The 72089-nt window shown below is 42.3% G+C and overlaps 1 protein-coding gene and 1 pseudogene across 1 annotated transcript in view; one reads left to right on the forward strand and one right to left on the reverse strand.

Annotated features, from left to right (window-relative positions):
- Positions 1 to 1007: 1007 nt before the first annotated feature.
- Positions 1008 to 24348, reverse strand: LOC112628335 (annotated as a pseudogene).
- Positions 24349 to 69962: 45614 nt separating this feature from the next.
- Positions 69963 to 72089, forward strand: part of LOC112628336 — an 18445-nt gene continuing 16318 nt past the window's right edge. The window contains exon 1 of the mRNA XM_025391105.1: positions 69963 to 70029. Coding sequence (XP_025246890.1) covers positions 69963 to 70029 — 67 coding nt within the window. The remainder of the gene's footprint in view (positions 70030 to 72089) is intronic.

A 72089-nucleotide genomic window follows, 5' to 3' on the forward strand; every position in this document is an offset into this window, starting at 1 on the left:
CTTCACAAAAATGAATTTCTGGGCCAGGCACCGTGGCTCATGCCTGTAATCCCAGCACTTTGGGAGGCCAAGGCAGGTGGATCACTTGAAGTCAGGAGTTCAAGACCAGCCTGACCAACACAATGAAACCCCATCTTTACTAAAAATACAAAAATTAGCCGAGTGCGGTGGTGCATGCTTGTAATCCCAGCTACTTGGGAGTCTGAGGCATGAGGATCTCTTGAACCCAGGAGGCAGAGGTTGCAGTGAGTCGAGACTGCTCCACCGCACTCCAGCCTGGGTGACACAGTGAGACTCTGTATTAAAAAAAAAAAAAAAAAGATAAATTTCTGCCCTCCCTTGAGGCAGATGGGAGCATGGGGAGTAGAGAGCTTTTTCTGCATCTGGCTGTTTCTCAATTGCCTTCAGCTCAAAATAATCCTTATGCCAAGGGGGCATCCTTTGGGGTGGCATATTCTGATGCTTTCACACTCCTGCCTCGGAGCCTGTGATCTCCCCATCATTCTGCCTTTGCTCCAGAAAGCCGTGCATGATGGTGCTGGGAGTCTGGCCACAGAGATGAGATTCCCAGCTTTGCCTGTCATCAGGGATGACATCTCAGCCAAGGCCAGCCCCCTTCCTAGGCCTCGATTTCCTCTTCTGTAAAGCAGAGAGGAGCATGGTGCCTACCTCCTGGGGGGCAGTTAAAAGCACTCCACAACAAGATAAGGTGAAATAACAGCCTGTGTGCACCAGGTTCTCCTTATATACTAGCTAGACGCTTCAGACAGAAAGCTACATTACAGAAAGGGACAGTGATGTTCAAAGTGACTTCTGAGCCATGTAGCACATCACCCCCAAACACTGCCATGGATATTCTCTCACTGAATCCTTATAATTATTTTCTTTTATGGATGAGAACAGGAGAGCTTAGAGACATTTGATGCCTGGCCCAGGTTGCATAGCCCACGCCATGGCTCAGGCTCCCAGTTCTGCGCTGTCTCGAACCTGGGCTACCCTGCAGTGGATCACTGAGAGGGTGAGTCCTGCTGTTCTGTGGATGGTGCCTGCAAGCCCCAGGGAGGTGTGGACAGAGGTGAGTTTTGCAAAGGGGTGGTGTTGCCCAGATCAGGGCTCCATATGGGCACAGGGAGTTCTGGAAGGTTGGAAATTCCCCAGAAGACAAGCTGAGGAAGGGAGACAGCAGCAAGGCCAGGAGGGAGGCCAAGGAGGCAAAAGACGACAGGATCAGAAAAAGGCAGGCAGGAGGCCAGGGCCGGCTGCAGCAGAGGGGCAGATTCTGTGAGGCCAGCTGCTGAGGGTGCAGGGTGCAGAGCTCGATGAGACCCAGGATGGTCAGTGCAGAAAGCCCGTGCCCCGGAGAACTGGAGGAGGCCTGGCGCATCTCCACTGCTGGCAACTCCTTAGAGGCACTGGCTCAGCAGGAAGAGGAGGCCAGCCAGACACCGGGGCAGGTGGGGTGAGCACACAGGGAGCAGCGGGGAGCCAGATGGGGGGAGAAAAAGAAGCTGGCGCTAACCATGGGCAGAGTATCCTCACATTTGGTCAACTACACATGGACGAGGACACGTGGCTCTCAGGTCTGGTGATCCCAAGCTCTGGGGAGGGCTGGAGCACAGGGGGCTCTCTCACTGCTGGTGAGAAGAGAAACTTCCCGGCCATGCAGGGGCAGCGTCTGCAGCACCTACCAAAGTGAAGAAACCCAGTTCCACCCCCAGGTACATTTCTGACAGGCACTGTGCACAGGTGCACCTGGAGACAGGATATTTATGGAGCAACCTTCCTAAGAGCCAAAGATCAGAAGCAACCCCAAGTCCATCAATAACAGAAGAGAGAAAGCAATGATTGTGTTCATGTAATGGGCCATGCACGGAACTGCAATAGGAAATGAGCGAAGACCAGGCAATGAAATAGAAGGATCCCCCAAACACGCTGAGCAAAAGAAATCAGACGCTGACGAGGACATGCCCAGTGATCCCAGGGGCAGAAAGAGGCCCAACTCAACTCTGGTGCTTAAGTGAGTTGCCCCAGGTCCCAGGGCTGCTCATGGGCACTACTGACTTTCAGCTCAGGCCAGTGTCAACCTGAGTGTGTGTGTGTGTGAATGTGTGTGAGTGTGTGTAAGGGTGTGAGTGTGTGTGACTGTGTGTGTGACTGTGTGTGTGAATGTGTGTGAGTGTGAATGTGTGTGTGAGAGTGTATGTGTGTATGTGAGTGGGTGAGTGTGTGAGTGTGTGTCAATGCGTGTGAGGGTGAATGTGTGTGTGGGACAGTGTGAGTGTGTGAGTGTGTGTGTCAATGCATATGAGGGTGAATGTGTGTGTGGGAGAGTGTGTGTGGGTGGGTGGGTGTGTGTCAATGCGTGTGAGGGTGAATGTGTGTGTGGGAGAGTGTGAGTGGGTGGGTGTGTCAACACGTGTAGGGTGAATGTGTGGGAGAATGTGTGAGTGGGTGGGTGGGTGTGTGTCAATGCGTGTGAGGGTGAATGTGTGTGTGGGAGAGTGTGTGAGTGTGTGTGAGTGGGTGAGTGGGTGGGTGAGTGTGTCAATGCGTGTGAGGGTAAATTGTGTGGGAGTGTGAGTGGGTGAGTGGGTGAATGTGTGTCAATGCGTGTGAGGGTGAATGTGTGTGTGGGAGAGTGTGAGTGTGCAAGTGGGTGAGTGGGTGGGTGAATGTGTGTCAATGCGTGTGAGGGTGAATGTGTGTGGGGGAGTGTGAGTGTGTGAGTGGGTGAGTGGGTGTGTGTCAATGCATGTGAGGGTGAATGTGTGTGGGGGGAGAGTGTGTGTGAGTGGGTGGGTGTGTGTCACTGCGTGTGAGGGTGAATATGTGGGAGAGTGTGTGAGTGTGTGGGTGAGTGGGTGGGTGAGTGTGTGTCAATGCTTGTGAGGGTGAATGTGTGTGTGGGAGAGTGTGTGAGTGTGTGTGAGTGGGTGAGTGGGTGAGTGTGTGTCAATGCGTGTGAGGGTAAATGTGTGTGTGGGAGAGTGTGAGTGTGTGTGAGTGGGTGAGTGGGTGGGTGTGTGTCAATGCATGTGAGGGTGAATGTGTGTGGGGGAGAGTGTGTGTGTGAGTGGGTGAGTGGGTGTGTGTCAATGCATGTGAGGGTGAATGTGTGTGGGGGAGTGTGTGTGTGAGTGGGTGAGTGGGTGGGTGAGTGTGTGTCAATGCGTGTGTGAATGTGTGTGGGAGTGTGTGTGTGTCAATATATGTGTGGGTGTGAATGTGTGTGAGAGAGTGTGTGAGTGTGTGAGTGGGTGTGTGTGTGAATGTGTGTGTGAATGTGTATGAGAGATAGTGTGTGTGTGAGAGAGTGTGTGAGTGGGTAAGTGTGTGAGTGTGTGTCAACGTACGTATGAGTGTGAATGTGTGTGTGAGAGTGTGTGTGAATGTGTGATTGTGTGTGTGTGAGTGTGAGCATGCAGGTGTGTGTTCTGTGCTGATGTTAGGTTAGGCAGGGCTGTCTAATCAGGCCTCCAGCACAGCTGTTAGGGGCTGAATTGTGTTTCTCCCAAATTCATGCACTGAGGCCCTGAACCCCCAATTCCTCAGAATCTGACTGTATTTGGAGACAGGGCCTTTAAAGAGGCAGTTAGGTTTAAATGGGGTCGTTAGAGGCCCTAACATGATCTGACTGGTGTCCTTACAAGAAAAAGAAATTAGGACACAGACAGGCACAGAGGAAGGATCACATGTGGACATGGAGAGAGGGTGGCTGTCTGCAAGCCCAGGATGGTCTCAGAGAAACCAACCCTGCTGATGCCTTGATTTTGGGCTTCCAGCTTCCAGAGCTGTGAGAAAAATTAAGCTGTTGCTTAAGCCTCCCATTCTGTGGTATTTTGCTATGGCAACCTGAGCTGGCTGAGACACCAGCCTCCAGTCCTTCAGGGCTGGGAAGTGAGTGGGTCCCACATTCCTTCTCGTCCTCTCCAGCCCACCCTTAACAAAGGTTTTGCCCCAGGGAGGAGCCTCACAGGTCACCTGGCCAGATGGCCTCTCTAGACCCAGGTGAGGATCGGCCTGCTCGAGCTCACATGGCCCCTGGTCGGCCTGCTGCCATCCCTGAGGAAGAAGGCTTCATGTGACGGGGTGGGGAGCAGACCTGGGTGGGCGTCATGAGCCCACAGAGAAAGATTCTCCGTCATAGCTACACAGTAGAGTCCTGAAACTCAAAAACATGCCCCTGCTTGGGTCTCCCCAGAGCAATTAAGGCAGAACCAGGGAATGGCGTCCAAGCCCATGCGCTCGCTTTGTAACTTCCCCTAATGTGCAGCCAGAGCTGCGGCGCCCACTGAAGGGGCATCACGGACACCTGGAGGCGGCTGTGGCTCCTGCCGCCTGGGTGCGCTTCTAGTGCTGGTCGAGCGTGCTCCTGATGCCAGCCTGTAGGCTTCCCTCCGTCTTATTGCTAAATCCTCCTTGAGCAATCGATGCCATCCACCTGACTTTCCAGGAGAAACCCCTCTGTGACTTTGCTCTCCATATGGAAATTGTGTGCCGTTTCTGTTGTCACTGATTTCTCCAGACATGTTGAACACAGGCTCGGGTCCCTCCCAGCACCACACCTGTTGCCTTCCCCACACACCCAGATGGGATGAGGTCAGCTGCTCCGGGAACCATGCAAGAGCCCAACGTGCCCAGGCTCCAGCTTCCCCCACACGACTGCACCCAGCGCCAGGCTGGGGTGGTGTCCATGCAGAGGCGGCAGCTGCTGTGGGGAGCCAGGCAGTCCGGGGTCTAAAGCATGGCCCTGCCACTGACTAGTGGAGTGGTGGGGGTCAAGCAGCCTCGCCCAGTGAGCCTCAGTTGATTCCTGTGTAAAGTGGACCAGAGACACCCAGACCCTGGCTTTGATACAGGAGATGTGGTATGTGCCTGGGGCAGGCAGCAAGAAGCCGGGAGAGGCCTTTGTTACTTTACCTTTTGCCTCTCTTGCCTTGCACCCTTTTGGCATCCTGTGATCAGAGGAGATTCCAATGTTGCTAAGGAGGCTTCAATCACAGGGATCTCCCCTGGCGGTTCCCTGCCAATCTCTGGAAACTCCCTCTCCTGCTTTTCCTTCTGAGAATCTCCAGAGTCAGTTCGTGCAAGGCTCTGCCAACCTCCAAGCGTGCCCCAGGGCTGGGATGAGAGGGAATGGGGAGGGAAGGGGCTCTGCGCAGGTGGTTGGGCCACTCATCTCTCTGCTCCTGCTGCTTCCCCTGCAGCAGTTCGGGATCCCACCAAGGGGCTGCACACTGCACCTTGCCTTCTTGCTCACCGGCATCGGATGCACCAGAAGGAAGCAAGCTCAGCACTGCCCACATGCTGGGCCTTTGTGTGAATTACAGAAGGCGCCCCTCTGGGCAGCACCAGCCCCTGGCATGGCATGGCAAAAGTGGCATGGGCTGGATTTCGGGTCCAATTTGCCTCCTAGCTGGGCACATTTGGCTCAACACAACTACACAACTGAACAGAACAACCCTGAAGACAATTGCCATTCAGTCATCACCCAGAGAAACCATTTATAGCAAGGGAAACAGCAGCTCACTGCAAAGCCTGATTCTGCAGTGTCTCTTCCCAAGCCTTGCATCTGGAGCATGAACTCCTGGAGGGAGGTGATGGCCATGGGATTCATCCCTGCGCTTCCTCTCTGCCACACAGAGAGTGGGGTGCTGCACACGATGGGGACTCAGAAGCAACAGGCTGAGCCAGTGCTTACATTGTGGCTCTGTCCTTACTGTGCGGGCTTTCTGGGTGATCGTGCCTTTCTCCGCTCTGTGAACAGTCAAGTTAGCATCCCTTAGCAGATGCACAGGACCTAGAAGACTGTAGGCAGATGCAGCAATATTGAGGCAGAGGCCACCAGGCAGGCTCCTGGATGCCTCGGGTAGAGTTCCAGAATGAAATGCCTGTGAATGTGTCTCCCAGGACAGCACAGGGGTTTACTCGCAGCTTCCCCTTGAAATCTGAACTCTTCTCTTCCTGCTCACCTCCACTCTCTTGGCTATGATGCCCTACCCATTCATTGATTCTGCCAGCAAGCATTGAGCACCTACTATACATGCTTGGAGGAGCTCACCATAGGGGAAGGGGAGTTAGAGAGGGAGCCATCCTCCCAACTGACAGAGGCAGAAAGGAATTTAGGAAAGGCAGTTTTCTGGAAGAAATACAGCCTCCACTTGGCAAATGGCTGCTATGCACCAGGCCCTATAACAGGAGGGCCGCAGAACTCAGCCAAGGGAATCTTTGCAATTGGCCTGTACTGTGGCCTGTCCATGCCCAGAATAGCAGGGGACCAGCCCTTGTGAATGGAACGGAATCAGACGGGCTGATTCCAGAACTTGTGTCTTTCCCAACACCTCTCCCCACTCTCTGTCCACCACCCACCCCCTACCCTGCCACTCACCATGTTGTGGTTCTGTTACCTCCAGTTCTTACCCAGCCAGCGGGGTTTTGGTTGGGTCAGGAACACCTGCCCTCAGTGTCTGCCCTCCTGTCCTCCTCACAGGAGCTGGTACTGTCAGCCTCCCTCTGTGCCGGGAGGGCATGACCCCTCACCTCCCAGCACCCTCGCTCCTTGCCAAGAGGGGCAAGTCTACACATCTCAGGCTCCAGCAGGAAAGGCCACAAGAATAGTGTAGGATCTACAAAGTGGCCTGAGACTGCTGCCCTCTCATCATCTAACTACTGTGGGTGGATGACTTGCCACACTGTATGGGTTGTGATTTCCTCAACATCTCCATGAGGGAAGAGGTGCCATCCATGTTCTACAGATGAAGAAACTGAGAGGCAAGACAGGGATGGGATACCCTTGCCTCACGTCACCGGGTGGCTTGGAGCCACATCACACTGTATCCTTGAACTTCACACCATGTGCTGCTTTCTCTGCGCCTCCTCCCTGCATCCAGCCACCCTGGATGTGGAGGAAGATCAAGATCCTGAGGGACCAGGGTGCTTCTGACAGAGGAACGCCACGATTTCCTGACCATCCTTCCATGCCTTGGAAGACAACCTTTGGGGCCAGTCAGCTGGTGACAGGAACAGGACTACTAATATCTTAGTGCTTTCATTTCCTCATCTGCAGAGTGCAGGTAACTGCACCCAAGTGCTGGAAGATCTGGATGGGGAGACCTCAGCCAGCTGAGTGAGGTGCACAGCACACACATAAGTCGTCCAGAAGCAGTAGATAGAGGAGCATGAAATCCAGCATCTGCTGTCAGGCAGGTACTTTTCACAGCAAGAGCTCCCTGACATGTTCCTTTTACATGGGCCCCCATCCTAAATCATCCCTCCCTTAATACGGCTCAAGCCACAGGCATTTAGCAACTTCCTTTGCCTCATGACCATAGATGTTACCTCGCATATCATATTCCAATTAAAACTTTACTGGGTCCCCTTATAAAATGAACTTTCTACATTCATATTCATAGCAGCATTATTCACAAAAAGATGGAAACAACCCAAATGTCCAACAATGAATGAATAGATAAGCAAAATGTGATATATATATATACAATAAAATATTATTCAACCTTCAAAAGATGGGTGCCTGGAGCCATCAAATTCATAGAGACAGAATGTAGAATGGTGTTTGCCAGGGGCTGGGGGGAAAAGGGAATGTGGAGTTAGTGTCTATTGGGTACAGAATTTCAGTTTGGGAAGATGGAAAGAGTTCTGGAGGTAGATGGTAGTGATGGTTGCACAGCAGTGTGAACGTGCATAGTGCCACTCAACTGTACACTTCAAAATGGTTGGCCAGGTGTGGTGGTTCACACCTGTAATCCCAACACTTTGGGAGGCCGAGGTGGACAGATCATGAGGTCAGGAGATCGAGACCATCTTGGCCAACATGGTGAAACTCCGTCTCTACTAAAATACAAAAAATTAGCTGGGCATGGTGGTGCATGCCTGTAATCCCAGCTACTTGGGAGGCTGGGGCAAGGGAATTGCTTGAACCTGGGAGGCAGAGGTTGCAGTGAGCCGAGATTGCACCACTGCACTCCAGTCTGGTGACAGAGCAAGACTCGGTCTCAAAAAAATAATAATAACAATTAAAAAATAAAAAGAAAACAAACAAAAGAACAGCTAGTTTTCCTGTACATGGAGAGATGCTGGGGTAAGGCTGCCTTGGTGAAGAAGAACATGCAGTCTAGGTTGCCCAGGATTCAGAAGCAGCTGTTCATGTTGGCTCAAGACACAGTCGTCTTCTTGTTGAGTGGATAAGGTGGAGCAGAAGGTTGATCTGGCACACAATTTTCATAGTATTCTTTATGCCACAGGTTCTGTAGTGATGTCCTTTATTTCATTCCTGACACTTAAAATTTGTGTCTTCTCTCTTTTTGTTAGTCTTATTGGGGGGTTATCAATTCTTTCTTGCTTCTCTATTTTTCCGTTTCTTTGAGTTCTGCTCTTACTTTTATGATTCTCTTCCTTCTGCTTGCTTTGGGGTTTTTTGCTCCTCTTCTTTTTTTCTTTTCAAAATTAAGGTAGAAAATGCATAGAAAATTTGCCATCTTTGCCATTTTTAAGTGTGCAGTTCAGCAGTAATAAATACATTTATATTCTCTCTTTCTTCTCCATATCCCTCTTCTCTCCATATTTTGCTCTTCTATTTTAAAAAATTCTTGAAGTAGGGACTTAGGTGATTGATTTGAGATCTTTCCTCAATAAAGCTTTTGGTGCTATAAATTTCCCCCTTAGTTTTAGCTGCATCCTACAAATTTCGATATGTTGTCTTTTTGTTTCCAATCAGTTCTATGTATTTTTTTCAAATTTCCTTTGAAGCTTCCTCTTTGACCCATGAGTTTTTTAGAAGCATGTTGTTCAGTTTCTATGTCTGGAGATTTTTCTTTTGCCTTTCTCTTACTGATGTCAATATGATCAGAGAACACATGCTGTATGAATTCAATTCTTTCAGATTTGTTGAGGCTCATTTTATGGCCCAGGATATGGTCTGTATTGATGAATGTTTCATGGGTGCTTGAAAATGGTTGGTGCTTGGAATGTTTCTAAAAAGAAGTGTGGGACGGAAAGCTTGCCTCTGTCCGAATCCCCTTTTGACACCCATTCTCCCTCTATTTTTTTCCATACAGAAAGAATTATCATGATTATATTGATGATGGTAGTAATAATCCAATTTTTAAGACAGTTTACGAAACTTATGATGCCTTCCTCATGTCAATCACAGAAATGCAAGGTATGATACATTTTTATTTTCTTCAAAGGGAAGATACACATGCTGATTAACTTCAGTTATTATTAGAGAAATAAGTTAAATTATGTGTAAGTATTGTAGCAGACACTTGTTGCTGTCTTGTTGCAGTCATGCCCCTTTTCCATCTTGTTGGCTTAGCTCTGATTCTGTTCAGATGGGTGCCCATGAGATGGGTGCCTTTGCCTGTAGCTCTAGAGATAAATCCTGATTCACTGAAGTAATCAGGGTGATCCTGTCTCCACTCTGGGGCCATGTAAACAAGGTCTGGGTGCAGTTCTGGCTAACGACTCTCATGAGAAGTCTACTGAGTGGTTTCAAGGAACTTTTTAAAATTACTCTTCATAAGCATAATAATAAGCTTCCAGTATTGTCAGGTGACCTCCTAATGGATCTGTCCCTTCTGCAAATACTAACTCTGAGGCATTGGGAAAAGAAAACAATGGCTGAGGCAATGGAGGGTGGACGAAAGCAAGAAGATTCTGGAGAGGGATGAAACCTGGCAGGACTCACTAACACAGGGTGAGTTTCTCACTTGCTCTGGTAGGAATCTGCAGCTTCCTAGCCGGAAGAGTCATTGCACAGAATTGGAGTAACTGCAGCTGCTGGAGTTTCAGAAAGAAAAGAGTCATAGACGGAGAGACCAAATTTGGAATATTAACTCCACTCAAATCTCCTGCTGATCCCTGACAGATGTATGCTTGGAACAGGTTCAAAGCAGCACAGCTAAAGACTTTTAAAAATCTGAACTCAACCACCTAGCTTTATCTTAAGGACCTAGAAAATAAAAACAAAGTAAATCCAAAGCTAGCAGAGGAAAGGAATTAGTAAAGATTAGAGCAGAGATAAATGAAACAGAGACTGGAAAAACACCAAGGAAAATCAGCAAAACCAATAGTTGGATCTTTGTAAAGATTAACAAAATTGACAAGCCTCTAGCTAGATGAACCAACGAAAAAAGAGATAAGACTCAAATAACTAAAAGCAGAAATGAAAGGTGGGGCATTACAACTGATTTTACGGAAATAAAAATACTTACAAGAAAGTACTATAAGTAACTGTATGCCAACAAATTGGATAGCCTAGATGCAATGGATAAATTCCTAGAAAAACACAACCTACTAAGAAGGAGTCATGAAGAAACAGAAAATTCAAACAGACCTATTACTAGTAAGAACATTGAACCAGTAATTAAAAACATCCCAATAAGGAAAAGACCAGGACAAGATAGCTTCATTGATGAATTCTATCAAACATTTTTTTAAAAAAAGGACACAAATCCTCCTCACACTCTTTCAAAAATTGAAGATGAGGAAATACTTCCAAATTCATTCTATGAGATCATCATGACTTTGATACCAAAACCAGACAAAGACTACAAATACAAATAAACAAACAAACAACTATAGATGAATATTGATGCAAAAATTCTAAACAAAATACTAGCAAACAGAATTCGACAGCACTTTAAGAGAATTATACACAATGACCAAGTGATATTTATTCTTAGAATGGAAGATGGTTTAGGATACAACAAGCAATTAACTACCATTTGATTCAGCAATTCCACTACTGAGTATGTACCCAAAGGAGAATAAATCTTTATATCAAAAAGATACCTGCATGCCTATGTTTATCGCAGCAGTATTCACAATAGCAAAAATATGGAATCAACCTAAGTGTCCATCAGCAAAGGACCGGATAAAGAAAATGTGTTGTATATGCACAGTGCAATACTATTCAGCCATAAAAAGGATATAATCATGTCTTTTGCAGCAACATGGATTGAACTGGAAGCCACCGTCTTAAGTGAAACAAGTCAAACCTTCTCACTTATAAGTGGAAGTTAAATAATATGTACACATGGGTATAGAATGTGGAATGATAGACATCGGAGACTCTGAAGTATAAGGGCATGGAAGGGGGTAGATGATAAGAAATTATTTGATGAGCACAATGTGTATTACTCAGGGGATGAATGCCCTAAATGCCCTGACTTCACCACTATGCAATCTATGCATGTAACAAAATTGCACTTGTGCCCCGTAAATGTATACCAAAAACTCAATCAGTCACATTAACAGATAAAAGGGAAAATTCCCCACATGATCATCTCAATTGATGCAGAAAAAGCATTTGACAAAATTCAACACCATTTCATGATTAAAAAAAAAAACCCTCAAAAACTAGAAATAGAAAGAAACTACCTCAACCACAAAGGTGAAAAGCTAAAAGCTTTTCCTTTAAGATCAGGAAAAAGACAAGAATGACCACTTTCACCACTTCTATTCAACATAGCACTGGAAGTCCTAGCCAGAGCAATTAGGCAAGAAAAGAAAATAAAATATATCTAAATTTAGAAAGGGAGAAGTAAATCATCCCTGCTTACAAACAACATGATCTGTTATATAGAAAACTCTAAAAAGATAACACACAGAAAAATTACAGCCAATAAATGAACTTAGCGAAGTTCAAGGATGCAAAATCAGCACACAAAAATCAGTTGTATTTCTATGCACTAACAAACAATCTCTAAAGAAAATTCAGAAAACAATTCCATTTACAGTAGCATCAGGAAGAATAAAATAGTTGGGAATAATCTTATTCTAGGAGATGAAAGTCTTGTACTCTGAAAACTATAAAATGTTGCAGACAGAAATTAAAGAAGACATAAATAAATGAAAAGATATTTATGTTCATTAATTAATATATTTGGTAGTATTGATATCATGTAGATACCAATACTATCCAAAGATATCTACAAATGTAATGCAATCTCTATCAAAATCCCAGTAGTGTTTGGGGTAGACATAGAAAAGTCCATCCTAAAATTCATATGGAACTTCAAGGGACCCCAAATAGCCCAAGCAATCTTGAAAACAATGAACAAAGTTAGAGTTCTCACACTTCCTGATTTCAAAACTTATTAGAAGACTACAGGGATCAAAACAATGTGGTACTGGCATAAAGACAGACATATAGACAAACGGAATAGAATATAAGGCCCAGAAATAAACCTTCACATATATGGTCAAATGACTCTTAACAAGGGTGCCAAGACCATTCAATGGGGGAAAGGACAAAAGGACAAATGATATTGGGAAAACTGAATAGACATGTGAAGAAATGAAGTTGGACCTTTACCTAACACCACATACAAAAACGAATTCAAAGTGGCTTAAAGACCTCAGTGTAAGATTTAAAACTCTAAAACTCGTAGAAGAAAAAATAAGGGAAGGCCAGGCATAGGGGCTCACACCTGTAATCCCAGTATTTCGGGAGGCCGAGGTGAGTGGATCACGAGGCCAGGAGACGAGACCATCCTGGCTAACACAGTGAAACCCTGTCTCTACTAAAAATACAAAAAATTAGCCAGGCATGGTGGCGGGCGCCTGTAGTCCCAGTTACTCGGGAGGCTGAGGCAGGAGAATGGCGTGAACCCGGGAGGTGGAGCTTGCAGAGAGCCAAGATCATGCCACCGCACTCCAACCTGGGCAACAGAGAGAGACTCGGTCTAAAAAAATAATAGTAGGCTGGCCCCATGGCTCAAGCCTGTAATCCCAGCACTTTGGGAGGCCGAGACAGGCGGATCACGAGGTCAGGAGATCGAGACCATCCTTGCTAACAGGGTGAAACCCCGTGTCTACTAAAAATACAAAAATTAGTTGGGTGCAGTGGCGGGCGCCTGTAGTCCCAGCTACACGGGAGGCTGGGCCAGGAGAATGGCCTGAACCTGGGAGGCGGAGCTTGCAGTGAGTGGAGATGGCGCCACTGCACTCCAACCTGGGCGACAGAGCGAGACTCTGTCTCAAATAAATAAATAAATAAATAAATAAATAAATAATAATAATAATAATATAAGGGGAAAGCTTCAAGACATTGGACTTGGCAATGATTTCTTGGATATGGCACTAAAAGCACAGGTGGCAAAAGTAAAAATAGATACATTTTATTATAAAAAATCTGTACATCAAAGAATACAATCAACAAAATGAAAAAGCGGCCTACAGAATAAGAGAAAATATTTACAAATTATATATATGATAAAAGGTTAATATTCAGAATATATAAAGAATTCCAATAGCTCAACAGCAAAAAAAACAAAAACAAAAAACCTCAATTAAAAAAATGTTACAGGTAAAGAATTGAATAGACATTTCTCCAAAGAAAATATACAAATGGCTAACAAGCACATGAAGAGATGCTCAGCATCACTAATCATTGAAAAAAATACAAATTAAAATCACAATAAGATACCACTTCATACCTAGTAGTATGCCACTTTAAAAAACAACAAGAGTTGACAAGGACATGATGAAACTGGAACACTAGTGTGCTATTGTAAGAGTGTAACAGGTTTTGCTGCTGTGGAAAAGACTATGGTGGTTCCTCAAAAAATTGAAAATAGACCAGGCACAGTGTATCACACCTGTAATCCCAACACTTTGGGAGGCCAAGACAGGCAGATCACCTGAGGTCAGGAGTTTGAGAACAGCTTGACCAACATGGCAAAACCCTGTCTCTACTGAAAATACAAAAAATTAGCTGGGCGTGGTGGCAGGCGCCTGTAATCCTAGCTACTTGGGAGGCTGAAGCAGAAGAATTGCTTGAACCCAGGAGGTGGAGGCTGCAGTGAGCCAAGATTGTGCCATTGTACTCCAGCCTGGGCAACAAGATTGAAACTCTGTCTCAAAAAAAAAAAAAAAAAAATTGAAAAGAGATTTACCATATGATTCAGCACTTCCATGTTTGGGCATATACCCGAAAGAATTGAGAGCAGGGACTCAAACAGATATTTGTACACCCATTTTCATAGTCATGTTATTCACAATAGACAAAAGATGGAAGCAGCACAAGTGTCCATCAATGCATGAGCACAAAACAAAATGTGGTGTATACATACAGCAAGATATTATTCAGCCTTAGAAAGGAAGGAAATCTGGACACATGCTACGACATGCATGCACCTTGAGGACACTGTGCTAAGTGAAATAAGCTAGTCAGAAAAGGTACCTAGAATAGTCAGATTTATAGAGACAGAAAATAGAATGGGGGTTACCAGGACCCGAAGGGAGGAAGGAATAGAGAGTTGTTTGGTGGGTATAGAGTTTTAGTTTGGCAAAATGAAATGAGTTCTGGAGATTGATTGCACAACAATGTGAAAGTTCTTAAAAATACCAAATCGTATATATAAAAACGGCAAGTTTTATGCTATCTATATTTTATCACAAGTTTTAAAATGCAAATAATTTCTGCAAAAAAGAAATAATAGCCCCAAATTTCTAAATTTTGAAGATTAAAGAAACTCAGTAAACTCCAAGAAGTACAAATACAAAGAAAACCAAGCCAGGGCACATCAGAGTCAAACTTCTGAAAACAAGTCTTTTATAGAAAGAATCTCAAAAGAAGCCAGAAAAAAAATACGTATAGGTGAAAAAACACTTGAGTTATCACTGACTTCTCATCAGAAACAATGGAGACCAGAAGTTATTTAAAAGCTTTGAAAGAAAAATCCATTAACTCAGAAGTTTATATTCAGTGAAAATATCTTTCAAGATTAAAGATGAAATAAAAACTTGCTTAGGTAAAAAGAAAATTAAGAGAATTTATAGCCAGCAAACTTCAGTATAAGAAAAAAAGAGTTTCCTCAGGCTGAAAGGAAATGATACTAGACAGAAAATTGAATCTTTAGGAAGGGAAGAATAACATAAGAAATAGTATATTTCTGGGTAAATATAACATACTATTTTTCTTTTAATTTTTAAAAATATATAAAACTGTCAAAGGAAAAATAGAGCAATGCCTTGTGAGGTAATATATGTAGAGGTAACACATATGATTACTATAGCGTAAAAAACAGAGGAATGGAAAATGTTCCTATATGGCCAGAAGGTTTCTACACTTTAGGTAAATGGTACAATATTAATAGGAAGTAACCTGTGGAGGGTTAGTAGTGTTATCCCCAAGACAAACATCTAAAAATGCAAAGATATAGTTAAAACCAACAGATAAATCAAAAATTTGAAATTCTGAAAATTACTAAAATAATAACTTAAAAAAGTAAGAAAGGATGAACAAAAACAGAGGGACAAACACAAAGCAATAAAATGGGAGTCCCAAATTCAACTATAACAATAAAAGTGAATATGTATTAGCCCATCTTCACACTGCTATAAAGATACTACCAGAGACTGGGTAATTTATAAACAAAAGAGGTTAAATGAACTCACAGCTCCACATGGCTAGGGAGGCCTCAGGAAACTTGCAATCATGATGAAAGGCAAAGGGGAAGCAGGCACCTTCTTCACAAGGTGGCAAGAGACAGAGAGAGAGTACAGGAGAAATGTCACTTTTAAGCCATCAGATCTCGGGAAAACTCCCTCACTATCACAAGAACAGCATGAGGGAAACTGTCTCCATGATCAAGTCACCTCCCACCAGGTCCCTCCCTTGACACACGGAAATTACAATTTGAGATGAGATTTGGGTGGGAACACAAAGCCAAACCACATTATTCCACCCCTGGCCCCTCCCAAATCTCATGTCCTTCTAACATTTCAAAACCAATAATGCCTTCCCAATGGTTTCCCAAAATCTTAACTCATTCTCATTCCAGCATTAACCCAAAAGTCCAAGTCTAAATTCTCATCTGAGACAAGGCAAGTCCCTTCTGCCTATGAACTTGTAAAATCAAAAACAAGCTAGTTACTTCCAAGTTACAATGGGGGTACAGGCATTGGGTAACTGTTCCCATTCCAAATGGGAGAAATTGGCTAAAACAAAGGGCCCACATGCCTCATGCAAGCCTGAAACCCAGCAGGGCACTCATTAAATCTTAATGCTCCAAAATAATCTCCTTTGATTCCATGTCTCACATCCAGGATGCACTGATGTGAGGGGTGGCCTCCCAAGACCTTGGGCAGCTCTGCCCCTGTGGCTCTGCAGAGTACATCCCCTGTGGCTGGTTTCACTGACTGGCACTGAGTGCCTAAGGCTTTTCCAGGTGCATGGTGCAAGCTGTCAGTGAATCTACCATTCTGGGGTTTGAAGGACGGTGGCCCTCTTCTCACAGCTCCACTAGGCAGTGCCTCAGTGGGGCTCTGTGTTGGGACTCTAACCCCACATTTCCCCTCTGCGTTGCCCTAGTAGAGGTTCTCCATAAGGGCTCTGCCCCTGCAGCAGAATTCTGCCTGGATAATCAGGTGTTTCCATACATCTTCTGAAATGTAGGCAGAGGCACCCAAAGCTCAACTCTTGTCTTCTGTGCACCTGCAGGCCCAACACCATGTGGAAGCCTCAAAGGCTTGGGGCTTGCACGCTCTGAAGCAATGGCCTGACCTGTACTGTGGCCCCTGTTAGCCACAGCTGAAGCTTGAGCAGCTGGGACACAGGGCACCAAGTCCCTATATTGCACAAAGCAGTTGGGCCCTGGGCCTGGCCCGTGAAACCATTTTTCCCTCCTAGGCCTCTGGGCCTGTGATGGGAGGGGCTGCCTTGAAGATCTCTGAAATGCCCTAGAGACATTTTCCTGATTGTCTTGGCAATTAACATTCAGTTCCTCATTATTCATGAAAATTTCTGCAGCTGACTTGAACTTCTCCCCTGAAAATGGGTTTTTCTTTTCTATCACATGGTCAGGCTGCAAATTTTCTAAACTTCTATTCTTTGCTTCCCCTTTAAACATAAGTTCCAATTTCAAACCGTCTCTTCATGAGCTCATATAACTACACACTTTCAGGAAAAGCCCAAGTCACCTCTTGAATGCTTTGCTGCTTAGAAATGTCCTCTGCCAGATACCCCAAATTATCTCTCTCAAGTTCAAATTTCCACAGATCTCTACAGCAGGGACAAAATGCCTCCAGTCTCTTTGCTAAAGCATATCAAGAGTGACCTTTGCTCCAGTTCCCAATAAGTTCCTTATATCCATCTGAGACCACCTCAGCCTGGAATTCATTGTCCATATCACTATCAGCATTTTGGTCAAAACCATTCAACAAGTCTCTAGGCAGTCCCAAACTTTCCCACATCTTCCTGTCTTCTTCTGAGTCCTCCAAACTGTTCCAACCTCTGCCCATTACCAAGTTCCAAAGTCACTTCCACATTTTCAGGGATCTTTATAGCAGTACCCCATTCCTGGTGCCAAAATCTGTATTAGGGATCTTCAGAGGGACAGAACTAATAGGATATATGTATATATGAAAAGTAGTTTATTAAGGAAAATTGACTCACGTGATCACAAGATGAAGTCCCACTTGCTGTCTGCAAGCTGAGGAGCAAGAGAGCCAGTAGTGGCTCAGTCTGAGTCCCAAAGCCTCAAAAGTAGGGAAGCCAACAGTGCCACCTTCAATCTGTGGCTGAAGGCCTGAGAGCCCCTGGCAAACAACTGGTATAAGTCCAAGAGGAAAAGAACTTGGAGTCTGATGTTCAAGGGCAGGAGGCATCCAGCATGGGAGCAAGATGAAAGCCTGAAAACTCAACAAGCCAGTTTATTTCGCCTTCTTCTGCCTGCTTTTTCTAGTCGCACTGACAGCTGATGGAAAGGTGCCCACCCACATTGACAGTAAGTGTTTCTTTCCCAGTCCACTGACTCAAATGTTAACCTCCTCTGGCAACACCCTTACAGACACACCCAGAAACAACACTTTGCATCCTTCAATCAAATCAAGTTGACACTTAATATTAACCATCACAGAATAGAACAAACATGACAATTAGAAGAATGATATTATCATTATGGATAAAAGAGCAAAACCCAACTACATGCTATCTATAAGAGGTATGACTTATATATAATAAGACACAGGATAGGTTGAAAGTAAATGGATGAAAACATTTATACCATGCTACCATGAAGCAGAAGATGACTGGAATGGCTATATTAATATCAGACAAAATTGACCATAAGACAAATAGATTTTTTGGAGATGAAGAAGAGTAAATCACAGTGATAAAAGGGTCAATTTATTAGGTTCATCTATAAACATTATAGATAAACCTATGGCTAATAACAGAGCTTCAAAATACATGAAGCTAAAATTGACAGAAATAAAGAAAGAATTAGACAATTCCACAAAGTTAAAATGTTAAACATCACTCTCTCAGGAAAAATCATAAAACCTAGTCCAAAAAATCAGTAAAGATATAGATGAACTGAATAATGCTATCAGCCACTCTAATCTAATTGATATTTTAGGACAATATATCTAAAATTGCTGAGTCTGTATTCTTAAGTTCACATAGAGACAATATGATAGATTATTAAATAAACTAAATGTACAAGGATTTAAATCACATAGACTATGTTCCCTGATCATTACAGAACTAACTTAGAAATCTATAAGAATAAAATATCTAGGAAACCCCCAAATATTTGGCAACAAATAGCACACTTCTAAATAATCTATGAGTAAAAACAAAAAGTCACAATGAAAATTTAAAAATATTAAAACTGAATGATAGAAAATAAAAAATCCTATGTATTAAAATTAGGAATTTGGGTAAAGCAAAATTTAGATAAAAACATTACAGCTTAGAAACTTACATTGTAAAATAAAAACATCTTAAAGCAATGACCTATGATTTCACCTTAAGAAGTTGGGGGAAAAAAGCAGAGTTGAGTAGAATAAAAGAAACAATAAAGATACAGGCAGAAATCAACAAAATGAAAAATAATAGAGAAAAAATTAAAAACCCAAAGTTGGTTTTTTGAAAAGATTAAGAAAATTAATAAATGCTTAGCTAAACTAATGAGAGAGAGAACACAAATGATCAATATCAGGGAAAAAAAGAAGAAATATAATGAACAGTATTATGCCAAAAAATTTAACAACTTAGATGAAATAGACAAATTCTTTGAGAAACACCACTAACCAAAAGTAACACAAGATGAAACAAAAATTAGGAATAGTCCTATATTAAAGAAATTAAATTCTTCCCATAAAGAAAACTCCAGGTCCAAATGGTTTCACTGATTAATTCTATTAAACATTTAAGAAATAATACCAATCTTATGTAAACTTATTCAGAAAACAGAGGAGGATGAAACACATTCCAACCCATTTTTATGATGCCAGTACAACCCTAATACCAAATAAATAGCCTGACAAAAAGAAAAGAAAGGGAAGGAGGGAGGAAAGAAGGAAGAGAATTACAGCTCAAGGTCTTTCATAAAAGCAGGTGCAAAAAAAATTAACAAAATACTAGTAAATGCCATCCAGCAATATATCAAAAGGATACTACTTCACTACCAAATAGTTTATACCAGCAATGCAGTTATTATTACCAATTAGTAATTTGCTAATAAGCAATACTAATTACTATTACTAATATACTAATTAGCTAATATTTGCTAATATTATTGATATTTATCCTTGTATAGCCTATTGGATATGCATATAAGGTAACAGACAAACTATCACTAATTAGTTTAGTAATAATGCAAGTGCTATTAATTGTAATCTTACTAATACTGGCAAATACTATCCAGCAATATATAATAAGAATACTACGGCTGGGTGTAGTGGCTCACACCTGTAATCCCAGCACTTTAGGAGGCTGAGGCAGGCAGATCACGAGGTCAGGAGATTGAGACCATCCTGGCTAACATGGTGAAACCAAGTCTGTACTAAAAATACAAAAAATTAGCCGGGTGTGGTGGCACACGCCTGTAGTACCAGCTACTCACGAGGCTGAGGCAGCAGAATCACTTGAAACAGAAAGCAATAACAACAAAAGAAAATTAAAACTGATAAATTAGACTTCATCAAAATTAAATCTTCTGCTGATCAAAAGGCCCAGTCAGGAAAACGAATAGACAAGCCACAGAGTAAGATAACACATGCACATAACATATATCTGACAAAATTAAAAACTGGTACCCAGTATACTTAAAGTACTGCTACAACCTAATAATAGAAAGACAAACAAGCTAACAAAATGGGCAAATATGAACAAAAGAAATGCTATAATGGAAATACTAATGTCATACCAAATAAAGTTTAAAGCAAAAGTATTAAAAGGGGCAAAGAAGTACATTTTATACTGATAAAATAAACAATACACCCATCGAGAAAATAAATCCATATTATAGTAGATGTTAGCAACTTTCTCATAAACGAAGACACCAACCAGGCAAAAAACAAGGAGGGATGTAAACGATGGAATAATTTAATTACAAACTTGATATGAACTTTGTATCTGAAAAACAAAAAGCACACAGAACTGTTACGAAAATTGATCACATATTTGGCCACAAAGAAAGTCTCAACAAATTCCAAATAACCAACATCATGCAGACTGCATTCTCTCTTCATGATACAATAAAATTAGGAATCAACAAAGAAAAAATTCGCTGAAAACATTCCATGTTTGAAAACTAAAAACCTTACTTTTCAATAATTTGTGGATTCAAAGGAGATCATAATGAAATTATCATTTTTCAATCAAATAAACATAAAACTACCACTTATCAAAAACTATGGAATATATCTAAAACAATACTTCTAGGGAGACATATAGTTTTAATATTTTTGGCAGAAAACAAGAAAGATTGAAAAATTTAGGCTTAGAATAAAGAAAAGGGGCAAAAGTTAATGAAATACATGGATTGGGGGAGAGTAGGTACTAGAGATAATTCACAAAACCAAGGTTCTTTGAAAAAACTATTAAGATTTTAAACAAATCCTTTGACAGAATGAATCCATTGAAAAAGAAGATACAAAACCCCAAATCTGGCAATTAGAAAGGGAAATAACTATAGATACAGAAAAATGTTTTAAATCAAAGAAGATATTATGAGCAACTATTTCATACACTTTTTAAAAACCAAAGAATATATAGAATATAAGCCACAAAAACTGACAAGTAATGAAAAATGTGAGTAAACCAATTGCAATCAAGAAAATCAGGTGGCAATCTACAACCTTACTCAGATTTTTTGGGTATATTTTTATCAAATTGCCAAAGAACAAATAATTCCTATTTTTATAAGTTCTTACAGATAATAAGAATTAAGTAAGATAAAATACTAATATATATCTTGCAGATAAAAATAAATAAGCTTTTAATTTATTTTTTGTGTAAATATAATCTGTATTAAAATAAACGTAATGGTCCCTATAAGAAAGAAAAATACAGGTCACTTAGAAGTCTCTTAGAAATATAAATGTAAAAATCCTACTGGAAATATTAGGGATTCTAATCTAGTAGTGTCCTAAAATAATAATTTATCATGACTAAGTTAGGGTTATACCAGAAATGGAAAGATGGCTCTTTCATTAGGTATGATGTATGTATACTTCATCTCATTAATATATTAAAGAATAAAAAACATATGTACCTTTCAAAAGATACAGGAAAAGCGCTCAATAAAATTTAAAGCCCATTCACAAGAAAACATGCACATCATAACCATAGAAGGAAATGTCATGAAAAAAATAATTGACACTTATCAAAAATCTACTGCAGACAACTCATGTAATAGTAAAACAACATATTTAATATGGGAAAATTACCATTATCACCACTACTACTGAATAGAGTACTAGAGTTTCTAAACAATGCAACAAGACAAGAATAATAATTAGAAAGGTAGACAAAATTGTAAGTAATTTATGATCATCTATATAAAAAAAGACAAGCAACTCAATGGATAAAATGATAGAATTTGTAAGACAGTGAGGAAGGGTATATGAATACAAAATAAAGTTATAAAAACTAATAATTCTTCATTAAATATTCAATATGAAACTAGCAATGTAACATTTAAAATGTCACGACTGCAAGACATAATGCATAACACATATAAAATACACCTAATAAGAACGTGCAAACTTTATGGAGATTATTAGAAAACACTGAAAGATATAAAAGATTAAAATAAAGAAATAGATATTTTACTGTCTATGCATACAAAAATTCAACATTGTAGAGATCTAGTTACTTTACTTCCAAATTAATACATTAAGTGCAAATGCAATTAAGATTCTTTGATTCATCTCTGGAAACCGATTCTAAAATTTATATGAAGGAATGAAGGAATTTGAACAACTAAATCAATTTTAAACACCGTCATCAAAAACAACCTCTCTCTACCAGGCATTAGGCCATTTTGCAAAGCCAGAGTCATTAAAATAGTGCAGTACTGGTACAGAAACAGAGCAACGGAATACAATAACCACTCAATAGGCTAGGACATTGGTCAGAATGTAGAGTTTGATAGACACAGCATCACAATGCCTGGGGGAAAAGAGTCCAGACACAAAAAGACAAATTCCAGATGAATGCTGGCAGAGAAGGGACAGAGGGATTGGATCCGGAAGGAGACGTGGGAGCAAGATCATTTTTTGTTTTTTATTTTTATTTTTTTTCTGTTGTTATTTTTAATGAGGAGAGGCTGTAACGCAAAAAAGTCCCTGGGAAAGTGCATAAGGGTGGTCTTTGGGGTAAGTAGTTCCTGAAGAACTTTGGACTCCAAAGCAGAGGAGGAGAGGCGGAGGGATGTCAGAAAGGGTGGGTGAGTATGTATACCTGACCCAGAAAAAGGAGAGCATTTCTGTCTTTTTGCTCACCACTGTTCCATGTAAATTTCCCTTGTGTGCTGTGACCATCTGCAGGGTAAGACGGATGGGTAGAAATCAGAGACTCCATAGGAGGGTAGGGAAACAGGAACCAAAAAAGCCGAGTGGTGTTGTTTTGGGTTTCGTTGCTGTTTTCAGCAGAGCGGAGAAAACCAAGGGCCACCTCCACGGCCTTCGTGTCTGTGAAGGTTAAACTGGGGCAGCTTATCAGCAGCTGCCGCTGGATGAGGACACCGGGGAGTCATTGGCTGGAAAATAAGCCAAAAATGCTGCCAACAGAAAAGTCACCGTGTGGTCCATGAAACGTGCACCAGAGTGAATGCAGATGGCAGTGTGTGCAGTGCATCTCTGCTTACCTGGAGGTGCACCCAGGGAGGGCAGGTGCCTTCCGTCGGTTTGGTACCTGAGGTGAGACCTGCAAAGTGCGACTCCGTGGAAGATCTAAGGTCTTAACTAGCCCTGCTTGTGCCTCTGCTTGTTGACTCCGTGTGCTAAAACCAGACAAATACACAGTGAACAGGGACTGAGCCGCACCCCGCCTTCATGCCCAAAAGGAGAACCAGCCACACTGGGCAGGTGTTCTGGGGGCCAGGACCAAACGGAGCGGGGTTGTTAGTGGGAGGACACCAGAAGGTCTGTGACCCAGTACAGCCACAGAGTGAAGCCAGGGAGTGAGCAAAAGCAAAACTAAGTCCTAGGATGCACCCCAAGGGTCAAAATCAGAGTGACCTTTTCAGTGATGGGATCTGAAGCTGGAGAAGGGAAGGAAGGCAGGGCAGTGAGACAGGAACCAGGCGGGAAGCACAAGGAGGCTCTGGGCTTTGCAGTGGATGGGATCCCCGGGGGGCTCCCATCCATCCATCTGGGAGCTGGGACAGGCCAGGTGGGCCAAGGAGAGAGGCACAGCCTGGAGGGGCGCACACAGCGCGGAGTGAACTGAGAACTAGAGAAACAAATCCTTCTGCAGACGAAAACCTGGGACCCGTGGAGCAAAATAAAAAAGAGCCAGTGGCTGCGCAGTGTCCAGGAACAACAGCTATAAAACCTAAGCATCTGTTAGGATTCAGAGTTAATTTGGCAGCATTAACTGTGGTCCCTAGGGGGCTGAGGTGGCGTGGGGTGGGCTGTGAATGTTGCTGGAATCCTCAGATGATGCCCCCAAACCAAGACTCCTGGGTATATACAGAGGACATAACTGTTCTCTGCGAGGCTGAGCGCTTTAGGCTTTGTTCATGCATTTCAGACATTACATCTGGGCTGTAATGACTGCTGAAAAATTCCAGAATATTCTCAGCAAACAAAAGGTTCCTAGCCTTTAGAGCTGGACTGCTTCAGACCTGTAGGGGAGGTGCTGGTGCCCTGGAATAAGCTTCATTTTCTTTGACAAGAAACCCAGGCATCCTTGGGTTTTATCTTATCATGATCGCTGTCAGCAGATACAAAAAGCCTCCCCCAGGGAAGCGGCTTCGTACCTGTGAGGGGAATGGCCCAGGTGTGCCTGTGTCTCCTGCCACCCCCTTGATCGGTGTTGAGTGTCTGCTGGTGCATACCTGTCCACAGCCTGCCTGGAACAAGCATGGCCCCGCAGCCTGGGAAATAATAACACAAGGGTGAGTCCTCTCTGCTTTCAGGTGCCTGGGCCTTGAAGGCACCCACCCCCCGGGGGCAAGGGCTGTAAACATTGTTGGGCCATTCAGCCGGAAACCTGGGAGCAGGGCTCTGACAGGGCTCCAGGTGCCCCGGGTCACTGTGGATGAAGATGAGACACCGATCCCTTCCCCACGACACACAATCCCCCAGGCTTGTTTTCAGCCAGACAATCAGCCACTGTCCCCTCCCGGTGGGCCGCTCAGCTGCCTGCCCAGGCCCATGCCAGCAGCGGAGCTGGACTCTGGGTGCCTTTCCCAGCTTCGCCGTCTGCTGGGCTCAATTAGGGAGGGTGGCCTGGGCCTTGAGCGATGTCCTTGCGTGACTGGCCCCGCTGCCCTGGGCTCCTTCCACCACACATCAAAGGCAGCCAGGTTAGAACCCACTTCCCTTTAGTCACAGGCACAAGTTAAACAGTCTCAGGTGTCCTCAAATGCCCCCTTCTGCAAGTGTTTATTTTTGTGTTTATCCCCACAAATAGGTTCCAGCATTTCCCGTGACGCCCAAATAAGGCAGAGCAAGCAATGTCATGTATTGAACAACAACCAAGTAAAAACCAAACAACATCAAGGAAATAACTTACCTTTGAAGCCAACACCATGGATACAGCTACAATAAGCCAGTCCCTGAACAGTGTGCTTTGAGCTGAATGGAAAGGTTCCTTTGTAGCCAGCACAGCTTGTGGGTGCAGTGAGTCATGCCTCTTCCTCTTGTGGCACTGTCATTTAATCATGGTGAAGGCTAGGGGCTATTTTGCCTGGGGTAGGAAGCAATAGATCAAACAGATTTCAGCAGTCCGGGACATTCTCTGAATCCTCACTTGTATCTGGAAACAAACCCAAGAGCACAGGCCAGGATGGTGGAATGGAATGTTGGCCTTGGGATTAGAATACCCCATCGCCAGCTGCGCTCAGGCTGGGCTTGCAGATGCCATGTAGGTAGACACAACAGCCCTAGCACCAATCCTGGGTAGGGCCTGCTGGGGAGCACCCATGAAGTGTGGCTGTCCCTGAACAGTGAGGCCAGAAGCTCCCTGTCACCTGCACAAACACTGAAGCAGGACAGCACTCTCAAGGACCTGGCCACTCTCACTCCCTTGCCTACCACACAAAAGGCCTATTGATTTCAGTAGGCAGTTCCCATCCTTGAGTTTAAGCCATTTAGGGCCATTTCTCCTAAGCAATTCCTAAAGCAGAGCTTTAAAAATACGTACTGTGGTCTTCCTTAGGTTAATCACAAGTGCAGGAGGACTTGTGAGCTTGCAGCTTCCTGTGGCCTTCATGGTGTGGCCAGGTGACTTGTTTGTCCATTCTGGGTCACTAGGAGCTGAAGACACCCAGAGGTCACTAAGAGCCCCCAGGGCCAAGAGGCTTGCTTCCGCCACAGTGGGAGTTTATAAAGGACGTCAATTATTTAAGCTCCACTTATTTGGAGGCAGTGGGTCTTTTATGAATGCAGACATTATGTTTATTTATAGGGACGGCAAACCAACCTGGAAAGTGTAGTTCATCCTCTGGCTCTGGATGAGCTTGGGATATCATAATAAGGAAGGAAGGTATTGCTTCCTGTCAACTATTTAAACTCAAGTCCAACCAACCAGGGCTCTATGAATAAACACACAGGGACCTGTTAAACCATAACTATGAACTAAAGTGAGTTTATTCCTCCCCCGGCCAGTTATTAGATGTTCACTTCATGGTCTGCGGGGGACGTGGTAAATAGCTGCTGGGGAGTTTCCTGCCCTTTTAATTGGAGGGATTCTTGAAGCAGATGTCCAACGTGTAGGGAGAAGTAGATGACAGCTCTGGGGCCTCTTGCTGTTGAAGCTGGAAGAAGGGAGAAGGTCCAGTAGACTAGTGCAGGAGATAATCACTCCAGGGCCAACCCATAAGGTCTCAAATCTCCTACGTGAGCTGGCACCTTCCTTAGTTAACCACCTTTGGCATAATATGAAGAAATGTCAAATGCTGTGCACTGTTTTCAAGCCAGATTCCAACAATGCTTAGAAAGGTTCTTTGGAAGAAAGCTTTTCTCAGTCTGTTTTCTGAATTTTGCTTTTCAGAGCCGGATGCAAGGGCGAAAAGTTTATTTATTTTCCCTCATTCCCACCCGTGCTTGTCAGGGCCGACACTGTACACTGGCTCACTTTGGGGAACTCTGGAAAACATATATCCTAACTCTTCTCTGATAATAACTGGCAGCGAGGCTACAGGTAAAAGCAGAGCTTCTGTATTTTAGTTTTGAGATTTGATAGTGTTTAGTCTTTCCATGGAAGTTGGTATCTTTTAGAAGTAAACACACACAGAGACCCATGCAGAAGGAGGGGGATAAGGAGAGAGAGAGACCGCTGACTACTTTTGACTGTGGCTTTGGGGCCTGAAGGGAAAAAACCTTACTCTAGAGTTTTTGGAATTACACCAACCAAAATGAGGACCTACACTTAACTAATGTAACAAAGGGAGATATTTAGGAAAGAAAAAAACATTTAATCAAAACTTAGTCACAGCAGCCTACAATGTAACATGATTTCCAGAGGCTCTTTGCTTTAAAAAATGAAGAAATTCAGACGACACATTAAAAATAAAGTTTTTCTTTAAAAAGGATTAATCCTTTGTGCTTTCTTTTCAACTGAATGTCACCTCATTCTATATTTAGATTATTTTTAAATACTAAAAACAATTACAGTTTTAAAGAAGACATAACAATCCTAAATGTGTATGTTCCTAACAACAGGGCTTCAAAATACATAAAGCAAAACCAGATAGAACTGAAAAGAGAAATAGACAAATCTACAGTTATAGTTGTGGATTTAAGCATTTCTCTCAGTAATCAAACAAATAGATGGAAAATCAGCAAGTATATAAAAGACATGAAGAACACCATCAGTCAACTCAATCTAATTGATATGTGTAGAACACTTCACCCAACAAGAGCAGAATACACATTCTTTTCAAGTACATACAGAACATTTACAAAATAAGATCATATTCTAATTTTTTTAAGTTAAATTTAATTTTTTTGAAATTATTCAAGTATGGTCTGTGGCCATAAAGGAATTAAACTAGAAATCAATATTAGAAGGATGTCTGGAAAATCTTCAAATATTTGAAAATTAAATAATGTATTTCTAAATAATCCATAGGCCAAGAAAGAAGTCTTGAGGGAAATTAAAAAATATTTTGAAGTGAATAAAATGAAAATATAACATACAAAAATGTGTGGGGTGGAGCTAAAGCAGTGTTTAGAGGAAAAATTATAGTACATTAAATATATATTATAAAAGAAGAAAGGTCTCAAATCAACAATTTAAGCTTCCACTTCAATTACCTAGAAAAAAAGAGTAAAATAAACCTAAAGAAAGGAGGGCAGAAATAATAAAGATAAGAGCAGAAATCAGTGATATTTAAGAGGTAAAAACAACAGATAAAATCAATAAAACCAAATTTGATTATTCAAAAAAGTCAGTAAAATTGATAAACCTATAGCCAGACTGACCAAGAAAAAATGATGAAAGAAACAAATTACCAACATCAGGAGGAAAAAAGAAGGTATCCCTGATTGTTGTTCAGAGTATCTGATGCCTTTTAAATACATCAGAAGGATAATAAAGGGATACTATGGACAATCTATGCTCATAAATTTCACAATTTAGATGATGAGCCAATTTCTTAAAAGCCACAAACTACCAGAATTAAATCAAGAAGAAATAAACTGTATAAATAGTCTTATATATTTTTTTTTAATTTGAACTTGTCATTAAAAACAAAACCTAAAAAGGCAAACTCCAAGCCCAGATGGTTTCATTGTGAATTTGGGCACACATTCAAATGAAAAATAACAGCGATACTTCACAAAACTGTCCAGAAAATAGAAAAGGAGAGGACACTTCCTAATCATTTAGTAGGCCAATGTTACTGTCATATCAAAACTGAAATAAGGAAGTACAAGAAAAGAAAACCACAGACCAATACTCTTATGACTATAGACCCAAAAGTCCTTAATAAAATATTAGCAAATTGGATACAGCAATATTTAAAAAAATACATCACAATCAAGTGGAATTTATCCTAAATAAGAATGACTCAATATTTGAAGGTAATTAATGTAATTCACCACATTAACAGACTGTATTAGTCAGAGTTCTCCAGAGAAGCAGAACCAACAGAAACAGAAAGAGGGAGAGGAAAAGGGAGGAGCGGGGAAGAGAGAGAGAGATTGATTTCCTGGGAGGAACTGATTTGCATGAATTACGGAATGGAGGCTGGGAAGTTCCAATCTGTAGTGTGGGCCAGCAGGCGTGAGACCTAGGAGGGCCAATGGGGCAGATGAGATTTAAAGGCAGATTGCTGGAAAATTTTCTGTTGCTGGGGAGGCCAGTCTTTTCATTTCCATTCAGTCCTTCAACTAATTGAATGAGACCCACCCACATTATGGAGGGCAGTCTGCTTTACCCACAGTAAACTGATATAAATAATCTCATCTAAAAACATCCTCCAAGTTGACATATAAAATGAACCATCACAAGTTCAATTCTTGTCAACTTGGCATCTGTATGCATCTTCTTAGGATAAAATTGTCTTGCACACAACTGAAAATGCACTTAACTTCTTCCCCAGAAAAGAGGCAAAGTCCTTGGATGTTTATTCCTTTCCTTGATATCCTATAATTTAAATGCTATGATTTAAAGTTAATGATGGCAGCAGCGGCCCATCTGGAGCGGCTGCTGCCGTCACGCTGGCTGCAACAGGGAGGTGCAGCCAGGGCTGCACACTCCACGTAGCTAGCAGGGGCCAGAGACAAATGGGAACTCTGCCCCTTCTGAGTTGATGGGGAGGGAGCTCCCCAGGTGCAGCCGCAGCCACCCAAGTCGTGGCTATTGACCCGGTCCTCCTGCTTCCTGGAGCAGGCAGGATCCCTACCCCACCAGGTGGAGCTGCAGCAACCCAAATCACAGCTGTGGACCCAGGCATCCCCGCACTCTTGGGGGCCCTGGAAGAGCCCCCCTGCTCTTGCAGGCTTGGAAGTGCCTTATCCTGCTGCCTGGCTTCACCCTGCTGTAAGTGCCTGTTCTGATCTCATAGCAAAGTCCGGCCAAGCCCGGGCACTATCACAGCCCAGCCACATGTGCACATGCTCAGGGCATTGCTGACACACCAGCCCCCTGCCACCTAGGCCCCCTCCGGACTTTGGGCACTGACAAGAGAAGGAGGGAAGCCAAGGAGGGGAGCTGAGGGCAGCTTGATGCTGGCGTGCCAGTGTCTATTGGCACCTACAGCTTGGGTGCCATGAATGGCAGCAGGAGACAAACAGGTTCCTGAGTGGAAGGGGGTGGGTCCCCAGTAAAGCTTCACTTTCTGGCCAGGGAGGGCCCAAGGCTGGAGACTGGGCTTCCAGTCCCATGGACCAGAGTGGGAACTTGTGGTGTGTTTTCCAGGCTGGCCCATGGCTGCCTATGGACCAATCAGTGTGCACTTCCTCCCCTCTGAGGCCCATAAAAGCCCTAGGGTCAGCCAGAGCTGAGCAGGCATCATGATGACCAGCTGCAGAGAGGAGCTACCCACTCCAGGGCCTTCTCTGAGCTATTATGTCACTCAATAAAGCTCTTCTTTGCCTTGTTCACCCTCCACTTGTCTGCATACCTCATTCTTCCTGGACACAGGACAAGAACTCAGGACCCGCCACATGGCAGGGCTGAAAGAGCTGTGACACGAACAGGGCTGAAACACACACCTTTCTTGCCACATTGTTGGTGAAGAGAAGGTCCTTTGGGGAGCCCAGACTTGGAAGCTCCACGAGCCAGGGCTGTGACTCCTTCTTTGGGGCCTGGCAGCTCCTGGAGTCTCCAAATTACCAGGTGCCACCATGTTCCCTGGTGGCAGCCATGAAAGCTGCTTGCAGTGCACCTGGTCCAACCGCAGCCTCACAGAAAGCCAGAGCCCATGCTGATACCTGCAGCTGTCCACCCTGCTGCAGTGGCCGGCATGACTGACTGTGCAGTGACCGGACCCCATGCTTGTTTGCTCATATACCCCTCACCACTCCACACCTGGCTCACCCTTGGCAGGCATGGGATCCAGGCTCATAGTGTGAGCCAAGCACAGCCTGCCAGGCTGAGTGGGCTGAACAAGCCCAGTTGGCCTGAACAAAACTCAGGCAAAAGGGTACCACCAGCCACAGAGGTTTCCAGCCAGAAAAGCAGCACTCCACAGATCCCGTAACATTAACAAACTTAAATACTGTGATATAACATCAGTACGTCTTATGGTTAATAATGGGATAAGAGAGGGAAGAAAACAAAGACATTTGATACACACATGCCTATATACACACACAAATATGTTCATCAAAAAAATATGGAGGAAACACTCATCACAATTATAGTTCTCATGTCTATAACTGGTCACGTGATCACAGCTGGCAATTAAAACTACCTTCCACTACCCGCTTCATGTTCCCTTTGCCTCCAGCAGGTAGGGGTTCTTTATCAAGTGCAGTACCCAAACTTTCATTCCTTTTTTTTTTTTTTTTTTTTTTTTTTTTTTTTGAGACGGAGTCTCGCTCTGTCGCCCAGGCTGGAGTGCAGTGGCCGGATCTCAGCTCACTGCAAGCTCCGCCTCCCGGGTTTACGCCATTCTCCTGCCTCAGCCTCCCGAGTAGCTGGGACTACAGGCGCCCGCCACCTCGCCCGGCTAGTTTTTTTTTGTATTTTTAGTAGAGACGGGGTTTCACCATGTTAGCCAGGATGGTCTCGATCTCCTGACCTTGTGATCCGCCCATCTCGGCCTCCCAAAGTGCTGGGATTACAGGCTTGAGCCACCGTGCCCGGCCCAAACTTTCATTCTTGAGGTGTCTGGACTATTAGTAACCCTGCCTGGATTGAGTTGTTCTAGTTTTTTATTGACTTTAATCTCGAGGTTTGGTAATACTGAGACACCCTACGGGATCTCCTGTGCTCCAGACACATTCTTCTTTATCTTCATTGTGGAGCAGTATCCAATTTCCCCTTGGTAGTCAGAATCAATCACCCCAGCCAGCACAGTAACTCGTTTGCCTCTTGATCCAGAGGCATGAGGAGTCCAAATTGGTCAGTTGGCGGTCCTAACTTCCAATTCAGTAGAATCAGTGTGTGTCTCTTGGTGGAAGCATTCTGTCCTTTGGTACTAAGACCTCTAGGCCAGGGGGATATGAGGTCGTGGGAACAGGAAGCAAACATTTTGCTAGTGAGTCACTAGGGATGGTAGTGAGTGGTGTTACCCCTATTTTCACCCCTTGATTCCTGGACCTGTGCATCCTGGCTATGGGAGAAACAGCCCCATATACTGGATACTTCAGAGCATATACAGCCTTCTAAAGAAGTTTCCCCAGACTTGTAAGGTAGTGTCACCTAGATGAAACTGTTACTGAGTTTTCCAATGCCAATTCCACCATTCTATCAAGCCTGGTGCTTCAGGATGGTGGAGAACATGGAAAGACCAATGATGTCCAGGGGCATAGGTCTATTGTCACACTTCATTTGCTGCAAAGTGAATTCCTTGACCAGACACAATGCTGTGTGGAATACCATGACAATGGATAAGGCGTTCCATACATCTGTGAATAGTAGACTTGGCAGAAACATTGTCTGCATGACAGGCAAATCTGTATCCAGAATATACATTCTGGTAAGAACAAATTGCTGCTTCTTCCATGACAGAAACAGTCCAATATAATCAACTTGCCACCAAGTAGTTAACTGAACATCCCAGGGAATAGTGCCATGTTGGAGAGTCAGAGTTGGTCTCTGCTGTTAGCAGATTGGGTACTCAGTGGTGTCTGTAGTCAGGTCATCTTTGATGACCTTTCATGTTACTGAGCCCGTGCATAACCTCCATCCCTGCCACCATGGCTACTTTGTTTATGAGTTCATTGGAAAATGACAGAGGTTCCTGGGGAAAAGGCTAATTGATTATCCACCGAAGAGGTCATCATGTCCATTTAATTATTAAAGTCCACTTCTACTGAGGTCACCCTTTGGTGGCATTGACATGGGATACAAATATCTTCATGTTTTTTGCCCATGCGGAGAGGTCTATCCACATACCTCTTTCTTGTCACCAATTTTCCAATCATGTTTCTTCCATGTCCTTGACTATCCAGCCAAACTACTGGCCACAGCCCATGAATCAGTATATAATCACATGTCTAACCATTTGCCCTTTCAAGCAAAGTGCATAACCAGGTGTATTGTTCCAATTTCTGCTGACCGGGAGGATTTCCATTCACCACTGTCCTTCAGAGATGCCCCAGAAAGTGGCTGCAGTGCTGCAGGTGCTCACATTTAGGTGGTGCCTGCATATCATGTAAACAAGGCCACTGCTTTCTTTTCCTCTGTCAGTTGATCATAGGGAACTCCCCATGAGGTCATAGGGGCAGACTGCAAGACAGAAGGCAGTATGGCAGGAGTGGGGACCGTGGGCATTCGGGCCACTTCTTCATGTAGCTTATTTGTGCCTTTTGGGCCTGCATGAACCCAATCTTGTATATAGCACCCTTATTTGATGATGAAGTGCTGCTGTGTATGCCCAACTTTATGGGTTGGGGTCAGATACCACCCAGTTCATGATGGGCAGCTCAAATTGTATGGGAATTTGGTGGCCCATAATTAGGCATTCAGTCATTACTGAGGCCCAGTAGCAGGCCAAGAGCTGTTTCTCAAAGGAGTAGTTATTTGCAGAGGATAGCAAGGCTTTGCTCCAAAATCCTAACCATCTATTCCTGTGATTCATCTACAAGGGTCTGCCAAATGCTCCAAATAGCATCTCCATATGCCACTGATACTTCAAGAACCATTGGATCTACTGGGTCATATGGTCCAAGTGACAGAGCAGCTTGCACAACAGCCTGAACCTGTTGCAGAGCATGCTCTTATTCTGGGCCCCACTCAAAACAAGCAGCTTTTGGAGTTACTCAGTCACTCAGTGAATGGATCATATTAGCAAACCCTGATGAGGAATATATTGCCTCCAAAATCCAAAGAGACACACTAGGCATTGTACCTTTTTGTTGATATTGTTGTAGGAGAGGCCAAATTCAACAACTTATCCTTCATTTTAGAACTAATACATTGGAATGCAGCACTCCACCAGATCCCTAGAAATGTCACTGAGGTAGAAGGCCCTTGAATTTTTTTTTTTTTTTTTTGAGATGGAGTCTCGCTTTGTCACCCAGGCTGGAGTACAGTGGCCCAATCTCGGCTCACTGCAAGCTCCACCTCCCAGGATCAAGCCATTCTCCTGCCTCAGCCTCCCAAGTAGCTGGGACTACAGGTGCCTGCCACCACACCTGGCTAATTTTTTGTATTTTTAGTAGAGACGGGGTTTCACTGTGTTAGCCAGGATGGTCTTGATCTCCTGACCTCATGATCCGCTCACCTCTGCCTCCCAAAGTGCTGGAATTACAGGTGTGAGCCACCCTGCCCGACTGGCCCCTGAGTTTTTATTGGATTTATTTCTTACCTCCTGGCATGTAAATGTCTTACCAATAAATCTAGAGTAGTTACACTTCTTGCTCACTAGGTCCAGTCAGCATAATGCCATCAAGGTAATGCACCAGTATGATATCTTGTGGAAGGGAAACACAGTCAAGATCCTATGAACTAAATTGTAACACAGGACTCGAGAGTTGATACAACCCTGAGGTAGGACAGTGAAGATGCATTGCTGGCTTTGCTAGCTGGAAGCAAACTGCTTCTGGTGGTGTTTTTAAATAGGGAAGGAGAAAAAGCATTTGCCAGATAAATAGCTGGTACAAGGTACCAGGGGTTGTGTTCATTTGCTCAAGCTGTAAAACCCCATCTTATATAGCAGCTAAAATTAGTCACCAACTGATTAAGTTTATGATAATCCACCATTATTCTCCAAGATCCATCTATCTTCTGTGCAGACCAAATAGGCAAGTTGAATGGGGATATGGTGGGAATCACCATCTCTGCATCTTCCAAGTCCTTGACAGTGGCACCAATCTCTGCAATCCTTCCAGAGATGTAGACACAGTATTGTTTTTGATTAACTATTTTTCTGTGTAGAGGAAGCTCTAACGGCTTCCAGTTGGCCTTTTCCACCATATTCGTCCTCATATCGTAGGTCAGGTGAGCAATGTAAGGATTCTGCCTGTTGCCAAGCATATCTACTCAAATTATGCATTCTGGAACTGGAAAAATAGCCCAAGATGGGTTCTGGGGCTCACTTGATCCACTGTGAAACTGAGCTGAGCTAAAACTCCATTGATCACCTGACTTCCATAAGTCCCTACTTTGACTGGTGGGCCACAGTGATGTTTTGGGTCTCCTGGCATTAGTGATATCAGCTCAGCACCAGTGTCCAGTAGTCCCATAGAGGTCTGATTATTTTCTTTTTCCCAATGCACAGTTACCCTGGTAAAAGGCCATAGGTCTCTTTTGGAAAGTTGGGAGAAAGATTAATCATATAAATTTGGGGTCATTGGCTCAAGGAGTTCAAGGGTCTATAAACTGGCTCAAGTTTGGGAATAGATTGAGGGGCCAAGATTCTCTGTTTTTATGATTCAGCTTAGACTTTTGGTTACTTGACCTAGAACTTTTATGCTTATACAGATGAAGTAAGAATTTAGTACACTCCTTGTCTATTTTACTTCTGGGAACACCATGGTCAACTGCTAACCAACACATAAGTCTACTTACAACATAAATCTGCTTATGGTATTGGTTAGCAGCTGACCATGGTGTTCCTAGAAGTGAAATAGACTGTTCTGATTTCTGCTGTGACTTTGCTGTTCATCATGATAACCACATTCTCCTTGCCTGTGGCAGCTGAGTATATACCTTGTCCCCTGACACCCTGGGATCCAGTTACTCCATTTCATGTAGGTTTCCCAATCAGTGACCACAGTTCCCACTGTAAGGTCTGGCCTACAAAGAAGAGTGATCACAGAGCTCTTCAAAGACACTGGGGGTCACCTCATAAATTTACTTCACACATTCATGGTGAAAGGTGTGTCTTTTGGACCTTTTCAGGGTCTGTGAGCAGGCCTTAAATGACAAATTAATCCTAACATTCCAATCCGTCTAAGCCTTTGAGTGAATATCTTCGTTTGTAGTATAGCAAGACAGTTATGGTATTTCTAGCTCACTCACTCTGGGCCACCTTTTAGTCCTTATTTTAGCCAACCAACCAACCAAACTTTAGAACCCTTTCTAACTCCCTGAGTTGAAATATTAAATGCAGAATCTCTTCTTAGTGGGCCCATATCAGTAAATTTGTCCTCATCCAACTTTATGTTCCTTCCAGCATTATACCACAACCTTAATATCTGTTTCCATACATATTCCCCAGATTCCTGTTTGTGTAAATTAGAAAACTCAAGTAGCTCCTTTAAAGTGTAGCACATCTCATGAGTCGTACTCCATACCCTACCTTTAGGATCCTTTTGGGGTTTCAGTCTAGTTACAGGTTTAGAAACAAAGAAGTGTCATGGGGGTAGACCCTGAGGACAATCTGCCTTGTCTTGCAGGGCAACTGCCTTGGGGCAGCCATTGCAACTTCCTCAAACAAGGCAGGGTTAATTTCCTCTCACTGGGTTGGAGAGGCTTCTCATACTGGGGGCAGAAAGACTCCTTCTACTGACAAAGAAGTCTGATCAAAATTTAGGATCTCAATGTCCTCAGCTTCATCAGGGTCCCATTTCAACTTTCTATACATCTCATTTCAAATTTAGGATCTAGTTCCTTTCCAATCAATGCCCTCATTAAGCAGTGGACACTCTGCAAGGATGGGAATTCAATTTACATTGTAAGTCAACCTCTTGCAGGATGAGATTCTGGGTTTGGTTTTCAGCAATCTCAGCTCTGAGGCTACGGGAGATAATGGTCTCTTTCAGGGCAGACATAGAAGCTCTCAGGTCATTAATTCAGCATTTGTGCTGGAAACTAATATCCCTGAGCTTAACTTTTTATTTCCCCACTTCTTTGTCTAGCAACATTAGCCCAAACCAGCCAATCTCATTACACTTCTAGTGTGACAAAAATGTTGGTAAGTATTATATACACACTCAGCTCCTTGCTTCTTATAAGTGTTTGGTTAGGAGTATTGAAGGATGATATTTTGCCTATCTCTGTTACGAGATCACTCCATGACCTAACAGTGGTCTCTTTATTACCAGAAAGAGAATTATTAGTGTCTTTAAATCTAATCAGATTACAGAACCAATTCCAGAAACCTCAGAAACAATTGGGAAAATTTATCCTTAATATTCTATTCCATGAGAACCACTCTTCATACCAAAATTGGTATTAGTCAGGGTTTTCCAGAGAGACAAAATAGGAGATTATGTGTGTGTGCATGTACACATATGCACATGCACACATGTGTGAAGACATTTATTATAAAGAATTGACTCATGAGATTATGGAGACCGGCAAATACAAAATCTGCAGCGTGGGCTGGCAGGCTTCAGATAGAACAGGGGTCTGTCTTAGGGGCCTGCAGGCATAGAAATAAAGGGAAATCTTGAGTTCCTTCAAGGGAAATTTCAGGCATCAACCCAGCCCTGAGAAGTAAATGAGTAACTTGATAAACAAGAAGGTTACAGTAGCTTAAAACAATAGTCAAGGAAGTTAGAGTCATAGGATATTTGACTAAAGATGATATCTTAACATATCTCCCTGAGTGCTTTATCAGAAATCTGGACCTCCACTAAATGAATCCACTGGCACATAGACCTCTCAGATAAGGGGGAATGGAGGACTAGACTTTGACCATTGTTCTTTGTTCTAAAGTTCTTCCTGAGGTGCTGGGAGGAAGTCACACAAGCCAGACTTAGCATATCTTTCTACTCACCTCAAATTTTTAAACAAAGCTTCTCTTCCTTAACCAATTGCAAATCAGAAAATTTTTGAAGCTGTCTATTACCTAGAAGCCCCCACTTCAAGATATCCCCACTTTGTAGGCCAAACCATTGTAAAACCTCCATATGTTGCTTTACAATTTTGCCTGTAACTTCCGCTTTCCTGAAGTTTATCCCCACCTTTAAAAATCCTTGCTTGCAAGCCACTGGATAGGTTGTGTCTTAAGTGTGAGTTGCCCAATTCTCCTTGCCTGGTGCCCTACAAATAAATGTTCTTCTTTCTCCTGCTGCAAACCTCAGTGTGGGTGTTTGCCCTTACTGTGCTGACAGAGTGGACCCCAGTTCAGTTCTGTAACAGGCTCAAGATACAGGAGAGTCAGTGGTGCAGTTCCATTCTGAAGGCCAGCAGGTGAGACTCAGGAGAGCCATTGGTGCAGATGAAGTCTGATGGCTGTCTGCCAGAGAATTTTCTCTTGCTCAGGGAGGCTGATCTTTTTGTTCTATTTAAACTTTCAACTGATTGGATGAGGCCCACTCACATTATTGAGGGCAATCTGCTTTACCCCAAATTTACTTATTTAAATGTTAAACTCATCCCAAAATAACCAGCAAGTGGACAAATAAAATTAATCACTACACAGACTTAATAGTAACAAAATGCCATGATCTTATCAATAGATGCAGAAAAAACACTGGATAGAATTCAACATTTATGCATACTTTTTTTTAAACCTAGGCAAACTAAGAATAGAAATGAAGCTCCTCAATCTGATAAAGGGCATGTACAAGAAAACCTACAGCTAACATCATTCTTAACAGTCAAAGACTGAATACTTTCTAAATCTAGGAACTAGGCAAGGATATCTGCCTTCACGACTCCTATTGATAGCATATTAAAACGATTGCAAATGCAATAAGGCAAGAAAAAAAATAGACCTCCAGATTTGAAAGAAAAACGTTACTACCTTTATTAAGGATGATTTGATTGTTTATGTAGAAAAATCACTTTAAAAAAGTTTCTAGAACTAGTGTGTTGAACAAGGTCATACCACTGTGAGACCAAAGAAAATGACTGAGGTGAGTCTCAATCAATTTAGAGGTTTATTTTGCTGGGAAAAGGAGATGCAAGCCACAGTAGGATCTGTGGCCCAAACTTTTTCCAAAGAAGGTTTTGAAGGTTTCAATATTTAAAAGGGAAAGGTGAGCAGCAGGGGAAAGAGAAAAGAAAAAAAAAGAGGGCGGGTATGGCCACATTCTTGTGAGGCTTTGATTAATCTTCATGAATCCACATGTTGTGCATGAAAAGGAAGGAGGGTAAAGGGAACAGTCAATTATGTATTCATCTTGCACTTGGGAAACCTACACTTAGCATAAGATAAAAACAGAGTAGAGGTAAAAGTCAAATATGTATTCATCTTAGGGTGGGTTGGGGGATGATTTCTAGTATCCTGTTTTCCTGTACTAGTGAAAATAAGCTGTTAATTTACATCGTCAGGATGAGAGAGGCCACCTGTGGAGACATGTGGCCTTCTAGCTGTAGTTATATTTTTAGTAAAAAAGGAAAAGACAGGTTTTCTTTGGATAACTCAGCTTACAAACTTAACTTTTCCCTTTGGCATAGTGAGTTTGGGGTTCCAATATTTTATTTTCCTGTCACAGAACATAATATCAATATACAAAATCAATTGCATTTCTTTATAACACTGTACAGTTGGAAACTGATATTTTAAAAGCATTTACAATAGCCTTCAAAATGAAGTACTTAGGTATAAATAAGATTGTCAAAATATGTGCAGCCTTTATATGTTGAAAAGTCCAAAACACCAGTGAAAGAGATCAAAGAAGATCTAAATAGAGTGACATACCATGTTCACAGATTGGAAGACTTACTTAAGATGTCAGTAAATCCCAAAACTGGTTCATACATTTAGCACATTCCGAATTAAAATCTCAGCAAGATCCTTTGTACATATAGACAACTTATTCTAAAATGTGTATGGATGGGTTAAGGAATCCTAGAATAGCCAAAATCTTTAAAAAGAAGAACAAAGTTCAAGGACTCATATTACCTAATTTTAAAACATATGATAAAACTCCAGGAGTCAGTACAATGTAGTATTGGCAAATGAATAGATATGTGCATCCATGGAACAGAACAGAAACTCAAAAAATAGGCTCACAAAAATATGGCCAACTGAATTTTGACAAAGGTGCAAAGGCAGTTAGGTGGAGAAAGAACAAACTTTAAATGGTACTAGAACAACTGAATATCATATGTAAAAAATAAATTAAAAAACCTTAACCTACATTCCACATAATATTTAAAAATTAACTCAAATAGAATCGTAAACCTACATATAAAACATAAAACTATAAAACTCTTAGGAGAAAAATCTTCAAGACCTTGGGTTAGGCAAAGAGTTCTCAAGTTTGATGCCAAAAAAAAGTTATAAAAGAAAAAATGATAAATTGAACTTAAAATTTAAAACTTTTGCACTGTTAAGAGAATAAAGAGACAAGCCACAGGCTGGAAGAGAATATTTGCAAATCATGTATTCGACAAAGCAAGGGTCCCCAACTCCCAGGGCCACAGACCAGTACTGGTCCATGGCCTGTTAGGAACTGGGCTGCACAGCAGGAGGTGAGTGGCAGGCCAGCAAGCATTACCATCTGAGCTCTGCTCCTGTCAGATCAGCAGTGGCATTAGATTCTCAAAGGAGCTTGGAACCTATTGTGAACTGTACATGTAAGGGATCTAGGTTGCATGCTCCTTATGAGAATCTAATGCCTGATGATCTGAGGTGGAACAGTGTCATCCTGAAACCATCCTCTCCATCAGTCCATGGAAAAAATTGTCTTTGAAAAAACTGGTCCCTGGTGCCAAAAATTTTGGTGACTGCTGAGACAAAGTACTCTACTCAATAAGAAAAAAACCAAAAAAGCCAAAAAACAACAACAACAACAACAAAAATAAACTTTTAAGGAGCAAAACATTTTAACAGACACTTCACCAAAAAAGATATACAGATAGCAAATAAACTCGTGGATACTCAATACCATTAGCCATTAAGGAAATGCATATTGAAGCTACAATGACACACCATTACATGCCTATTAAAATGGCAAAATTTTTAAGAAAGAACTCAACAATACCAAGTGTTGGTGAGAATGAGGAGCAACTGGAGCTCTCATGCATACATTTGTTGATGGGAATACAAAATGGTACAATCACTCTGGAAAATAGTTGAGTAGTTGTTGTAAAGTTAACCATAAACTTACAATAAGACCCAGCAATCACACTCCTAGGTATTTACCATAGAGAAATGAAAACTTACATTCACACAATAATCTGTTTATGAATGTCTATGGCAACATTATTTATAATTGCCAGAAAAGTGGAAATGATCCCAATATGTCTCAATGGGTAAATAGGCAAACAAACTTGTATATCCATACAACAGAAAACTACTCAGCAATGAAAAGGAACAAAGTCTTTTTTTTTTTTTTTTTTTTTTTTTTAGACAGAGTCTTNTTTTTTTTTTTTTTTTTGAGACAGAGTCTTGCTGTTTTCACCCAAGCTGGAATGCAGTGGCACCATCTCGGCTCACTGCAACCTCCGCCTCCCGGGTTCAATAAGTTCTCCCGCCTCAGCCTCCTGAGTAGCTGGGATTACAGGCATGTGCCACCACACCTGGCTGATTTTTGTATTTTTTGTAGAGATGGGGTTTCACCATTTTGGCCAGCCAGTGTCTGACTCCTGACCTCAGGTGATCCACCTGCCTCGGCCTCCCAAAGTGCTGGGATTATAGGTTTGAGCTACCGTGCCTAGCAGGAACAAACTCTTGATACACACAATGACTTGTATGAATTGCAAAAGCACTGTGGTTAGAAGTTATGCTTAAAGTTACCTATTGTATGATTCCATTTATATGACATTCTGGAAAAGGAAAACTTAGTGATGGAGAACACATTAAGTGATTGTCAGGGGTTAAGGGTGGAAGGAGGGTTTGACTACAAAGGGAAAACCCAAGGGACACATCCTTTGGGATATTGGACTTGTTTCAAATCCTACATGTGGTGGTGGTTACAAGAATCTATGCATATGTAAAAACCCACAGAATTGTTCATGAGAAAAGTTGATTATTGTATGTAAATTAAAACATTAAGACATATAGATATTTATCCAAATATGTTTCAAATCTTTACAATAAATTCAGTATTTTAAAACTATTGTCAATGGGCTATAAATTTTTTTAAATGAGGAAAAAAGAAAAAAGCCATTTTGGAATGGTTAATCATACACATGATTCATTGATGAATAGAGTCTGTAAGATTTACAAAACTTTTTGTGGGCAGTTGAGGCCTAAAATTATAGTTGTCACATTTCTCCAGTACAATTAGATGTGGAACAGCATTTTACATTGTTTAAAAAGAGGGAATGGGGAAGAAATGTCAAAGCTGTTCTGTCTGGCTTAAATGATAGGTCAAGCAACACAGAAATCTCTTTGGTTTTGGAAACTGGTATCTGGGCCCAGATTGTCCAATTATCTGGGCCATCAGCCTCAGGTCTGGGCTGTCCACAGTGATGCTTTCTGGGCCCAAGGCCAAGGTGTCTAGGCCAGTAAAACCTTCACTGACGTCAGGAGGCCGAACTTGGAGAGGAAGAAAGGGAGAGATCCTCCCAGCGTTTGAGTCTGCCTTGAAGGAAGTATTTGACCCATACAGTTCAGGATAAGAATTTTTGCCTTTCCAAATGAGTTCACTGTGATACAGCATTTGTGAGCTCAAAAAACCCAGTGTGGACCTAGGAAAAGCTCAGAATGATGGAGCTGGAAGGCTTCTGTCCTGTCTTATTTCCAACAGTGTATTTCCTATTCAACAAAGCCCACCATGAAATCTGCTCCCAAATCATGGAACCCTGAGGTGAAAGACCCCCATGGGCCGGGTGCGGTGGCTCACGCCTGTAATCCCAGCACTTTGGGAGGCCGAGACGGGCAGATCACGAGGTCAGAAGATCGAGACCATCCTGGCTAACACGGTGAAACCCCGTCTCTACTAAAAAATACAAAAAACTAGCCGGGTGTGGTGGCGGGCGCCTGTAGTCCCAGCTACTCGGGAGGCTGAGGCAGAAGAATGGCGTGAACCCAGGAGGTGGAGCTTGCAGTGAGCCGAGATCGCACCACTGCACTCCAGCCTGGGCGACAGAGCGAGACTCCGTCCGTCTCAAAAAAAAAGAAAAAAAAAAAAAAGAAAGACCCCCATGAATGCCAACACATGGCAGACAAATCCGCTTGTGTCCGGGGATGGTGTTCCCTCCAGTTTTCTCAAAGAGGCTCCCATATTCCTGATGAGCAGGTAAGAATCTTCTCTTCATAAAGCCTTCATCAACTAGCTGGAGGTGACTTGCCAATGTTTTCCTTTGTCATGGTTTATTGGGTGATTTATAATTAGAACGCAGTGCCAGCTTCTAGCAGCAGCCCACATGGACTGATATGAAGGTGCTAGAAACCACGCACACTCTGGAATAACTCCTTCACCAGCTTCCAAAGGTGCTCCAAATGTCTATAATATTTACGCTTTGGACCAAAGTATTAAAACGCAAATGTTAGTCAGAATTGAGTAACCCATTAAGCCAGCACCATTCAAGTGGTTGGCTGTTCTAACCCGGAGGAGCGTCCTGGGGAGATGGGACTGAGAAGTTTTGACATCAGGAAAGACAGCAGTTGGGTTTTAGAGGTTCTAGTGAGAAGGCTGCCTCAGTCCTGGGTGCCTGAGGGAAGTGGAGGCAGCAAGGGATAGGGGAAAGCACATACGACACCTCACCATTCTTACTATTCCTTTCACAAAGACAGCCCTCCTCTCCTGAAGCATCTGAGAGGTGCCTGTCAGTGAGCCTTTTCTTGAGTAACTACACAGAGTAAGCTAAGAAAACCAGTACCATGCCTGCTTCCTGGCAGCTGACACATCAACACAGACCACACTGTGCCAGATTGAAGTATTAGAAACAGATATCAATTAATAAACTGGGAGTTTACATTTTTACAGTAATGAAAAGCAAATGGATCAAGGTATTTGGTGGAAGAATATATGTGAGGAAGGAATTGCGGTAGAACTCAACACCCCTTATCTAAATATTTAGGAGGAATTTCTTAATGGGTAGGTATCTCAGAAATCATTTTAAGAACATGGAAGTGTAGTGCTTTTACTAAAGCCACTGGGAGTAGACATTCCAGCACAGACATGGCTTTGGGAAAAGGGTAGAACAGGAACAGAATGTGAAAAGATAAAAGGCTTGAATATAGGAGCCAGGTGGATTTGGGCAAGATGGGGGGATGAAGGACAAAAGGATATAGTTTAGCATTGAACAGACTTATCCCACCGATGTCCACTTAGTTTGGGGTACCCATTTTGGATCACCAGTTCCTCAAAGGGAATGTCCTTTTACTGGGCCTCCCTCTGGCAGGCACAGCTGTGCTTGAGCCTGGGATTCCAGGCATTCTGGGCTAAGTGGACAAACGTTGCAACAGAGAATGGGAAAACTGCTGGTTCAAGTCCAGCCACACCCCAAATTCACACGCCTAGTCAGCTCATCAACAGCATCCCTCCGCCATCCCCCACACCTAACTCAGGGAACCTGGCCTGGCCTCTCTTCTTTCCTCAGGCACATGGCTTCTCTTTCCTTTCCAGGCTATCTTTGGTGGCTTTAAAAAAAAAAATTTATTATGAAATTTTTCAAATATACACAAAAGCAGAGAGACCAAATGGACCCACATGTACCAACTGCCAACTTCAACAAGTATTAAATCATTTATAATTTTATTTCAATAACACCCCTGACGTCCTCCCCACTCACACAAACACACTCACACACACATTGGCTTATTTCAAAGCAGATCCCAGACATCATACCATTTTGTCTGCAAATACTGAAGTGTATATATATATATCCAAAAAATTAGAATTGTTTTTTAAAAATTGTAAGCACAATATCATTACCACATGTAATTTTCAAACAAAAAGCCCTTAAAATTATCAATACTCAAGATTTCTCTTGAATGTGAGCACTGTGGGGTGAGAGTTAGGGGTCAGGGCTCAGGCTCAGAGTTTTAGGATGAGGCCATCCTGGAAATCTACAACCTTACTGGAACTCACTGTTCTAACCTACAAGCCCCCTTACTTTGTCCCTTTTCCATCTTTAAAGCCTTCCAGTTCTGCTTTAAGTCGAAATATAAAAAAAATTGGATGTGCTTGGCAGATGCCCCTGGTCCCTTACTCATTAGCCTGGTTTCAGGCAAGTTTTGGTTTAAGACTTGGAGTGATAGTTTTAACATCAGTGAAATGTGGTAATAGCATGAATTTGTGGGGGCAGCAGTAACCACATTAATCATATTTGTTAAACACTCACTTCATAGTGGGAGCTCAGAATTGCTTCTCTGACATTGATTCTGAACTTGGTGACATCTCTGATTTGTTAACTTCTACATCCAACTTCAGCTTGTCCCATGCCCACCCAGGCCATGGGCATCTCACTGCTTCTTCTTTTACTTTCAAACTACCTATATTATTAAATTTGAAGTAAGTTCTTCACAGACAGAAAATAGTTGGGTCATGATCTTTAATCCAGTCTGCCAATATCTGGCATATTTAGATCATTTACATTTAATGTAATTATTAATATGTTAGGGCTTCTCTCTGCCATTTTATTTTTTTGTTTGTTCTCTATGTTGTTTGTGTTTTTAATGTTTTGTTTTCTTGTGAGTTGCTTAAACATTTTCTAGAATGCTATTTTATTTATCTTAAAAATTGTAAGTATATCTCTTTTATAGATTTTTAGTGGTTTCTCTAGGTATTCAAATATGCATATGTAACTTATTGCAATCTGCTGGTGTCAGTATCTTACTCCTTCAAATAAAATGTAGAACTCTTATCTCCATTTAGGAGCCTTTAATCATCCCCCCCACTCCTTTATAATACAATTTCCTTAAATGTTTCCTCTACATACACTGAGCATTACATTAAATGGTGTGGGTTTTTACAAACATTTTACTTCAACCATCAGACTTTATTTTAAAAACTAGGCCAGATGCGGTGACTCATGCCTGTAATCCCAGCACTTTGGGAGGTCGAGTTGGGCGGATCATGAGGTCAGGAGATCGAGGCCATCCTGGCTAACATGGTGAAACCCCGTCTCTACTAAAAAATACAAAAAAATTAGCCAGGCCTGGTGGCAGGCACCTGTAGTCCCTGCTACTTGGGAGGCTGAGGCAGGAGAATGGTGTGAACCCGAGAGGCAGAGCTTGCAGTGAGCCAAGATCACACAGCTGCTCTGCAGCCTGGGTGACAGAGTGAGACTCCGTCTTAAAAAAAAAAAAACAAAAAAAACTAAAGAGTAAAAGGATAGTCTATTTTACTTAATTCCATTTTTACCCATTTCATTGTTATTTCTTCCTTCCTCACATTCCAAGGTTTTTTTTTTGTTTTTTTTTTCTGTTATTTTCTTTCTGTTTGAGGAACTTCCTTTAGTCATTCTTCTAGGGTAGGTCTGCTGGTAACAAATTCTCCTTTATCTGAAATGCTCTTATCCTCTCTTCCTTCCTGAAGGATACTTTTGCTGGATATAGAATCCTGAGTTGACAAGTTAATGGTTTGTTTTCCTTTCAGCACTTGAAACATGTACCACTTCCTTCTGGACTCCATGATTTCTGATGATAAATCCACTGTTACTAGAATTATTGTTTCTTTCTAGGTAATGCATTATTTCTTTCTAGGTGCTTTTCCTATGTCTTTAGTTTTCAGAAGTTTGATTATTATATGTCTGGGCATGGGTTTCTTGAGTTATCCTATGTGGGGTTCACTCTGCTCTTGAATCTGTAGGTTTATGCCTTTTGCCAAATTTGGGGGAATTTTAGGCATTATTTCTTCAAATATTTTTCAGCGCCACTCCCTTTCTCCTCTCTTACTGGAACTCTGATGATGCACATACTAGATTTCTTTTGTTATTGTTTCACAGTTTCCTGAGGCTCTGTTCTTCTTTTTTCAGTGCATTTTTTGTATGCTGTCCGAACTGGATCATTTCTATTCATCTGCCTTCAAATTCAGAAGTTCTTTCCTCTGTTATCGCTCCTTTGCTATTAAGCACATTCAGCAAGTTTTTAATTTTGGTTATTACATTTTTTGGTTCTATTATTTCCATTTAGTTATATCATTTTATCTGTGATGTCTATTTAGTTATTTTGTATCTTTTTAAATGAAGATTTTAACATATTTCAGGAGTGTTCCTAATTCCTTATTGGAGCATTTTTATGATGGCTGCTTTAAAATCTTCGTCAGAAAATTTCATCTGAATCATCAGAATCATCTGTATCATCGGATGAAATTTGAATTCATCTCAGTGTTAGCATCTGTTGATTGTTCTTTCAGGTTGTAATTTTTCTGCTCCTTTATGTAACAAACAATTTTTAAAATAATCCTGAATATTGTGTTAAGAGACAGGTCTTATTTAAATTTTCCTTTTAGCAGGTTTAGCATGCAGGTCCAGTCTGCTTCATTTGTGTGCTACCTTGAGGCCAATCTGAAAACTTGGGTGGTATTCCATGTAATAGCCTGTCTGCACTCTGCCTGCCTGCCTCACACTGTCCCAGGAAGGGGAGAGGTCAAGGTGGAAGGTCAGTAGCAGTGTCCTTACCCTATGACTTCTGTCCCCTAAACTGCACAGCTGTGCCACAGAACCGTCTTGCCATTCTTCCTGCAATATCTGGAGACTGCAAAACCAGAAATTAGGAAAGGAAATCAGTCCCAGAGGTGCTATTTCAATCCTGTGAGCAGATGATAAAACAAACTCCCCAAATCATTATAAATGCAGGTGCCTGCAGTTTTTCTCCATCTGTTCCTCCGTCCCAGAGCTGAAAACTCACACCTAGGTAATAAAGTATTTGTTTTACAAAGGAAAGATCATCTGAGACTCTCCTAATTGTATTTTCTCACAGAGGAAACTGTTGCTGTAGGTAATCTTTTATCACCTCATCTTTTTGTTTTAGTTGTTGGATTTAGAAGTTAATTCCCCAATTGTTTCATATCAGACATCCAAAAATATGCTGAATTTAAATCCTGTTATTCATAAAGCTCAGATTTCTTGACCTCCAGGCTGATTTATCAGGAATCTACCTATTTCCGCTGAGGAAATGCCTACAGCCTTCGGGCTGATAGGTCTCTTCTGATGACGTCAGTTCAGGAGTAGGCGCTCTGGGATCACTTCTTCCCACTCACCTTCCTCAGCCACTCACCTCCTTGGTTGTGGAAATATGCTTTCTTTTCCTCTGTCCATCCCCCAGAATTCTCAAAAGGAATCACCTGAGGATTCGTGGTTATGCAGAAGGTTCCTGCTTCTGGCTTAGGTTGTATGAGACTATAGAGGATTTCACACCATCTAAACAATTAGAGAAAAATGTTAGGTCATGACAGGCAGACAACAGTAGAAAATATGTCCTTCTTTGGTGCAGAATAAAATTAAGATAGTAACCTTTTTTTAAAAATCACCATTAAAATCTGTGATAATCTGTAGCCATCCTTCAGCTTCTCTTTCATAACTAGAATTTTCCTCTTACATATGAAAGAATACAGAAGTGGGGGGACTTTAAAAAATAAAATCTCCTCATTTTGGTGGGAATTTTCCAGTTGCCTCTTGATTCTAGTCACTAACTTTGTCCACTTACTTACTTCTCATTAGATAAAGATCAAATTCAAAAGAAGTGAGGAAAATTGATTAATAGCAAATCAAGCCAAATCACTGATTTTTGGGAAGAAACACCTAGCCCATCCCTGTCCCTCATTTTGGGGACATAAATAACTCCTAAACTTTTTTGTGTGGGCAAAACCTCTCATAAGCAACCTTGAATTCCCTTTATAACTAATGTAAAACTGCAGAGTTTCCATCAACAAAAAAGTGAATTCTAGCACCAGGCTGGTAACATGGATAATTTACCTTTGTAATGATTTAAAATATGTAATCAGATGGCCATGGATAAACCTGGGCAGCCAAACCCTGGGGAATGTCCTGATTTCTAACTGTGGTCTTTTGGGGATTGTCTCCTGGAGCCATCAAGGCAAGACGAGGAGCTTCCTAACTGCCAGGGACCTGGATCATGGGGGACCCCCTCACCTGTCCTGGCCAGAGCCCTGGTGAGAGGAATGCCCTGTCAGCCACCTCCTGGGCAGACAGACAGCACATGCTGGGAGAACGGACATGTGCATACTCATGTGTGGGCACAGAAGCTATGGGACCCTGGGCTGAGCTGAGCACCAGCGCTAGATGAAGGTGTCAAGGGTGAATGACTGAACAGGCCAAGGTAGTCTGTTCGGTGAGCAAGTTGGACACATGCATGCCAGCCTTAAAGGAGAACACTTGGTGAGAGGCCCCTTGAAGAGGCATGGTGTTGCAATGTGGTAGAAGTGAGGGAGGAGCTGGTACATCCACATGTGAACAGTTAGATAAAAATCAGAGGTTCATGTCATGGCTCAAAGCCTTTGTAAGCACTACAGAATGAGGAAAACTGCCACATTCATTATACAGCCCAGGATCTGCCCCTGGAGCCCAGGAGTGGAAGAGTGGGCTTTTCTCCTGTGGAGGAGGTGTGTTTATAGGAGGGAAAAGATCACAGCAGGAACAGGTCCCAGCAGGGGGTGATGAACCCCCCCCCCCAAAATCCTTGCCCTGGTGTCCTGATCACAGGCACTCCTGGAGGACAGGGGCCAGTCTGTTCACCCCAACCCTGGGCTGCAAAGCCAGGTGGCTTCGCCAGGGATTTGGGAGAGACTATGGCTACTGCAACCATCTCAGCATGTGCATAGCACATGTTCCCACCTTCTTCTCCCCTCCCTGTTCCTGTGCCAGCCCTGTTTGTGCCCAGCATGCAGGCCCAAAGACAACTTGGTTTCTCAGCTTTGAGACTTCTGCTCTCACCTTCTGAAACTGTCCACTTCTGACCACCCTGGGCAACCCCCATGTCCCTCTGGCATGAGTCACCTGTGGCAGCCCACACCCTCTAGTTCCTGTGGTTGATTTCAGAAGTGGCAGTAGAAACAGAGCACAGCCCACAGCTGAGCCTCACTGTTTGGGAGTGCAGCCAGAGCAACAGGGAAGAGAGAGGATGAGTGTGGGGCCTTCTCCTCCAGGGGCAATGCAACCACCCTCAACATGTGCCCAGCCAGTGTCAAGCCCCAGATGGATGCAAGCACAGCTTTTGTTCATGGGAGCTAGTCTGAGACCCAGGGTGGTTTAAAACAGTACAAGAAGCAGGGATGATGGATGCAGAATTAAGAGAGCCCAGTGGTCAAGAAAGAGAGCAGGAAAAAGCACAACCCAGGTGCCACCATGCTGGGTTGGATAGAGGACCCCTGAGCACCCATGGGATAGGGGATCAGAAAGGGATCAGACAGGCCGTGGGCTGCCCCATGGCACACAGGCATGCCCTGATGGTTGGTTCAACAGGAAAGAATTGGTGGGGAGTAAGGGATGAGGGCACGGGGAACTACCAATTTTCAGGTCTCTTTGGACCACCCCCACTAGAGTGCCAGCCTCATGGGGCACAGAGCCAAATGCCCTCAAGGAATTCGTCCTTCCTACCTGGCTTCTTTCTCAGGGGTGATACTAACCCCTAGAAGCACAGGTGACTGGTACAAAATTCCCAGGCAGTCTAAACATTTCTGGAATATCCCCTAAGGATGCCCTCCAACAGGCTGACTTTTTTTGTTTTTTTGGTTTTTTTGATTTTTTTTGGTTTTTTTGTTTTTTGTTTTTTGTTTTTTGAGACGGAGACTCGCTCCGTCACCCAGGCTGGAGTGCAGTGACATGATCTCGGTGCCCTGCAAACTCGGCCTACTGGGTTCATGCCATTCTCCTGCCTCAGCCTCCCAAGTAGCTGGGGCTACAGGCACCCACCACCATGCTCAGCTAATTTTTTTTTTTTTTTTTTTTGTATTTTTAGTAGAGATGGGGTTTCACCATGTTAGCCAGGACAGTCTCAATCTCCTGACCTCGTGATCTGCCCACCTCAGCCTCCCAAAGTGCTGGGATTACAGGCATGAGCCACCTTGCCCGGTCCAGGCTGACATTTTTAAAGGCCTCGCAAGGATCCCGTATCAGTAAATAAACAAATCATAGGCACAGGCTGGATTTTCTGAAATGTAGATTTTTTTTTTTTTTTTGTAATAGTTGTTGAAAATCCATTAGAATTCCTTTAGCTCATCTAAGAACATGCTAGTTTGAGGGACTCTTTTTATTTCAGATTCTAATCAAGCAAGTGGCTGCTGCTGATTTTTTCCTCTGCCCTCTACTATTTCCTTTTTCTTTCTTTTCTCTTTCACTGTCCTCCTCCCCCCTTTCTTCATCTTTACAGATTTCCCTGGATAAAGTCACCCAAAGATTATTCATAACACAGAATTCTATAATTTTACAGTGAGAAGTCCCTCGACTGTCATCATATCTCACGCCTTCATTGTTTGGGTTGAAGAAATTAGGGCACAGATCAGGAATACAGGGTAAATAAATAATGCTTTGTCTCATCTAAATGCATTTTAGAAGTCACCACACAAGCCACATGCAAGGTCAGACTTTAGTGTTGTCTTTAAAGATGCTGTCACACTAATGACCTACTATGGCAAGTGAAGACCTACTAATGACCACTAGTGACCTACTATGGCAACATAGTAGGTCACTAATGACCTACTATGGCATTTGAGATCAGGCAGGAAAAAACATGAAGCTGAACAAGCTTTGAGTGATGGCTATTTGATAATGGAATTTGTAAGGTAAAAATATCAAAGTCAAAGACCTGAAAAGCATAATGTTTCACATGAAAGACTTTAAGCAGCAAAGAATTTTTAGTGTTATAATCAAGAGGATAATAATAATGAAGCATAGTAGATTCACAATGCATACTGAACACATGAAAAAAAATGAGAAAAGAGTGAGTGATGGTTTCTAACCATGATGATGAAGTGTATCTCAACCAAGTGGTAAACACATCACACCAGTGAATTTCATTCAACATGTGCCTAGATGATCTGACAAGAAAAAATCCATTTCCCTTTTCTCAGAGATCTACTAAAGGATGTGCTCCCTAAAAATGAGGGAGTAAGCCAAGAAAAGGAAGATGTGGGCTCTAGGAAATGGAATCCAATGCAGAAAAAGGTAAAGGGAATTTTTAGAATCAAGACCAAGAGAAATCTGAGGTTAACAGCTGTGCAGCAGGCCTAGAGAATGATCTGTGAAGATGGGTACAGGAGGAGGAGGGACTCTAGGTGGGAGGGCTCTATCATGTGGTGGTACTGGTGTTAGCCCATTGGAGCCAATTGTTAAATATTTGGGAATTTTGTAAGCCAGTTGTTAAACACAGCCATTATTTAAAAAGTAAATTATAAAAAACTAATCATATTAGAAATAAAGATGATAAATATTCCAAATTCATCTATATCTCATTACACTACATTTTACTGGTATCTGTGTTCTTGTAATTTACATTTATTGTATTTTTTTGCATTTTAACATGTGTGGTGTCTTTTTGTTTTTTCTTTATTTCAACTTTTATTTTAAGTTCAGTAGTGCATGTATTGTGTTTTCATGGTAGAGTACAATGCACCTCTTGCCAACTCTGTGTTCAGCAATGTCACATCAGTAGCTTGATATTGGCCTGGGTGGAAGTATTCACACCACAGAAACCAGTATAAGCTTCCAATCAGGGCTTGATTTATTGTTCTGATGGTCTATACTTAAGAAAATAATGAAGACTTTGTTAATGCAGATTAGACTTTACATGGGTCAAGTCTGAAGTCATTATGTTGTGAATAACAGGAATAAAAAACACAAAAATAGTCCTTTAGTACTCAAAAACTAATATTTGATGCAGCAAAGAAATGCTCACATCATTGATGAACAAAAGGAAGTTCACAAAAAATTCTTGTTGTTGCACTTGTGTCTTAGACATTAACAAAAGTGAAAATACTAAATAACTAACATGTAAGAACTGCACTCCAGGCTGGGCATGGTGGCTCACACCTATAATCTCTACATTTGGAAGGCTGAGGCAGGAGGATCAATCACTTGAGGCCAGGAGATAGAGACCAGCCTGGGCAGCAAGCGAGACTCCATCTCTACAGAAAAATTTAAAAATTAGCCAGGCATGGTGGTGCATGCCTGTAGTCCCACCTACTCAGTAAGCTGAGGCAGGAAGATTGCTTGAGTCCAGGAGTTCCAGGCAACAAGATCACATCACTGCACTTCAACCTAGACAACAGAAGGAGACCCTGTCACTAAAAATTAAAATTAACATAAAAACATTTAAAAAGAACTACATTCATTCATTATGGTTATAAGAGTTTGACAAAAATCAATGAAAGCATTCTGTGAGAAACAGTTCACCGTATAGAAGTTACAATAAAGAGTTTTTATTGTTAATTGTAAGTAGTGTGCTACCAGTCTTTTATGTCAGTAACACTTAGAGTAAGCTTATATGCATATAAATGCATGTGTTTTCTTTTGGAGAGGCAAGTTGTTAAACATGTACCAGCCTGCCACTGGTCCAGACGAAACAATAAAGAAAGCAGCACCTTACCTAATGTGTTTGCACCGAATGGAGTTAAGTGGATTGTTTGGAATGTTTAAAATGGAATTAGCTTAGGCATGTAAAAAAGCTAAGCAAATAATATAACAGAATAATTCTTAACTCAAGGAACAAAGATTGCGCAAAACAGGAGATGTAATCCCATCTACTGTATGGCTCAGCTTTGAATGTTTAAAGTCAAAACAAAGAATATTAATTTAACCAAAATCTGAGCTATAAGTACTGTATGCTACTGGTTGTACAATGCACCACAAGGGGGAAAACTGTTACTGATGAATGAAATATCATCTATTGTTGCATCCCATTTTCAGACATTTAAAAATGTGAAGGAATTGTGCCTGACTTGGAATCAGAATGGTAAAGATTAATGTCTTCCTGATAAGCTTGATGGTACTGGTTGTTTTCAATGTTTTGATTAAATCATAAAATGTTAACATTACATGTTAAGTATTATCTTTTTTTAATCCTGGAATACAAGAGTGATTTACTATTAGAAAGTCAATGCGCACACTTTATCACATTAATGTATTAAAGGAGAAAAACCATATCATCTTCTCAACAAGCATCTGAAAATCAGTGGAAATCATCCCCAACTCTCACTCCTCCCAACTACCTCCTAGGTGGGCCGGAACCTGAGAAATCTCATCATTAAAGTTCAACCAACATTGCTGAATGCATTCTCCTCTTCAGGCCACAAGAGCTTTTGGGTTGCATGCTGCCACTCAAGATCAATTGTATGGGGCTCATAGAGGTCCAGAGAGGCCTCACTGCTCCCTGATGTTGATGGACCCAAAACAAGTCCAAATCTAAGCCAGGCACTCGGACCCACAGCAGTGGTCAGGGCCCTGCAGCTGGGCAGAGCCCTGCTCCTCTGCGAATCTAATAGGGACAGGCAGAAGAGTAGATAGGTGCCCACCCTCCCCAGTCTCCAGCTCAGATGCACGTTGGCCCAGAACAAGTGAACTGCCTTGCAGAGCCACCACGAGAAAGAAGCTGGGGCAGGAACAGAAGTGTCTGCTGGCTATGTGCTAACATGGACACAGACTGCACCCCAGCTTCTAGCCCTGAGTCACACAGCGAGGCTTCTCTGAGGACACAGTCCTGCTCTTGTGCCTGCCAAGCCATCGACTCCCCTCCCCTCCAGCAGGAAGCTGTGGGGTGGCCAAGACCTGGGTGAGCCCACCCCCCACCAGAAGGCTTTCTGTTCACCCAGTGACATCATCTTCTGCTCCTTGTGATCTTGGTAATCCTATCCATCCTGTGCTTTCCCCCAGAAAAATAAATTAAAGCAAGGCCCTCTGAGTCCCCAATCCACTTAATTGTCCTGCCTTCACAGTCTTTGTTTGAGAAACAGTACCCATAGCTCAAGACTCTTCAAGCATGGATCTGTCTTGCCACGATTATTTCTGGAATCTCTTTGAAATTCCACTCGATGTAGAAAATATGTCCTGCCTGTCTCAGATCTCACTCCACTCAGTCCATACAGAGTGGTCTTTCCACTCAGCCCCTCTCCTGGGGGGCCAAACTGGGAAAGTTCCCACGTACCTTGTCAGAGCCACACTACCTGGGCAGTGATAGGACGTTTGCAGAAAATGGAGAGGCCTTGATTCACAGCCAATAAGGTCAGGTCACCACAGCGATGCCCCAGGGGAAGGGACAAGATGGAATGAGCTCACAGACGTCCGACTGCCCTCAGGATTAGAGAATCCAGGCAGCCCCTGCATGCCTCCTCTGGCTTCATCTAAGTCAGGACAGAGTCACCATCAGTCACAAATCAATTCCAGAACCTTCCCTGAATGACACAAAGGCTCTGAAATTGGTGTTTGCCTCTGGTCAGTTTAAGACCCCCTCCTGCACTGTGTACAGGAAGAATGACAGGCTTTATGCAGAATGCTTTTAATTTTTCTCTACATCAGAACAATGCTCAACTCACTGAGCCCTGACTTGTGGGATGACTAGTTCCAGGGCATCCTGGGGCAGTCCCGTTCCAAGAACAACCTTTAGTGAACCAGGGTGGTCCTTTTCCATTCTGTTTACACGTGTGCCAACAATCCGATTTTAGTACTTTCTGTGCTCTCAGAGGACTGACTCCTGGGGATGGCCACCATCTGCTCAGCCTCCTGTCACAAGCCTAAGTCCCACCTCGCTGCTACTCACAGATCCCAGCCAGCCCGTAGCTCTTGTCCAAACACGAAAGTCAGGTCTTGCAGTAGGAGACAAATCCCATGCACCAACTTATTAAACTAAAGAGGAAGCCAAGTGAAAAAGGCATCACCAGAAGTAACATGAAGTTGTTCTGGGCTTTTGGCTTGGTGTCAGTCTAGCTGAAAAGCAGGTAGCTGAGGTGTGATGGGAAGCTGGAGTCAGAGGAACCAAAGTGGAAATGAATGCCCTTGGACAGAACGCCACAATAGGCCAAGCACATGGTAAGCACTTGATCAGTGCCAGCCACTATTTTTACTTATTTGCTTTTATTATTAATATTTAAATTTATAGACAGTGAAATGGACTTCCATGTAGTGTACAGTTCTATGAGTTTTAAGACATGTAGATTTGTGTAACTACCTCCACAATTAGATTATGAAAGACTTTCATCCCCCAGACTCTGGCCTCATGCTGCCCTTCATAGTCAAACTCTTCTCTACCCCCAGCCCCTGACAACTGCTGGTCTGTTTTCCATCCCTATAGTTTTGCTTTATAAACTCATGCAGCAGGTAACCTTTCGTGACTAGTTTTTTTCACTCAGTGTAATACCTTTGAAATTTCTCCATGTTGTCATCTGTCTCAATAGTTTATTCCTTTTTATTGCTAGGTAGTATTTCATATACCACAGTGTGTTTATCAATTGACCCATCAATAAGAGTGTTTCAGTTTTAGTGATTATAAATACTTTTTCTATAAACAGTCATGCACAGGTTTCTGTGTAAGCGTGCTTTCATTTCTGTAGAGCAAGTATCTAGGAGTGGGATTCTTGAGTCCTATGGTAAGCATGTGATTAAACTTAAACTGACAAACTGTTTTTCAGAATGGCCACGTGTCACTTTGCATGCCCACCAGCATGTGTGAAAGTGCCAGTTGTCTCATTCTTGCTGCCACTTGGTATTGTCAGTGTTTTCATTTTAGCCATTCTAATAGGTGGGAAACAGACTCTCATGGCTGTTCTAATTTGCATTTTCCCAGAGGCTAATGGTGCTAAAGATTTCTTGTTGTGCCCATTTGCTTATATCTTCTATGGTGAAATGTCTCTTCAAATATTTTGCCCATTGAAAAAATTCAGTTCTTTATTTTCTTACTGTTGAGTTTTGAGAGTTCTTTATATATTCTGGATATAAGTCCTTAATCTCATAAGTGATTTGTAAGTATTTCCTCCCCATTTGTGACTTGTGTTTTCATCTGCTTAATAGTGCCTTTTGTGGAGCAAAATACTTTAATTTGCTGAAATCCAATTCATTAAGTTTTTCTTTTCTCAGTCAGGTACTTGATGTTAAGTGTAAGAACTTCTTGCCTAACCCAAGGTCATGAAAATGTTCTGTTTTCTTCTAAAAGTTTTATAGTTTCACATGGTACATTTTGACTTAATTCTTTTATAAGGTAAGAGACTTAGATCAGAGACTTTTAAAGTTTTTTTTGCTTATGGATGTCCAGTTGTTCTGTTGGCAAATTTTAACATGAATCTTTTTCACCCTCCTCTTTATATCAACTTCTGTCTCTGTAAATTGAGGATCTTTTTTAAAAAACTTACAATAAGAAGACATATGTGAAAAGCGCTTGGCAAGTGATTTATAGAAAAGTAGATAAATAAATATTGGTTTAACACACACACACACACACACACACACACACTCATAGTAAAACATTGCAAAATGAAGATTCAAAGATGAAGATTCATCACCCAGAAATAAATTCTGAAATCACAGGTAAAGTTTGCAATGCTAACTTAAAACCACTAAAGGTCACTGGCTCGCAGACAGCCTGCCAAAGAAGAAATGTCTCTGCCTTTCTGTGAAAACAAGGCCAGTGCCTTATCCAGTTAGTGGTCAGATGAGCTCACTGGTAAAATGGTTGGATCTCAGCTGAAAGTGAATGCTGTCCTCCTACCTTTTGGAGTGTAGCTTGTGTGCGAGTGGGTGTGGACCTGTGTGCACACTCAGGGTGTATACGAAACCCACATCTACTGGTCTGTGCCCGTGCAGACCCCTCAGGGGAGCAGTATTCATGTGAATGATTTACCCTGGTGACTTAAAGACCACAGAACTCCATCCAACAAAGGAGCTCATTTACTTTCTGACATGGTTAATGTCCTGATTTAATAGCCCTCTTATATCACACTCAGCACCCTAAATTATAGGGCAACCCAGACAATAACACTGCAGGGTTCAGGCTGCACCTCTCCCCAGAACTGCCCTCCCATACTCGAGTGGAAGCAGCAGAGGCGGACTCTCCTCCCTTCCTGTGAGCTGCGTGCCTCAGCTCTCATTAAAATAATTGTTTGCACTACCTTGTTGCTCCAGATCACTGTCTCCTGAGATTTTTCAGCCACAGGAAATACTATTCTGAACATATAACTGCACATGTAAAGACTGAAAATGTCTTTCTTGTTGACATTACTCAAGAAGCAGAGTCAGTGTTTCTTGATTGTGTGCTCTGCAATGCCTCTGTTATGAAAGATTAGTTTCCATAATGACCCTTTGGAGGGAAGTAGTTATGGTAAGGATTTCACAAACAGGAGACCCTGAACTTGCTCCTAAACACAAAACTTGCTGTGTAAATTCAGGGAGCTGCCGCTAGGCATATTTAGTGCATAAGAAAAATTTGTCAGATGGGTTTAAGAGATTTTTACAACCCTGGCATTAATCGCAAGGTTAATCGTAAGGTAAAAAGGTAAAATGCTCATGCCTAGAGCCCAAATTCAAGGGCCTACATCCAAGACAGCCAGGTGCCTTACAGCTGAAACTCTAAGAACCATTTCTTATCTTTGATCTACTAATTTATGCAGTAAGTAATGACCTAAGAGTAAACTAAACAACTGAAAGCATAAATTATCTAAGAAATGAAATCTCACTTTAAAAAATATTGTCATTTTCTAAAACTTAGATGCCACTTTATAAATATGGAAAATAAAATGTTTTAATGAGAGAAAATAGGGAATGACAGGTTACAAAATTGGCATCCGTAACAATTAAAAAACAGGCTAACATTCTGTAATTATATCAATTTGATTTGCTAAAAGCAGGTGAGGTGGGAGGGAGAGGTCTCTTGAGAAAGAGGAAGGGAAAGCAGGCAGGAACGGTGCTGTATTTTCTGCTCCAGCTATTACTCAATTCCAGTTTGAATCTTGAAACCTTTACCCAACTCTAAAAAGGGATGCCTTGCAACGTTGGGAGAAAGCACTCTTTTTTTAACTTTTATTAAGTTCAGGGCACAAGCGCAGGTTTGTTACATAGGTAAACTTGTGACATGGCGGTGAGGTTGTTGTACTGATTATTTCCTCACCCCAGGTGTTAAGCCTGGTACCCGTTAGTTGTTTTTCCGGATCCTCTCCCTCCTCCCAACCTCCACCCTCAAGGAGGGCTTGGTGTCTGTGGTTCCCCTCTATGTGTCCATGTGTTCTTATCACTTAGCTCCCACTTCTGAGAGAACATGTGGTATTTGGTTTTCTGTTCCTGTGTTAGTTTGCTAAAGATAATGGCTTCTAGCTCCATCCATGTCCCTGCAAAGGACATGATCTTGTTCTTTTTTATGGCTGCATAGTATTCCATACTGGTTATATATACTGTATTTTCTTTATCTAGTCTATCACTGATGGACATTTAGGTTGATTCCATGTCTTTGCTATTGTGAATAGTGCTGCAATGGACATTCATGTGCATGCGTCTTTATAATAGGATGATTTATACTCAGTAATGGGATTGCTGGGTTGGGTGGTATTTCTGTCTTTTCAAGGAATTGCCACACTGTCTTCCACAATAGCTAAACTAACTTACAGTCCCACCAACAGTGTGTAAGCATTCTTTTTGGGAGAAAATACTCTTAGGAAGCCGTAGAAAAGCCTTTAGTAAAGAAGGCTACGTCTTCCACAGAGCATCCTGACCAGTGCTGGTTATGCAATCTGAGCTTTGATCCTATTCCCACTGTAGATGAATTAGTCACTCTCTGAGCCTCAGTCACCTCATGTGTCCAGTGGAGATAGCATTCCTATCTTGTAAAGTCGTTGTGAGGACTAACAGATGTAATACAGGCAAGGGACCTAACAAAGAGTGCTGTTGGATAGTGCGAAGATTCAACACAATTTCTCAGGTATTATTATTATCATGATGAGTGTTTCATGATACCTTGACGCTATTCAAATTAGGCAATTTTTTATTGTTTTGTGGCACCTAATCAGTGCCAAGGCATTCTCTCTCTGTCCCTCTGTATCTCTCATGCAGACACACAAATGCATACATACAACACAGTGAACTGAATTTAATGATAAGCTAAAAAGTATGAGAACATCTGATTTCTTTTTGGCTCATAAAATAAGAGTAAATTACTATAAAATAAAATAAGAGTAATTACTATAAAATAATGATCATTATTACTATATGACACTGAAGTCAAGTAAAGATGGAATTTATAAGAAACATGCGCATGCTGCCCTGAAACCCATATACAGCTGTGTGTGCTCTAAAGAAAACGAGCTGTGGAAAGAGCAACAAGAAGACAATGAAAAAAAGAAATACGAAGAAGCACGTAGAAGCTGATGTACCCCCTCCTATGCTTTCTGCTGACCAGTTGAGGGGACCCAGGCTGTTCCCTCTACCTGGAAATGGAAGGAACACTGGGCTCACAGGGGCAACTCTGAGGCCTTGATAAAAAACATCCCTCAGCCCTGTGGAACTGCAGCCACTGTAGTTGATAGCATGTAATACAAAACACATTTGTCAATTTTCTTTATATCTAAGTAAATAAATACCCAGGGGAAGAGGAAGCTCACTATAGTAATCTGATTTGGTGATGTGTCTCAAGAAAGAATGCACACCCAAGGGCTGGCACGGAAGATGTGGACAGCTATCAGCCAAGCGAAACAACTAGAAAAGACCCACCACATTGGACAGGGTGGAAAATGGCAAATGGTATGGGCAATGGAACCGAATGAATCCCTTGAGAATTATATCATTTTCATCAGATTGAGTCATGTGGGAAGATTTGGGGGAACAAGTCAAAATCCATTACTTCAGGAAGCATTCAAGGCTAAAGTCAGTTTTATACGTTGTGTGTGAATATTCGTAAAACCCATATTGGATTTTACACGCTTTATTATTTCTGAATAATTTGAAGCAACGCCTTATCTTTGAGACACTTGGCAGAGCAGGGCGGCATCCCAGCTTGCAGAACTGTTGGAGAGGCTCTTGGCCTCTACAGAGGCCACACAGAAAGACGAGGGCTGGAACGTGGCCCCTCCAAAGGCCAAGGGTGTGGAAGTATTTTGCATCTGGCAGAGGTGATACCACTCAGGAAGTGGTGGGGGGCAAACTTATCTGCTCTGAAGTTGTTGGCTAGATTTTCAATCAGCTGGAAAATGAAGCTGCAAATGCTGACATCCTCTTCCTTAATCATCTAAGTGATGCCCTTCTGCATTGAACTAAAGGGCTCCTCGGGAGGCCAAGGCAGGAGAATCGCTTGAACCCAGGAGGTGGAAGTTGCAGTGAGCTGAGATCTTGCCACTGCACTCTAGCCTGGGTGACAGAACGAGAACCATCTCAAAAAAAAAAAAAAAGAAAGAAAGAAAGAAAGAGAAAGAAAGAAAGAAAGAAAAAAAGAAAAAGCATTAAGTTCAATATAATTCGTATTTAATATCTTAATAATATAGGAACGTACTCATTTATCACGATTTTACACATATGTGCAGGTGCCAGCATTGTGTTTAATGACAAAATATTTCTACTGAAGTCAAGAAAGAGATCAGGATGTTCACGATTACCACAACAATTCTAAATTGTATTCAAATTACTCATTAATGTAATTAGACAAGAGAAACAAAATGCAAAAAAAATTGAGAAGGAAGTAAATGTTTTATTATTTGCAGATAATACAATAGTATGCCTCAAATACACACTCACACAGGAAAATCAACTGAAAAACTGTTGTAAACAATTAAGAGACTTAGTAAGATCACTGGTGACAAAATTAAACAGAAATTAGTAGCTTCTCATGTGCAAGCAGCTACTCATTAGAAAATATAAAGGAAGAAAAGAGTAAAAAAAAGAATATCTGGGACTATATAAGAAATACACAGATCCTACATAAATATACTTTATAAATGATACCCAAAGACAAGAGAAGACTAAAATTTGGGGGAACTATGTTATTATTGGGTAGAAAACATCAGTGTTGTAAATGCTGAAAATAATTCTCCCTAAACGAATGTGATCTCAACAAAAATATCAGTAGGATCTCCCCCTTTTTTTAACTACACAAGCTAAAGAAAAATTCACACAGAAAAAAATAAACGTTTGATCATTTCCAGAAAAATTGTGAACATTCAAAAGAGTAATAATTTAAAGAGAGCAATAATTTAAAAATATTATAGAGCTGTAGTTTGGTTTTCATGTGTGAACAGACAAAAAGATCAATGGAATCACTCAGTGAGTAAAGAAACAGGCCAAATACATTTAACAATTTGATGTATGATCCAACTGTATTTCAGGCTGGGCACAGTGGCTCACGCCTGTAATCTCAACATTTTGGAAGGCTGAGGCAGGAGGATTGCTTGAGCCTAGGAGTTTGAAACAAGCCTGGGTAACATAGGTAGATATCATCTCTAAAAATAATTTTTAAAAATTAGCTGGTTGTAGTGGCACACGTGCCTGTGGTCCCAGCTACTCGGGAGGCTGAGGTGGGAGGATCACTTTAGCCCAGGAGGTCAAGGCTGCAGTGAGCTGTGATCATGTCACTGCACTCCAGCCTGGGTGACAGAGAGAGATCCTGTCTTAAAAAAAAAAAAAAGAAATAATTTTTTTAAAAACTGTATTTCAAATCAATGGGTAAAAGGATAGATTATTCAAAAGTGGAGTTGGGGTACCAGGGTAGCAATCTGTAAAAATTAATATAAAAATTCTTATCTCACTTCATTCAACCAAAAACTTCTAGTAGATGGATGAACTATTTAAACACATATGAAAGATGAAACTGCCAAATTATTAGAGTAAAACCTGAGAACATCAAAAAAAAAAAAAAGACCCTTGAGTGTTTTTGGAAGGGTTTTCTACATAAAACATAATATTCCAACATGATAAAAATTATGAATCTGACCACATAATTCTGTTTAGGAAAAATTACCATAAACGGAGTTTTAAAAAAATGACAATGTGTGGGAAAGCATTTGTCACAGATAAGATAGAGAAAGTGCTAATTTCCATAATTTGTAATGATCCGTTGAGATTCAGTAAGACAAATAACAGAGAAATAAGTAAGGCTATTTTCATGTACAAATGGAATACAAATGGCTACTCAACCTCAATCATAATTAAATAAATGTTATTTAATTTAAAAGTAGAAAGCTTTTACTTTTCAAACTGGCCAGGACAAAAAAAAAGTTAATTTTACAAACTGTTGTAATGAAGCAGGACTCTCATTCAACAACTGTGAAAGAGATCATTGGTGTAACTCCTTGTATGGCAAACTTGGCCCTATCTAGCCCTTGACCCAGTTGACTGGGGCTTTTGACCTGGGCTTTTATCCTTGAGGATACTCACAGAGGTATGCAAAGACATATATAGAAGCAGGGTCATGGTTGTTACAAATAACAGCCAATAACAGCCCAATGATCCAAACATTCTAAAAATCCATCAGTTAGACTGGTTAAGTAAGTTACAGTACATCCACCCAAAGGAATACAACAGACTGGTGAAAATGAATGAGGAACTATGACATAATTTTTATTTCAAAAAGAAGAGAAGCAAAACAAAATGAGATATGATTTAGATATTATCACATGTGCAGTAAAATGATTTTTATACAGCAAGAGAGTACATGGAAACCCTGAAATTTTTTATTTTATTACTGTGTTTAATACTACATACTCCTGGGCCAGGCACAGTGGCTCACTCCTGTAATCCCAGCACTTTGGGAGGCCGAGGTAGGCAGATCACCTAAGGTTAGGAGTTAGAGACCAGCCTGGCCAACATGGTGAAACCCTGTCTCTACTAAAAAAAAAAAAAAAAAAAAAATTAGCTGGGCTTGGTGGCGGGCACCTGTAATCCTAGCTACTTGGGAGGCTGAGGCAGGAGAATCACTTGAAACTGGGAGGCAGAGGTTGCAGTGAGCAGAGATCACACCATTTTACTCCAGCCTGGGTGACAGAGCAAGACTCTGTCTCAAAAAAAAAATACTACATACTCCTTATACGTTCTATTGTATCTATCAAGTATGATACAATAGTATTGGTTTTTAAGAATGAGGTGCCTCTAGGGTGATAACACTGTTAGTTGCCCTGAACAGGATCTGGGGTTAAAATCCTGGGCTGGCCTCTCTAGACTGCCTTGGGCAGGTCATGTACCCCTCCATGCCTTTATTTGTGCATGTGTAAAAAAAGCTTAATAATTGTACCCACCTCATAAGACTGTTGAGAGGATTAAAAATATAAGTACAAATACCAAGCCTGGTGTTCTGGACGTAATGAGAACAAAAAAGACTTAGCCATTATCACAGTTAAAGAATTACCTACAAGATACTAAGTGAACAGAGCAGGAGACAGAGGGTATCGTGGTGCCACTCCCTACCGTGTAGAAGCTGGAGGAGGACCATGCTTGATGAACTCCTAGAATATTTACACCCACATAAATTTGGCAACAATGACTGCTCCTGAGAGGAGAACTCAACTAGGAATTTAGGATGGGAGACAGACTTGCTTTCCATTGTGCAATCTGACTTTGTTCCCATGTATATGATTACCTTTTTAATTAAAAAAATTAATCTAATATGAAGCCAATCATAAGCTACACGGCTTCCTGCTCTGGCTGGGAGGAATTCCACATGCCCACGGCCTTTCTCTCTGCCCACTGATGCTGAAGCTATCCATAATCATAGAGCTTGATGTCATGCCAGTTCTCAGTGGTGTTGACAGACTCCAGCTCAAAAGTTCCTTTATGAGACCTTGTCCCTCAGTAAAGCTTGCAAATTGCTCTGATCTTAGCAGACAAAGCCATTGCTCATTCTCTGAATCTCTGAATATCCTACACAATAACGTAAGAATTGGCGAAAATTACCCCAGATAAAGCGTCCTTTAGAACATCAAAGTCCCTGGTTTCCAGGCTGTAGGCTGCAGGTATGTGACAGGCCTGACAACCCAGATGGACAGCAGAGATAAAGCGAAAAGTGAAATTCTCCAGCCACAGCGCCGAGTTGGATTTGGTGCTAGAGTTTCTGCCGAGGGGATTAATGTTATCCTCGGAGGTGTGAGCACATTTTGCTTTTACCTTCAAAACCAGGTAATCAGCAGCAGATAACAATCAAAGAAGGCCGCCTTAAACCCTCAGCGAGCTGGAAAATCTTTCTCTCTCCTCCTGCCTGGTTTGTTTAATTTTGGCCTGAGTCAGTTCACATACACACACATATTTTCCGTTTTCACTGAATTTCTTGTTTCTAGCTTTGTTTATGTTGTGATCCTATTTCCCTTCCTTTCATCATCATTGTACTTTCCAGAGCAACCAGAGTCTTGTCCACGTTTTTGAAGACTGGCTATAGCAAACTTGCCACTTGACTCAACTGACGTCAATAATGTCCAGAAATACAGCCAAGCCAGAATCTTGCACACATTCCCCAGAATACATACATGTACAACCTGAGGTCGGCAGCACGGGTTTGAGGGCTCAGCTATCCTCTGGCCGAGAAGTTGCTTAGTCCTCTTGCTGGACAGCTAAGTTCTAGCTGTCTCTCTGGAAGGGAAACATTTTACCAGGTAATAGAATAAATTGGAAACTTTTCATATTCGACAGCTGGACCATCAGCTTTACCTTGCCCTATTTTAGCAATAAGAGTTGTGTTCACAAAAATAAGTGCAAGTCACTTAATTGGGACATGATCTTTTTTTTTTTTTTTTTAACATAGATAATGGGAAACTAGCAATAAAGAAGTTGATAATACAGACCCAATACCAGAAGACCCTGGTACTATTGAGACCCTCTGAAATAGAGTTCGCAGTGAGGATTTGTTTGGTGTTTTGTTTGTTTGTTTGTTTGTTCATTGGTTGGTTGGTTGGTTGTTTTTGGTTGAGTCCAAAGTGTTCTCTAATTCTTGATGTGAAAATAATTTGTAAATGTCAGTGACCCACAACAGCCCTGGGACAGTATTTTGACGGAAAGCAGAAAATAATTAAAACAGTTTCTGCACTATGTTCTCTGGCTGATTGACTGATGACCTGTAATAATTTACAGAATGTATTGTTTCGATAAATGCTTCTTGAACCTGGACGCAACTAACAAGCATGCAGGTCAGTGTGTGGGGAAGTGCCAGGAAGTAGGATGGACCCAGTTAGTGGGTGCCTCTTTCAGAGCACAGCTGTGTTAGAAAAGCATGGAATAGACTTGAGTCCTGAACAGCTGGATCCAAATCCGCACATTCTTCCGGGTGCTGCCTTTCAAAGCAGTCCCTTTGGGACACCCACTCCCACGATGCAGCTGTAGAATATACTTGGAATTGCAGAATGGGGACTCACCTTGCCAATAAACCTCACCAAAAAAGGTTAATAAGTCTCACCAAAAAAAAAAAAAAAAAAAAAATGGTCTTATTACCTTGCTTACGGTCAAAAGATTTTTTTTTTAAGAAAACAAAGAATGGCGTTACCTACTGTGATTATTTCTACACCAAATCTGAGTGACTTAGAACTGTTTTCAAAATGAAGCCCACCCTCAAAGAACAAGGATTTGTCACTTATGAGGAAAATCAAAATCATGCTCCCCCAGCCCTAAGCTGTCCGGGTATGTTTTAGACAGGACTGGGTTGCTGGAGTAAAATGTGAGCCCACTCCTAACGGGACGTCAGTTGCTCCTTTGAGAGCAATGTTTTTTAAGCATGATCCCCATGACCTCAGCTGACACCTGGATGGTATGTGGTCCACAGTGTGAACAGCTTGTTTGTCTGGTGTGGGGTATCTGCAACCTGATCAAGTGAAGGGCCAAGAGGCCTTCAAATCTGGGAAAGGTACATGGGGACACCACCTTGCCTCAGCAGAGTCACCCTTAGCTGTTATCCCAGGGTCATTTAGACCCATTGTCCCAAGGTCAGATAAAGTCAGTCACTTCAGAGGGTTCCATCTGCTGATCAAGACTTACCCCTGAAGGGCCCAGGTCACAGATGTCTCATTCTGGCCTCTCAGGGAGGTTCTTTCAAGTCACTGGAGAGAGAGGCATGCAGGCGACCCTGGGGAGGGGCCAGAAGGTAGCTGAGCCTGGGTTGCTGCTTGACCCCTCCAGGAGCAGAGACTCAGACACTCAGGCACCCTGGGACTGTGCCTTTCAGAAAGACAGCAGGGGGCGCATCAGAAATCATCTGACTACTCTGCTTTTTGGCCCATAGTTAGTTCCCATTTGAGATCTGAATCAGAATAGCTATGTATTTACCTAAGAGAACTCTTTTGTAAAACAAACAAACACACGAACAACAACAACATAAACAGAAAATATACACCAACTTTATTAATGTAATAGTATTTTTTGTTTGTTTGTGTTGAGACGGAGTCTTGCTCTGTTGCCCAGGCTGGAGTGCAGTGGCGTGATCTTGGCTCAGTGCAACCTCTGCCTCCCGGGTTCAAGCGATTCTCGTGCCTCAGCCACCCGACTAGCTGGGTCTACAGATGCACAAGACCACACCTGGTTAATTTCTGTATTTTTAGTAGAGACGGGGTTTCACCATGTTGGCCAGGCTGGTCTCGAACTCCTGACCTCAAGATCCACTTGATCAAGATCCTCTTGATCTATCTGCCTCAGCCTCCCCAAATGGTGGGATTTCAGGCCTAAGCCACCGTGCAGAGCCCCCAATTTTTTTTAAAGGAAAATAATATGAAACCAGCACCACCAGGTAAGTGTTACAAGACTAAATGTCCACATTTCTTGTTTTGATAGCTTCCACACACCAAAGCTTCCTCAAGGACAACTGCCACCAGAGTTGCCGCAAAAACACGTTTTTCACTGGGTGTAGCGTCACTGTCAACTCCTCAGGCAGAAGACTGAAATATTATTTCTTTTTAGAAGATCTTAGTTTAGGGAGAACATATCAATATGGAGAACAGAGCTTTGCTTTTTGAATTCAAGAAAAACCATGAACGAATCTATCAGTTTTTCTCCGATACAGTGTACCTGAGTGCTCTGTGAAGAATCCTTTTCCATTTCTCTCATGTGTCTGGGTGAAGGGAGAGGAGGTGTGGCAAGGTGCTGGTATATTAGCAGGCACTCCTGGTGATGCCCTGGGCTCCGCTCCCTTTCTACTGGTGGTAGAAGGATTATTTTCTGGCAGCTGCAGCAGCTTAATGTGAGGAGGAAGGGGCCACCCACCAATCATCTTTTCTTTTCTTTTCTTTTTTTTTTTTTTTTTGAGACAGAGTCTCGCTTTGCCACTTGGGCTGGAGTGCAGTGGCACAATCTCGACTCATTGAAGCCTCTGCCTCCCAGGTTCAAACGATTCTCGTGCCTCAGCCCCCTGAGTAGCTGAGATTACAGGCATGTGTCATCACACCCAGCTAATTTTTGTACTTTTAGTAGAGATGGGGTTTTGCCATGTTGGCCAGGCTGGTCTGGAACTCCTGATCTCAGGTGATTCACCCGCCTCAGCCTCCCGAACTGCTGGGATTACAGGCATGAGCCACCATGCCCCACCCAATTACCTCCTCTTGAAGCCGAATTTTTTGCATTCATGGAAGAGGTCTGTCTTAGAGCTCCCCAAATCGACAATCTTTGGGGAGCCATTTCTATTTTTGACACAGTCTTCTGATGGCCACCACCAGCCTGCTTGCAGCAAAAGATCAAATCAGGATGATGTTTTGCTGTCGCTCCCGACGTAACCGGCCACTGGGCTACCCATTAAGATAACTCTGAACCCAATGCATGAACACATCTTTTCCCATTTAGAAATCATTCCTTTTCCTTTCACAAATTCACCTCACTTAGAAATAGTTCCTTTGTTCTCGTCATCTCCAAATCACTCCAGTTTCAGGAACTGACATTTCAGTTGCTTAGCCTTGCCTTCTGATATGGTTCAGACATGCAGGCATTTGGGATTTTAAACTTATTTCAAAACTGAAGAGAGACCTGGTCCCTGGGGACGAGCAGGACAGGGACACGTCAAGTCACTGCTGGTCCTGCTTCATGAGGGGACACCAATAGGAAGCTTCATAGCAACCCATGTTTCATACCATCTGGTGCACATATCAATATGTTTTCCAGAAGATAATAAAGGGGGAAGAATAAACATCTTCAATCCCTCTCAGAGAAAGGCTATTCATCTTAAGAGTCCACACTCACCAGGCTCAGGATCTCCAATCCCACCTCTGCTCTACACAGGTGAATACCATCTTCTCATTGCACGGATGAGGACACTGAGACTCAGGTCAAATAGCCACACAGCGGAGGAAGGTCTGTGCTGTATTGGGGCTGAGCTCCAGCTGACCCGAAGCTGCCCTATGTGCCACTTTGACATGTTCGCTTCCAGTGAATCATGTATTGGAAAAACAGGTTGACTTGTTTACAGTCAGAGACACAGTCTGACTTACTGTGCTCATTTTTGTTTTTATGCCCCTTGTTGCTGTGTATCTTAAAAAAGGAATAACTCTTCTAATGCATGCCTTAAACAGCACAGAATTGTGAACCAAACCTGACACAAAGATAGCAATTTTTTAAATATTTAAAAGCAAAAAAGTATAAAGAACAACAAATAAAAACAATTTTACCCATTTCACTACTTCATATACTCCCTGATATATATGTACATAATTATAATCACAATGTAGATATAATTTTGTTGTTTGCCTTTCAAAAACGTCGTGTTGTGGCTATCTCCCCCATTTCTAGCATTTACATAATTACTAATTGCTGGATGTCATACTATGCATTTCACCTATTGACACATACATGCTTTCCAACTTTTCCGTTGTATGATCTGCTATAATGAACAGTTTCACACATACCGTATTTTTCTTCAGTTATCTTGGGATTAGTTCCCAAGGGGCCATATTAGTGAAATAGTATGGAATATTTTTACACATATCACTAAGTTATTACTCTCCCAAACTGATAGAACCAATTTGCAGGGCCACCAGTGCCAGTTTTACCGCAACCTTGCCAGCCCAAGTGGGCAAATCTTCCAAACAACACTGATTTGCCTGATGATTAATTATTCAAAATGTTATGTATTTCCTTGCGATTATTGTGGCAAACAATAAAACATCAGAAGAAATAGAAAACTGAATTCAGATGGGATTCTAGTTACAGAATTTTAGTGCTCGTAAAGACCTAAGGAGGGGGAGGCTGGGCGTGGTGGCTCACATCTGTAATCCCAGCACTTTGGGACGCCGAGGCGGGCAGATCGAGGTCGGGAGTTCGAGACCAGCCTGACCAACATGGAGAAATCCCGTCTCTACTAAAAATACAAAGTTAGCTGGGCATGGTGGCCCATGCCTATAATCCCAGCTACTCGGGAGGCTGAGGCAGGAGAATTGCTTGAACCTGGTAGGTAGAGGTTGCAGTGAGCCAAGATCGAGCCATTGCACTCCAGCTTGAGCAACAAGAATGAAGCTCTGTATCAAAAAAAAATAAAAATAATCAAATAAAAAAGTTAAAAAATAAGTTTAAAAAAAAGACCTAAGGAGGGGGAAAATGAAGGAACCACTTCAAGCTCAGCCTTTACTCAAACACATGAAAAATCAGAGGCTCATTTGTCTGAAGTCCCAAATCAGGTCATTAAGGAAACGGGATGGACAAATCGATGGGGAGGCGGCTCAACCTCTTTTCCTTCTCAGGCAGAAGCCCCTGAGAAAGCCCGCCACTGCCACCCACTGCCCCTGAAAGGACATCTGAACACAGTGATTCTGGTGATGCCATGGCTCCAACCAGCAAGGAGCATTCCAAAAAGAGCTGCAGAGAGTCTGAGCATTCCAACGAAAGCCGTATCCCCAACACCATCCACTTAGCTCTCACTTTCCTCCTTCTTCCTTTCCCTGCCTGCTTTCTGTTTTTAATTAGGACCTTGGAACTTACTAGTACAGATCCAACTCATTTAAAGACTGACTTTCAAGTTGTTTAAGTCTTTTAAGGAAAATGACTCTTGGTTTCCATCCTCTATCTGTCATTACACTCTCATGCATCTCAGGGAAATTAGCAACCTGATTCTTGCCCCGACTGTCATTTAAAATAAAAAGCTTTCTTATTTGCCATCTAAGAAAAAGTATAGTAAACCGACAGCAGGCGGATAGGGGTAATGAAACATAATTAGCCGTATTCAGCAAGTTCCTGGGATCATATTTACCTGCATCGTCAGGTAACTGGGGGATGATGTGTATTTGCTGTTGTGATGCAGGTGTGTGTGTGGAGTCTGTGTGTGCTGGAGAGAGCAGTGTGTCCCCCTAAGGGCCTCAGGGTCCCAGAGCTGCTCACACTGCTGCCTCACTGGATACACAGAATCAGTAGGTGACATCCACTCAACACAAAGCCTCCAAACACCTCTGCCCCGCCCCCTGCCACGCCCTGGGAAGGTGTCTGGGTCTCCTCACAGGGGCTGTTTGAAAGTAGCCTACTTCTGATGATTAAGGTCCTCTGGCACTTTGCAGGTATTATGTAGTGAACCCTCTCACAACAGCTATGAGAGACTGCTGCACTCCCCAGATGAGCAAACCTAGTCTCCGAGAGCTCGGTAAACCACCCCTAGTCTGTGGGAGAGCTGGGGTCTGAAGCCAGGCCATCAGGCTGCCTCTTCCCAGGGACCCGGGAATGGAGGGCATTGCGGCTTAGCCTCTCAGCCTGCTCAGAATGTCCCTCCAAAGAGCGAGAGGATGCACAGCCTCACTCAGGAGGGAACCCTGCCGACAACATTGAATCTGAACCCAAGCCAATCTTAGACTGAACCTTCAAAGTACAATTAAATGCCATGAGGAAATGGAACATTCAACAAGGTATTAGGTAGCATCTCTTTTATTTTTATTTATTTATTTATTTATTTTGAGATGGAGTCTGGCTCTGTCGCCCAGGCTGGAGTGCAGTGGTGCGATCTCGGCTCACTGCAACCTCTGCCTCACAGGTTCAATCGATTCTTCTGCCTCAGCCTCTGGAGTAGCTGGGACTGCAGGAGCAAGCCACCAAGCCTGGCTAATTTTTAGTATTTTTAGTAGAGATGGGGTTTCACCGTGTTAGCCAGGATGGTCTCAATCTCCTGACTTCGTGATCCGCCCACTTTCAGCCTCTCAAAATGCTGGGATTACAGGCGTGAGCCACCACACCTGGCCGCATCTCTTTTAAAAAGCCAGTGTTATCTGGGAAAGTGCAAGGGGTGGGGAGTGCGGGGACTGTTTTAGATTAAAAGAAATGAAAGAGATGATGTGCGTCTTCTTAGATGATATTACAGTACCACAGACACTGCAGTTAGATGAGAGTCCAGTATTGTCTGTTTTCTCAGGTGTGATGACTGTGTTGTGTCATGCAGAAAAATGTCCTTATTTCTAGGAATTGCATGCTGAGATCTCAGGGAGTAAAGGGCCATGATGTCTGCGACTTAATTTGAAATGATTTGACAAGGACAGGTGTACACACAGAGATAAAGCAAATATGGCAGATGTCACCAATTGCTGAATCTATGTGGTGAGTACACAGGTATTTGTTGTATTGTCTTTTCACCTTTCCTATATGTTTAAAATCTTTCATAATGTCATTTGGGGGAAGAAAAGCTTATCTGGCTATACTTATTTGGGAATGTGCTGCCTAAAAGGGGACTAACAAATAAAACTTTAACTTAGAACATAACATTTTAGAGACTGAAGGAACTAGAGACCTTCTAGAGCTCAACTCTCATTTTAAAGATGTGGAAAGTGAACATATTGATTTTATCTTATTTTCTTTTTCTCATTACTTTTTAAATGTTTTTGATTTAACTTTATTTTAAGTTCAGGGGTCCACGTGTAGGTTTGGTACACGGGTAAACTTGTGTCATGGGAGTTTGTTATACACACTAGTTTGT

The sequence above is a fragment of the Theropithecus gelada genome, chromosome 7b, assembly GCF_003255815.1.
Source record: "Theropithecus gelada isolate Dixy chromosome 7b, Tgel_1.0, whole genome shotgun sequence".
Taxonomy (NCBI): domain Eukaryota; kingdom Metazoa; phylum Chordata; class Mammalia; order Primates; family Cercopithecidae; genus Theropithecus; species Theropithecus gelada.